General features: G+C 34.9%; 4 protein-coding genes and 1 long non-coding RNA gene across 6 annotated transcripts; 1 reads left to right on the top strand and 4 right to left on the bottom strand.

Annotated features, from left to right (window-relative positions):
• Positions 1–5,010: 5,010 nt before the first annotated feature.
• Positions 5,011–10,195, bottom strand: LOC113692437 (uncharacterized). The gene is made up of 2 exons (XR_003448948.2): positions 9,794–10,195; positions 5,011–5,539 (listed from the first exon to the last, which is right to left on the bottom strand). It is a non-coding gene; the product is annotated as an uncharacterized lncRNA (long non-coding RNA).
• Positions 10,196–34,487: 24,292 nt separating this feature from the next.
• On the bottom strand, positions 34,488–37,463 carry LOC113692289 (prefoldin subunit 1-like). The gene is made up of 6 exons (XM_072053999.1): positions 37,314–37,463; positions 37,160–37,213; positions 36,356–36,461; positions 35,822–35,828; positions 35,570–35,654; positions 34,488–34,771 (listed from the first exon to the last, which is right to left on the bottom strand). The coding sequence occupies exons 1-6, from the start codon at positions 37,335–37,337 to the stop codon at positions 34,661–34,663; spliced, it is 387 nt and encodes a 128-aa protein (XP_071910100.1). The 5' UTR covers positions 37,338–37,463; the 3' UTR covers positions 34,488–34,660.
• Positions 37,464–44,776: 7,313 nt separating this feature from the next.
• On the top strand, positions 44,777–50,252 carry LOC113693916 (probable serine/threonine-protein kinase PBL17). The gene is made up of 6 exons (XM_027212689.2): positions 44,777–45,165; positions 45,872–46,221; positions 47,342–47,477; positions 47,940–48,076; positions 48,542–48,665; positions 49,548–50,252. The coding sequence occupies exons 1-6, from the start codon at positions 45,114–45,116 to the stop codon at positions 50,099–50,101; spliced, it is 1,353 nt and encodes a 450-aa protein (XP_027068490.1). The 5' UTR covers positions 44,777–45,113; the 3' UTR covers positions 50,102–50,252.
• Positions 50,253–51,232: 980 nt separating this feature from the next.
• Positions 51,233–58,055, bottom strand: LOC113691747 (TORTIFOLIA1-like protein 2). 2 transcript variants are annotated; one of them, XM_027210040.2, is made up of 9 exons: positions 57,996–58,055; positions 57,431–57,460; positions 56,304–57,041; positions 55,762–55,956; positions 55,548–55,650; positions 54,720–55,378; positions 53,608–54,291; positions 52,201–52,366; positions 51,233–51,502 (listed from the first exon to the last, which is right to left on the bottom strand). In XM_027210040.2, the coding sequence occupies exons 3-9, from the start codon at positions 56,955–56,957 to the stop codon at positions 51,489–51,491; spliced, it is 2,475 nt and encodes an 824-aa protein (XP_027065841.1). In that variant the 5' UTR covers positions 56,958–57,041; positions 57,431–57,460; positions 57,996–58,055; the 3' UTR covers positions 51,233–51,488. The 2 variants fall into 2 exon arrangements, with proteins under 2 accessions (XP_027065841.1, XP_027065842.1); XM_027210041.2 differs by lacking the exon at positions 57,996–58,055 and adding an exon at positions 57,555–57,789.
• Positions 58,056–59,796: 1,741 nt separating this feature from the next.
• On the bottom strand, positions 59,797–63,188 carry LOC113692414 (receptor-like protein 6). The gene has a single exon (XM_027210827.2). The coding sequence runs from the start codon at positions 63,084–63,086 to the stop codon at positions 59,886–59,888; it is 3,201 nt and encodes a 1,066-aa protein (XP_027066628.2). The 5' UTR covers positions 63,087–63,188; the 3' UTR covers positions 59,797–59,885.
• Between the last annotated feature and the right edge of the window lie 8,901 nt (positions 63,189–72,089).

The following is a 72,089-nucleotide window of genomic DNA, read 5'->3' as shown; positions in this document are numbered from 1 at the left end:
AACAAACAATTTGAATGAACCTGAATTGAGTCGAGTTCAAGCCGAATACTAAGCATCTTGGTTCGATTACAGCGCTACTTTTAGTTATAGATTGCCGTAATTGATACAAATGTGGAGCACATGCATTTTAATTTCCTGATGCTATAAAAGATAAGATATCGTAGAATATGATGAAGTGTCCAATTATACCCAATTTCCTATTTTGTTTAGACCTAGCATGATTTGCCAACCAATTGGTCAGGCAAGTTTTCAGATTACACGAACCAAATCTACATCAATTATTATCTCTTGTATCGGGGGGTGGAGGAGCCTTACACTTGTGGGTTCGTTTCATTTATGTAATTGGGAGATCTTGTAGTATTTAGTTGGAGGGAATCAATTTGACATTTATTAACCAAGTCAATACTTCTTATTAAATTGGATTCTTGTATTAGTTATCTTTCATTACCCATACCCTTTTATTCTATAAGGTCACAAAATTTATTCTTTTTTTTTATATAAAATATCATAATTTCATTAAAACTTGCATTAATGGCAGAAATTACATTATTAAACATACACAGATATCAAAGAACAGATTTGAAAAAAGGATACTACAGATCTAAAGAACAATAATAAAGCTCTAAATTTAAAAAATGAGATAAAATAATTGTAGCTCCATGGATATATATGCATACTTCCAATCGCCAGATCTATTGATTAACTATTTCAACTCCACATATTATAGTGAAATCTGGGAAGTAGATCCAAGAAATTCTTGATAAGCAAAATCTGAAAAAACTCAAATCTAATAAAAGAAATATATAAAAATTATCAAAAACTCTCACTAGGAATCCTCATGAGAGAATAAAACTCTTAATAAAAAATTTAGAAGAGAAAAAAAAAACTCTCACTAGACAACCCTAAGGAAAGAAAAAACTCTCGCTAGAAAATTTTAGAAGAAATTTTATTCATACACATGAAAAAAAAACTCTAGAGAGGCCTCCTCCCACAGGAAAAGATCAGAAAAATCTAACCTCTCTCCCATGGGAGAGTTGAAGGGAGTTTTAGTTAAAGAGTTTTTCTAGAGAGAAGGAGTTTTTAGGATAGAATTGTTTTGTTACAATCATATATGTTAGGAAATTGACTTAATTTCTTTTAAGCAGGTTTTTTGTTTTGTGTGGAAGTAACTAGTTTCTTAATTGGTTTTAGTTACTTGAAGTAGTAGTCAAGAAATTTCCTATTTTGTTTAGGGTTAAAAGTTATTTCCTATTCTATGTAAGTCTCGGAATTAGAATTGATTTCCTATTATTATTTGGGTTTTGGTCAAATAATATTCTCTATAAATAGGTGGGTTAGTATACTACAAAAGTACACACAATAGCACACATGGGCAATATGTAACCTTATACATGGGGTGGTGAGAGAGGGTTTTTCGAAGATGAGAGATGATATACAAGGGTTGGATTTGGGTTCAAGTTGTATTCTTGTATAGGATTTTCCTCTCATAATAAAGAACGAATTTCTCTTTGTGGACGTAGGCTCAATGGTAGAGACGAACAATGTTAAATATTGTGTGTGATTTATCTTTTATACTTGTGATTTATTCCTTATTAAATTGTTGTGCACTTGATGTCTCGATAATTATTTATTCCGCATTTGAATCCTAATAGTATATGGATGCGGTCACAAAATTTATTCTAATCAGTTTGGCAAGCAATTTATGGCACATAATATAGCAGAAATTTAATGTCAAGATTTTTCTGGTCTTGGTAAGGATTTTGTTTTCACATACTCTTCTCTTCATTTATATAAAGCAAACTAATGCTGCCAAAATTGCATTATTTGTTCAGTAGTATACAGTCTCTTACTGTGGCAATGAAGCCTTTCCTTGTGATTTTAACAGTCATGTTGATGTATTTCCACATCCACTCAACTCTGGCGATTCCAATGTCAAGTAAGTTTATTGAACAAGTTATCAGTGTTCTCTTTTACGACAGATAGTAAAAAAAATCAGAAATATTGACACATTGTAATATGTGAGTAGACTAGAATCTGAAATTGATGCATGACGATAAGACCTATGATTATTCATCCCTTTTTATGGATAGTTATTTCCACATTTAATTCTTTATTTGGATGGTTCTAGGAAGTGTCTTCACAAGTGAAGATCAAAAACTGGATGATGATGCACACACTACGGTAATCTCATGTCTTTCATGTCTTTATCATGTATATTGGATTGCCCTCTTTGTACCAATTCTTGCTTATACAGAATAATTGACTAATTTTCATGGATCAATTACTGAATTCTTTCTTTCATTCTTTTCCCAAATTGTGAATTCTCCTGGGGCTTAAAGACCATGGAAGATGAGGAAAAGTCGTTGGACTTTGAAATAGATTATCAGGATCCTCATACCCACCCTCCAAGAGATCCACAAGATGCCCCTCCACCACCAAAAAGAATCGACTGATGCAGCCGAGAAATAAGGAGGAGAAGCAATAAATCTAAGCTTTAGAAGTGACGCTTATTCACTTGATCTGTTATCCAAGTACTAAGCCTAAAATGCCACGGTGGATGAGCTGCTATAATATTGGTGTAGAAAGTGGTGCGATTAATTTTTGCAATCAGTAATAAGAATTATGCGTGGCGTATTTATAGAGCTGGCAATTTGTCCCAAGTCCCAATGGGCTACCCATGCCCATAGGAACTTTGGGCGGGATGGGTTTTATAATTTAGTATTGGGTTTAAGTTGGGACACATCCCAACTATACCCATTAATAAATGGGAAAGGGTGGGAAATACTTGGGTATCCATTGGGCTCAAATAGCAAGGGCTCCGTTTGGATTAGTTGTGTTTGGAGGATGTTTTTGAAATATTTATTGTAGTAGTGTATATGAAAAATTTTTACTATAAATTTTTTTTTTAAATATTTGATATACTAATATGGATGGGATGTTTCTTGAGTTATTGTATATTACTGTAACATTGTATTTGAAAAACTTATTTTTTGAAAAAATAGCCGATCCAAACGGAGTCTTAGATTCAAAAATTATCTTTAACAATTTTTATAGTCATACCAGCGAATATAATCTAGTAGTCTTCCTAGTCATTATCCACAAGAATTTCCAGCATTTCAGTCAGTTTAGACCTGTCATACTTGGACAATGATGAGGATAAATATTCAACATCCTAAGGACCTTGGCCATCTTGATATATGTTGGAATATGGTTGTATATCTATCTTTTCCTTTATTTGTTAATCCAATTTTTGGTGGGAGTCTTGAGCATAAAGCACTTGCATGTTTATTTAATAAAACTAAAAGACATTTAATAAATAAAAAATATTAAATTTATATAAAAAATAAAAAATTAATTAAAGGAAAAAAAAATATGTAGAAAATGGATTTGGGTTTTGGGCGGGATCAATCTAAACCCATCCCAAAGTGATCCCGCCCAAGTTAGTCCCAAAACACATATGAGTAACGTTGGGTCTAAACCCATATGATTCGGTTCCATCTCAAACCCAAGTAAATCCTGCCCATCCCGCCCATTTTGCCACCTCTACGTATTTACAAGCCTCTAAACGAGAATAATATATCATTTTCAGAGCACTTTGAAAAATATATCTAATGTATGATACCAATAGATATATACATATACGTCATTGAAATGCTATAATCTCAATGAAATGCCCTCTAACCAATGATTTTACAGTTAAAGAAATTCCTCGTGAAATTCTTGTTTAGCCGATCTCGTGCTTGAAAATGAATATATATTTTTCATAGCACGCAAGTATAAATAAATTTTCCTCAGGAAACTCCTCCGAAACGTGTAGATGTAGAGATTGGAGAACTATGCCGTTATGTTGACACTTGTGAGCACTTTGAGAAGGTAAGGTTGAAGAGCTACTAAGGTTACGTTTGATAAAACTGAAATCTAAAATTTGAAATTTGAATTCATTAAATTATTAAATTTTTAAATATTAAATCTACTACATTTGAGTGTATAACACATTCAGTAATAAGTGGATAGTTTATCACTTATTTTTTGGAGCAAATTTTGTCTAAAAAATTCAGTGTCACTTAATTAATTCAAATGTTCAATTTTTTGTTATCAAACACGTTTGAACATGTTAAGATTTGAATCCATCAAATTTAAGTGTTGAATTAGATTATCAAACAAGACCACACTAATTTATTTGATCCTGAATGGTCTATTTTTTGGATTTTCTTTTTCTAAATTAACCGCTCTTTTGGTTTATGCTTTTCAACATATCTTTTAATTTTTCTATCTCTACTAAACAGATTTAAGAATCGATTTTACGAGCGAAGGTTCGTTTATATGCACATGCACACTTCACTGCTCTTTATAGAGCAAGTGACGCTAGGTATCATCTAACTATTACCTTTGATCGTTTTTTATCACTTAACCTTTAACAAAGCAACAGTTGTTATTTAACTGTTAAACATTTCACCTTCTGACTATTCCATCCAATTTAGACGTTAAGATACTCGGAAAGAAATGCATGTGACAGGGACGAGCTTGCTTAGATGTGTAAAAAGATCAACATAATCTATGTGGAGCAGTCTGAAAAGGAACAAAGAATATTTTAGAGTCATAGTAGTTTTGCCAAGCTAAAGAATATTTCCGAGTCATACATCTAAAAGCTGAAGAAAAACAAGACTAAAAGAAGAGGCATGGGCCGGAATGCATCAATTACCGAAATGCATCAAATTCATCTCAATTTCCTTTTACTTCTTATACCAAATTCTGTCATGTTAAGCTGCAAGGAAAACTTTGTTTGGAATAAGTCCATGTACTGTGCTACAGTATCACTAGATACTCAGAGAAAGGGGAGTGGGGGAGGGAAAAAGTCCTTGACGCCAAAACCTGCTTGTTTCATCAAAAAGTTCAAGCTTCATGGAAAATCCAACTTTTTACACGATCCAACCAATTTCTTTGGCATGATATTCCTCTCCTACCTACCACAGAAATACAAGTCACATGCATTGAATCTCACATCCAAAATTCAAAAAGTAGAACATAACACCAAATTTGTTGAACAATATAATAACGACAACACAACCAAAGAAGAGAAACTCGAGGCTTACATTGTATGCTTCTCTAGTTTAACTATTAGGATTTAGTTTAAACTAGTGACCACCTCAATCCTTGAAGAGGTAAAACAAGTAGTCAATACCTATTTTCACACTATCTGAAGATAAGCCGAAAGTTTATCACCAATTCTGTCAAATACTTTGAGTAATAATAGTATTGAATCCATCTCCACCTTCTTCTTTTTTACCTCTCGTAGGGACTTCTCATCACCGGAGCCATACAAGGACCTAATTTCTTGTAAATTCAGAAACACGGCTTCTTTCAAGACAAAATTGTGGATCTTTATACGTCCCTCTAAACGAGGCATAACCTTTTCACGAGCCACCAACAACAAGCCTACTAATTCTACCAGTTTCTGCTCTTTCACGTACTTAAGAAACTCAAATCCAACTTCTTTGGTATTTTGTGCCAACAATCTCACAACTTCTAGAGCAGTTCTCTGTCGCAGGAACAAAAAAAAATGAGATAGTTGCTGCAAACATCAATGGTGACACATATTGAAACTACAACCATAATCTGACTTGAATTCTTAATTACTATTCTTATTATCTCTGTGAAACTGGCTTAAAATCTCTTAACCATGCCTTAACAAATCCCATACAAACAGTTTCATTTACTGCATATATGTCTCCTAGAAAATAGACGGGAAATCCGTACACATGAAATGACAGTCTTATTCAAATAAACAGACAGGAAAAGAATAGAAAATGAAGGAAACGCAGAACCTTTTCTCCAATTTCTAATTTTGGAACAGACATAGACCATTTGCTAAAACAAAATGAGATTAATTACTAAGAAATATTGAGCACCTTAACACAGTTTAACGTTGCAAATTCAGATACTTGCACCAAAGCCATATGCAAAAGTTCTCAAATGGATAGAGTTGAGGGAGAGGAGAAAGGAAACAAGTCACAGGAAAGGCAAATAGAACCAGAAGGTTACAAAATGCCAGAGTAAGGGGCTGTTAATTAGTAAGGACCAAATTTCTTGTAGTGAATTAGATTATGAGAATATCTAACTTTTTTATTATCAAAGTAATTGACTTAGAGGACAAGAAGAGCAAATACTTTTGTCAACTCAGAAATAAGAAGATATTGTGTCTTTTGTTTTTAATGTGAAGTATTATGCACAAATATCAGCAAAGGAATGGATAGCTAAATGAAAACAATGAATAGACAAATGCAAAAGGAAACAACAATGAATTATAAATAAGAGAATGAACTGTAGAAATAAACACAATGAATGAACTATATGCTTATTTATATTTCATTTAGGGGAAAAATGCACTTTTCATCCTCAAATGTTGGGTTGATGACTAATTTCGTCCTCAAAGTTTCATCAAGAATACATTTCATCCTCAAAGTTCTTGAATTTTGGCCAATTAGGGACAATTGACAGAATAACACTCAATTTGGACGGAAAGCTGCACATGAGAAGCATGTTCTATTAGAACCAACAAAAAAGGGATAAAACCCGTTCAGAAGTGCAGACACTAGTGTTATAACTTTTGAATTCTAATTTTTGTATCTTTATGTTATTTTCTTTTTGGTCCATATTCAGTAGGAGCCATGTCAAGGACCACTTGGAATGCATTTTTGACAAGCCTATGCCTCTTCTTTTTTGATGGTTTTAGTTGGTTATATTAATTTGGTTACAATATCCAGTTTGGTTGCTACTTTGGATTGTTAAAATTTAAGGCAAAACTCTACCAAAATTTTCCTTCTTACCTTATTGACATGTAAATCAGAATGACGATAAAAACAGTTGGTGATTTTTTTTTATAATGCCTATTTTAGCTTGGAACTGAAATCATACCCATAAATAACTGGTAGTTTTTTCAAATAATGGACGAAAGCAACGAACGTCTGATAGTTTATGGGAAATAAAAGAAGCCCACAAAGAATCCTATGCATAGCTAGCATTTTTTGCATTTCTAGAGAAGGTAAAAAAAGAAGTTATAAAGAGGTGATAATTTTTGGACAAGATAAAAGAAAGGAATAATTTCAGAAACCTCCCCTGAGGTTTTTGACAATTTTACTCACCTCCCTTAGTTTTGAATAATTACATTAACCTCCATTCATGCAGTAAAATTACTATAATATCCTTCACTTACAGATAATTTCTAAAAAAGCCTACAACTAAAACTAATCTTTTATTTTAAAACAACGGTTACCACACAACAAATTCTTATTCTCTCTCTTCGATGCTCTCTCTTACCTTTTCTCTCATGTATTTCATAGTCCACTTTTTTTCTATAGTTGCCATCTACACAACCATCTAATACATCCCGAATCCTCATTATTATGGAAATAGATCCTCTCTCTTTTTTTGTTTTCCTTTTTTGTAACTATTATTGAATTAACATTGCTAAATAATAGGTTGTCAAAGCATATTTGTTATCAAACTAAATGAAGATGAAAAGCATGGCGGTGATACAAATTATAAACAAGAAAATAAAAAAAATGGCTAAAAAAGAAACATAGATTCAGGAAGATTACACTATTATACCAATTGTATAAAAAAAAAAAGAATTTTGGGATATAAGAACTATAATCAAATTTGCCTAAAGACATAGAATGTGGTCTCTAATGTTGCTTTTGGTTGCTCCTTATTGGTATTCTTGGTGGGTTAGATTATTTTAACATCAACAAGCTTGCATCCATTTTGATTGAATTTGAATAATGACATTGGTCTATTTAGATGCAAAATTTGGGTAAAAAAATTGAGGAAAAAGATTAGGTTGAATGGAATGGTTAATTGTCATAATTGATTGGCACAGGAAGCTTTAGAGCTGCAAAGTTGGGCTTTCGAAATTATGAGAATACGAGGATTAAGTTAAGGTGGCTTATTGACTTCGTTAGGGTGGTAGTTATGCCGATTGCAATAGTTGCAATGTGGAAGAAATTCATGAGCGAGTTTTCCCCCCTTCTAACTAATAAAGAGCTATTTTAGGGTTTTTAGGACAAATTTAGCATAGTGGATTTATATTGTTACAAAAATGCTAATAGTAGACAAGGTAAGTGTAATCTTTTAAATTAGAGAGGACCTACCTGCAATAGTCAAAAACCTCTCCTGAGGTTTCTGAAATTATCCCTAAAATTAAAGTTATAAACAACTGGTAGTTTCTATACAAGATAAAGAAACAACAACCTACCAATTTTTTATGGATTTCCTCTATTTTTGCAAATAGAGTTTCCTCTATTATTTTTTTTTATAGGTAAAAAATAAAAATAAATTTAAACTAAATGGACTGGGTTAATTTAATGCGTTTCGATAGATACTCAAATCCAAGTCATCTATAACCCATGAATAAGTGGATGTCGACCATTTATGTCAACCTTTTTGCTAGAAATGACTGGATTTAGAATGGTGAGGGTGGTTAGAAAGTTTTTTTAGAACTACAACAAGAAGAGGAGCGGAGAGGACATAAATGAAGCAAGAACAGGTTTTATCCGTTTTTTGTTGAATGCAAAGTTGGTTCTAACGGGGTATGCTTCTTACGCGCTGCTTTCCATCCAAATTGAGTGTTATTCTGTCAATTGTCCCTAATTGGCCAAAATTCAGAAACTTTAAGGATGAAATGTATTCTTAGTGAAATTTTGAGGGCGAAATTGGTCATCAACCCAACCTTTGAGGATGAAAAGTGCATTTTTTTTCTTTCATTTAGTGTCAAAATTTACCTTTGATTATCTCAAACTTACATGGCTGCTGCAATTGGATGGCAAGTCACAATATAGTAATACAAATAGACATGGTTGACTTTGACAAGGAAGGCATGTACCAAGATACATCCAATCAGTTCACTGCCAGTTTCTATTTGGTTTCATGTAAAACTAGCTTGACATGGAGTATACAAATGTCTTCAAGTCAACAGCAGAAATATCAAGTGGCAACTTGCTACTTTAACAAAATAGTACTATGTATGTACTAACCCAACGATGATATCCAAGCAGAACCATATTAATGAAAAAATTTTAAAGGTAATTGAAGTTTGGATCATAATCTCTTCACTTTTTCCACTTAGCTTGAAACGTGAAATAGAAGTAATCTAGGACTAAACTTACTCTTGGATTGAAAAAGGATTTCATGAATACATAGTTTAAAATCTTGTTTAGCATATGACTAATTTCAGAATAGTAATCTAGCTTTTTATTAGTGTAAGAAAAGCACATGAAGCTCTTCTACCCTATCAAAAAAAAGAAAAAACTTTGATGGTACTTTGGTAATAGACGAACAATGACAAACAAATTTCTCCATTTGTCGAACCTTTTTTGCTACATCAATTATATCCAGCCTATTGGTTCACTCATGTTCTGTGCATCTAAAAGCAAGATCCAAGAAAGATAGTAACTTCTGCTCTAGCTCTGCTCTAAAAGCAAATCAAGAATTAGCTATAAGAAATAGCAATTCCAAAAAGACATAAAGAATTTGACCAAATTTTGCCAAAACACAAACAACCAACTTCGGGGCACTCTAGCCAAAAATCACTAACAAAGAATCAATCCAAGAAAATCCAACAAATCTATAAGAACAGAACAAAAGGGATTCAAAACTTGTTGATGCTTAAATCAGAGACTAACAAGATTGAACCTCAAAAGCTAAATCTGACAAGAAACAGCGAAGGTGCAACTAGCCATAGCCATGAAAATATGTACCATGCACTGCAAAATCGGACACAAAATATTGAAATTACCTCAAACTATGCCTTCAATCCCTAACTTCTCATTTTTCCCAAGCTTCAAGCTCTAAACTCCAGCTTTCACCTAAATTTTGAAGCCCTAATTTCTAATTTCTTGCCACCAAGGCAGTGCAACAGCCGAATTAGGGATGTTGGTGGTGCATGCTCGATAAAGTTGCCCAAATTCAAAGTGTTCGCACTAATTGGTTCATGGATGGATTTGGTAGTGCAAGCTTGATACATAAGGAGGACATTCTCGGTGATGTGAGGAGGACAAAAAGAGAGGAAGAAGATGTCTTAAACTTTGGCTAAGTTATTAGGACATAGAATCAAACGGTGTCATTTCCCTAAAATCCCTTCAGCCCACCACGCCACTTGAATTTTTCAGTTTCCCACTCTTAGTTCCGTACATATAAAAAGCATGCCTTTTCCTTATATAGATGCAAGAAGTGCACGCTTTCTTTGTCCTTTCTCCTATCTCTCTCTTTTTTCTTTTTCTCATCTTTATGTAATTAAGTTTTTCTATTATTTTGAGTTTTATTATTTTTTTACTCTCAGGTTGTATTAAAATAATAGAATATGACAATTTAGTATGTTTGGGCAAATTTTTTTTTACCAATTTTAACTAATATAGGACTTCTTCTAATTTTTTATACAATAAAATAGTTCAAAAAAATAAAAATGTTGTTAGAAATATGTTTACGATTCAAAAAAATAAACACTCTTTTAATTAAAACCGTTTTGGTACTCATTTTGTGATGCTATCAATTATGTATGACTTGCAGTCTAACAAGACCTGACAATCGAATTAGTTGATTGAACAATCAAAATAGTTTGCAAATACATGTACGAAATGCTAAATCTATTTATTTGGTATATGTACCAATTCATAAATGATAAATGTGGCTTCTATAATTAATAACAACCTTTTGATCACGCAAATGTTAGGATTAGACTTAATTTCGTATTAAGTTTTATTGTTAAATTCTACTATTGACTACCTCTATTTTTAGATTATCCAAATTATTAATTTTCCACCATGTTTTCATTGGGATAAATGGGGAATGTATGAATTTTTTTTACATTTATAACAAATTATTACCTATGTTTGGGAAAATTATAAAATATGTATACATATATAGTTTATTAAGATACCTTATATATTTTGCTAATAAAAAAAACACTAAATTGCAACACCATAGGGTGCCATAGTACAAATAATGAAATTTGTGTATTACATATAGGGCTAAATTGCAAAAGATAGGGTGTCATAGTGATTTAATGAAATTGGTGAATTAGATATGGGGCTTAATTTCAAAAGTTATGGTGTAATAGTAGAGTTAAAGAAATTGGTATACTACATATGGGGCAAATTTGCAAAAGTTATGGTGTAATAGTAGAATTAAAGAAATTGGTGTATTACATACGGGGCTAAATTACAAAAGTTATGGTGTCATAATAGAATTAATGAAATTTTTTTATTACATTTGGGGCTTAATTGCAAAAGTTATGGTGACATAGTAGAATTAATGAAAATAATCTAGGAACAAGTACTTTAGATAGTGACAGTGACGATGTTGGAAATTGTCACTATATGGACCATTTTAGTGACAACATTTTCTTAGGTCGTCACACAGGTAATTTCCCGCCACACCAATAGGTTGCGTGCGACCCATGTTGTCACTAATGATAGGTCTACGTTAGGTCATTTGTGACGACATCAAAAATCATCACTAAATTGAGTCAACTATGACAGGTTTTCATTGTCACTGATAATATTGTTACAAAAATCCAAATTTCATGTTATGGAACTTGTAATGATAGAGGTAATAAACTTGTAACTATTTTCATAACTACGAGAGTAGGTATGTATTAATTATAAATATAGTTGATTCACTACGAGAGTAAATTCACATGCATGAAGAAATTAACTAGCCAAGAAAGTGGTACTCAATGATCCAAAAATTCTATGTGCATGAATAGTTAGGGATACCATAACTTAAGAAGTTTTTATTTGCTATTTTCTTGCACATTTTACCTTAGTTTTATTTCCTTCAATTTGTTGATCGTCTAAATAATAGAGAAAGTTTAGTAGTACCGGTAGTTTTTCATTCTTCCCTGTGGGTTCGACCATTAATACCCTATATTCAATTTTAACTTGTATATTTGTAAAAAATTGCGTGTGGTGTATTTTAAATTTTATAAATATAAAATTTGACTGTGGAATGAGTTTAATTGTTATATGCATACCCCGCACTCGTCTTTAAAAGTTCAAAATTGACTACAAATGAACTAAAATATGCACAAACTATTAGGTAAAATGGACACTTGTCAGGTTTTTTTTAAAATAATTATTCTTTTATGGTTTGATTAGATTTTTTTAATTTTTATTGTGTAAATATGTTTTACCATAATATAACTATTTAAATTAACATGTTGTAGTAGCAAATTTTTTTAATCCATTGGAATATAGCATACCATTTGAATACTTATAACGCCAGAAAATTGGTTCGCACAAATTTGGTGGATTAAAAGTCCATTAAATACATTATTGTTTGTATGTTATGCGCACATAAATTGTAATATCTTGTAAGATTATATTCACAAGTTTTATATTCAGTGTTAGAAGCATTGTGTGTATGTGTGTGTGCATGTTTTTTCTTTTTTTTTTTGTCGAATAAAATATTTATTGGCTGGCTAAGAAATTTTACTACCTTTAAAAATCATTGTAAATAAAGATTTTTGTGGCAAATGAAGTCTAACATAATTATTCGTCGAATTTTCGCATAGTCTATAGTGTCACTAATATTAAATTAAATTTAAAAGATGCAATTCCTCTTCCAAAATTAGTGCCTTACATATAAACTTTAGAAAGTGTTTAAAATTAAAAGATCTAAATCGTTTGCACTAATTTTAGATTTATAACAGCATATTAAGGACAAATATGACATTCTAAACGTATAAATTGTTTATCTTACCATGTGTTCATTAAATTGCACATTGCTATTCATATCTTTCTATTGCCCTCACCCAAAATTTCTCTATTTTATACTATGTTTCTTGTTATTTACATTTCTATTGAAAATAGAGAGTCAAATGACCCTGCATGTAGAAGCAATCTATTGCCAAAAGACCAATCACTCTCCTGAGTCACTCATCAATCCTGTTTAAAACATTGGCAAAGGAAAGATATCCCGAAGTTGCGGTGCGCACACAAACCCCTACTCATACGCCAACGTGGATCTCAGTGTATGCCGAACAACTACAATGCCTTCCCCAACTTAGTAGGTAGTGTCACGTTTGCCCTCTGATCAATACACTGGTATCTAAGACTGCCTTCGAGGAATTCCAGACAGGATCCTTTTCCCATTATATTTGTCTATTTTTTCTATCCAATACAAAACTATGTAATTCCACTTATTAATGCTGCTGATGTGGCATTTAACATTGAATGCATATATAAGAGGTGTTTGATAAATGGGTTTCAAATAGTGTGCTCTTTTTGACAGTCTTGATGGAGCAATAATTGGGCACCTAATATGCTGTTATTTGGTCATAATTTTGGCTACTTATTATACTAAGTATCGAGGCTTTGTTCATATTTGATATTTGTGTAAATTGTAGGCGGTTGGGGTAAAAAGTGGTCTATCGAGACAAATTTCCAGAAAACTTTTTATTCCAGGGCGTGCTCACGCCAGAAACTGTAGAGAGACAAACGGACCGCGGGACTAATTAACAAAACTTACCTTTATTCCTGCTGGATGCTATTGGAAGTGCGTCAGAACAAAAAGGCAACAATTTCCAGCGGATTGGTAGCAACCAATAAGGAGGAGAATTAGGGGCAATAGCCTAAAAGATGGACCCCGCGAGATTGGTAGAAAAAGTGGGGAATTAGGAAATCAAAAGGGCAGCTATTTTTCGTGTGGGCCGCAGAGGTGCAGATGATAAGAGTTTTAGTCCTAGAGAAAGTAGGGGGTCTCTTATGCTTTTTTTCTTTTGGCGGCTACTTGGAAGAATTGGCGAAAAAGCCAGATTCACATGGGATTAGGAGATGAGCTTTAGTTTCTTGTATCCCTAGGTAGACGATTTGCTCTCTGTTTTGTTTTTGACGACTTTCTTTTAGACCTTTTCTTTACTTTTTCCAGACGGACACGAAACAAGAAAAGAAGCAAGACTTTCTCTTTTGTTTCTTCGTTACTTCATCTCTCCTAACTCTGTGGTAATTGTGTGGATGGAATCAATCAAATCACGCGAGATTGATAGGTTTCTTCGCTACCCAAAAGTCGACGCGAAAGCGCGGTCCATAACATCTGTGAGATCTAATCAAACTTTCACTATTTTTTCCAATCCGTTACTATTCGTACATTTCCTGGATTAACTGTTTATGGTTATTTTATTAATTGAGTATCAACAGCCGGATATTTGACTTAATCTAATAGCCTACTGTCACGATAACTAAATTGAATCCGTAATTGTTCGTTTAGTTGATAATTAGTAAACAACCATCCTAATTGGTTTTATGTTGGAGAAACGTAAGATCTAATTTAAATAAACCCTCTTAGCGTGTTTATTGGTTAGGGTTGGATTTTTCTAGTGTTAATGCAACTGGATAATTAAATTCCTACGGTCGTACTTAGAGTTATTTTCTGGTTAGAGAAGCAGTCAACGGTCGTACCTTGGCTGTCGAAAAAGTAAGGAAAAACTGGCTGTCAGAGCTTGTTGATAGTTATAACCAACCTAGTGACGAATGAGTGAAATATCTTTGCATCGATGATCATTTAATTAGACCGTGCCTGAAAAGTTGATCCTTTAGGTAGAATTTTGCTAATTGCTATTTTTAGCGAATTGTACTTGGCAAGTTAGATTTTGAATTTTGTTTATTTTATTTTCATTTTCATTCCATTAAATATCCCCCAATTTTTTTCTATTGACTTGGGAAGAAACAACTTCCTACCCGTTCCTTATGGAATCGACCCTACTTGCCATTATATGCAAATTTAATACTTTTATAGACAATTTTGGTATAGCGGATCAATTAAACTCTTCAAGAATAGGGTGAATCAAATAATCCATTGCACACCTAGGGCCCCTATTTCAGTACTTGGATTTGTTCTATAATTAATTGTGGTGGTGATTGAGACTTTTTATTAATTATTATTGCACAAACTCAACACCTGTCAATTTTTTACGTCGTTGCCTGGGATCAGTGTTTTGGTTAATTTTGTTTCTTTCTAAGTTTTTTTTTTTTAATTTGTCTGGTATTTTTCTAGTTTATGCCTCATTCTTCTCGTACATGTGAATTGATTTTCGACCCAGAAATAGAGAAGACTGCACGCCAAACTAGAAAAGAGACTAGACAGCTCAGAAAGGAGCAATCTAGCATTGCATCTCTAAGACTGGATCCAGAGGTTGAGTCAACAGATTCGAGTGGTGATAATTCAAGTAACTCAGGCCAAGAGGACATTCCTATGGCGAATGCAAGAACACTAAGGGAGTTGGCTGCTACGAAATTGACCCAGCAACCTTTGTGCATTATATTTCCAACTCTAGCTGAAAATGCCTCCTTCGAACTGAAGTCAGCGTTAATTCATCTCTTACCCTCATTCCATGGCTTCTCAGGTGAGGAACCCCATAAACACATCCAAGAGTTCGATATGGTATATTCTAGTATGAAACCTCCAGAGATTACTGAAGAGCAGATCAAACTTAAAGCATTCCTTTTCTCCCTTACTGATGCAGCGAAAGATTGATTATACTACCTACCTACAGGTAGTATCACAACATGGGCCCAACTGAAAAAGAAGTTTTTGAAAAAATTCTTCCCTGCATTTTGGGCTGCAAGTCTGAGGAAAGAGATATACAGCATTAAGCAATATCCCAAGAAATCCCTATATGATTATTGGAAAAGGTTCAATAAGTTGTGCACTAAATGCCCACAGTATCAAATTAGTGAATAACTATTGATCCAATACTTTTATAAGGGACTTCAATCATCTAACAAAAGTATCATTGATACTGCGAATGGGGGAGCACTAGCGAATAAGACACCGAGAGAAGCATGGCTGCTTATTGAAGTAATGGCAGAAAATTTTCAACAGTTTGGCTTCCACGAGAGTAACCCCACCCATAGAGTCAACGAGGTGGAGACGACATCTATTCAGCAACAGCTGTCGGAGTTAACATCTTTTGTTCGGCAATTAGCTGTGGAGAATGTGCATCAAACAAAGGTCTGTGGAATTTGTACAAACGTGGGCCACCCCACTTACTTGTGCCCTATTTTGCAAGAGGATGGGGCTGAACAAGTAAACATGATTGGATGTGTGCCCACGCCCCGTAGGCAGTACGATCCATATTTGAACACGTACAACCCGAGTTGGAGAGACCACTCCAACTTCAGCTATGGGAACAAGCCACAGAATTCATTCTCAAATCGTCCACCAGAATTTCAACAACCATGGCAACCCAAGCCCCAACCTTAGTCCTCCAATTCAGGGAGCTCTTTGGAGGAGATTGGCAAGACCCTGGCTACTAGTACTACTCAGCTCTAGCAAGAAACTAGATCCTTGATCACGAGTACTGCTCAGTTCCAACAGGAAACTAGATCGGGCATGAAAAATCTAGAGATTCAAATAAATCACATGGCAAGTGCAATTAATCGCTTAGACTCCCAAATTTTTAAAAAATTGCCATCGCAACTCGAGGCAAATTCCAAGAATGTAAGTGTCATGACACTGAGGAGTGGCAAAAAAGTGGAGGGGCCGAAGGCCACGAACCTAAAGAGTAAAAATGAAGAAAAGATAAAAAAAGACAATTGAAGAAGAAGGACGCATTCGTGGAAACCCTGAGATAACTCTTACTCCATCAATTCCCATTAAATCTAATTTATCTCCTTTTCCATACAGGTTGGAAAAGACAAAGAAAGCAAAGAAGGAAAAAGAAATTCTGAACGTATTCCGAAAAGTAGAAATCAATATCCCCTTGTTGGATGCAATTAAACAGGTACCAAAGTATACAAAATTTCTCAAGGATTTATGCACTCATAAGAGGAAGTTGAGAGGAGACAAAAGAGTAGCGGTGGGAGAAAATGTATCGGCTATACTCCAAAGAAAGCTTCCACCCAAGTGTGGAGATCCAACTATATTCACGATCCCATGCAAAATAGGAAATACACAGATTAGAAAAGCAATGTTGGATTTAGGGGCGTCAATCAACGTGATGCCAAAAATAATTTATGTTTCTCGAAATCTTGGACCACTAAAGGAACCGATCATCATAATTCAACTAACTGACCGCACCAATGCTTATCCAGAGGGTTAGTTGAGAATATCTTGATTCAGGTAAATGAGTTAGTTTTTTCAACAGATTTTTATATCCTAGATATAGGAGATGAAAAATTATTAAATCCGTCATCCATTTTATTAGGTAGATCATTTCTTAGCACTGCTAGGACTAAAATAGATGTGAATGATGGTACTTTATCAATGGAGTTTGATGGTAAAATTATAAATTTCAACATTTTTTAGGCAATGAAGTATCCGGAGGAATCTAACTCAGTCTTTGTTTTGAGTGTTATTGAACCCCTTATATAGGAAACTTTTCAATTAAATAGTGAAGACGCATTGGAAGTGGCCTTGACCAAGCATCTTAAATTGGGTGTAACTCCTAATATGGACATGAGGGATGAGTTGCACCATGCAATTGAAGCATTATATTTACTTCTAACCATTCCTCCAAGGTATGAGTTTACTTCTTTTTTTGTGCCAGAAACTCATACAAAGTTGTTGCATTCAGTTGTACAGGCATTGGAGTTAGAGTTTAAACCTCTCCCGAAACATCTAAAGTACGCATCCCTGGGAAATCAAGAGACGCTACCGGTGATCATTTATGCACACTTATCTCCAAGTCAAGAGGGCAAACTGGTGGGAATCTTTAGAGATCATAAGGAGGCGATTGGGTGGAGTATTGCAGATATCAAAGAAATAAGTCCATCCATATGCGTGCACCAGATTCGGCTCGAGGATGATATGAAACCGGTAAGATAGGCGCAGTGGAGGTTGAATCCACTAATGATGGAAGTAGTGAAAAAGCAGATATTTAAACTCCTGGAGATAGGAATTATCTTTGCTATCTTGGACAGTTCTTGGGTGAGTCTCGTTCAAATAGTCCTGAAAAATGTGGGAGTGACTGTAGAGGAAAACTAGAAAGGTGAGATAGTTCCAGTCAGGAAAGCTACAGGCTAGCGCTAGTGTATTGACTACTGGAGACTAAATTCTGTGACGAAAAAGGACCATTTTTCTCTCCCTTTTATTGATCAGATGATAGAACGATTGGCTGATCGTGTTTACTAATATTTCTTGGATGATTTTTTAGGATACTTTCATATTGTGATAGCACCGGAGGACTAGAAAAAGATCACATTCACCTGCCTATTTGGTACTTTTACTTACCATAAGATGCCTTTCGGTCTTTACAATGCTCCAGTAACTTTTCAAAGGTACATGGTAAGTATTTTCTTCGAATATGTAGAAAAGATTATTGAGGTATTCATGGATGATTTTAGTGTATACAGGGATAGTTTTGATCAATGTCTCGATAATTTAGCTCTAATTTTAAAAAGGTGCATAGAGACGAATTTGGTTTTTAATTGGAAAAATGTCACTTTATGGTAGAGTATGGTATTGTCTTAGGGCACGTTGTGTCGACTAAGGGAATAGAGGTAGATAAAGCAAAAATAGATCTTATTTCTGCTTTGCCTTACCCTGTACGTGTACGGAAAATATGTTCCTTTTTGGGTCATGCAGTATTTTATAGGAGATTCATCAAGAATTTCTCAAAAATCAGAACACCCCTGTTCAAGTTGCTGTAAAAAGACGTGACATTTGATTTCACCAATGAATGTAAGGTGACTTTTGATAAACTGAAAGAGTCGTTGACATCGCTGCCCGTCATTTAACCCCCAGATTGGAGCCTGCTGTTTGAAATAATGTGCGATACAAGTGATTATGCAGTAGGAGCAGTGTTGGGGCAAAGGATTGCCAACTTAACTACATTGAGTTAAGAGCATTGAGTGGAGCTCAATTTAACTACTCCACGACGAAGAAAGAATTACTAACCGTTGTTTTTGTACTAGAAAAATTTAGGTCATATTTATTGGGTGCAAAAGTAACTATTTTCTCTGATCATGCAATCTTGAGGTACTTGTTAGCGAAAAAGGATGCAAAATCAAGGCTCATAAGGTGGATTTTGCTCCTACAAGAGTTCGACCTAGAGATTAAGAATAAGAGTGGGGCCGAGAACTTGGTGGCAAATCATTTGAGCCGTTCGCTTACGAATAAGGAGGATCTGCCATTGAGAGAATCATTTTCCGAGGAGCAGTTACTAGCCATTGATTCGTCAGTACCTTGGTATGCTGATGTTGCCAATTTTTTGGTAACAAATCAATTACCTGCAACTTGGCCAAATGTTAAGAGAGATAAATTGAGAAGTGATGCCAAATACTATATTTGGGATGACCCTTACCTGTGGAGGCAATGCTCGAATCAAGTGATAAGGTGTGTAAGTGCAGGTGAGTTCCATTTTATTTTAATTTTTTGTTATTCATTTGCATGTGGAGGGCACTTTAGACCAAAGCGAACAACTTGTAAGATATTGGAGAGTGATTTTTATTGGCCTACTCTGTTTAAGGATACATATTTGTTTTGTAAATCTTGCGATAAGTGTCAAAGGGTGGGGAATATTTCTCGTAGAGACCAAATGATTCAAACCCCCATGTTATTTGTTGAAATTTTCGATATCTGAGATATAGATTTCATGGGTTCCTTTCCCTCGTCTTTTGGTTTCGTGTACATTTTACTTATTGTCGATTATGTTTTCAAATGGGTAAAGGCAAAGGCCACCCGGACTAATAATTCGAGAGTGGTTATAGAATTTATAAAGTCTAACATTTTTGTCCGCTTTGGAATGTCACAAACTGTAGTTAGTGACAAGGGCACTCATTTTTGCAATAAAACAATCGCTGCCTTGTTCCGTAAATATGGCGTACGCCACAAAGTATCCACACCCTATCATCCGCAGACGAATGGTCAGGCCGAAGTATCGAATAGGGAGGTTAAGTCAATCCTGGAGAAGATGGTGCGGCCTGACAAAAAGGATTGGAGTTTGAAATTAGAAGATGTTTTATGGGCTTACCGCACCATATATAAAATGCCGATTGGAATGTCCCCATATAGATTAATCTTTGGGAAGCCGTGCCACCTCCCAATAGAATTTGAACACAAGGAATTCTGGGCGATTAAGCGGTGCAACATGGATTTTATGGATAACGGGGGACATAGAAAACTCCAATTACAAGAATTGGAAGAACTAAGGAATGAAACCTATGAGAACGTAGCAATTTATAAAGAGAAGAGCAAAGTCTTCCACGACCAGCAAGTCTCAAGAAAGTCATTTGTAGTCGAGCAACAAGTCCTCCTTTATCACTCGAGACTTAAACTTTTTTCCGGTAAATTGCGTTCGCGTTGGATTGGTCCATTTGTCATTTCTAATATTTTTCATTATGGTGCAGTGGAAATCCAAAGTTTAAAGACCAATAAAAAGTTCGTGATAAATGGTCAACGAGTTAAACCCTATTATGAGGGGTTTAATAGTGAGCAAGTAGAGATTATATATCTTGACGATCCAAATTGTGCGGCTTAACTAGCCATTACTATGTCTAACCAAAGACATTAAAGAAATGCCTTACTTGGAAGGCAATCCAAGGATTTCAATTATGTTTTATTTCATATTTGTTTGCTCAAGATCAGTGGGTTTAGGTTCCTATTGACAAACAATCTGTATTGTAGGTCATGGGTGTTTCTGTGCAGTTTTATTCTGGGTCGGGGGTACAAATTTGTGGGCAGAAGACTTCATGTTACAAGGCGTGCCCGCGTCTTGTACTCACCGCACATGGACATTTGTAAAATTTGGTAAACAGAAGACCTCGACCTCCAAGGTGTGCCCACGCCACAGAGCAGATCATGTCGGACATATTACACCACGACAGACAGAAGACCTCGACCTCCAAGGCGTGCCCACGCCTTCCAACCTTTGCGACAACGAAAGTCAAAAATTGACCAGGACCCTCTCTAACCCCACTTTTCTACTTTTCTCTTTTCCTGTCTTGTCTGATCTTTTCAATTTCCTTTGTCTTAGTTTCTACTTTTCCATTTCCTTTATTTTGTCTTGGATCAATATCTTTCTTTTCCCTTTTCTTGTTTGTCCGTCGTCGCTCTGCATCCCGCACCACCGTCGTGTCGCCTTCCATTTCTCTCCTTCTATCGCGCGCCACTGTTCTCTCTCTGCCACTCCAGCCCGCGCCATCGTCCTCGTGGGCCGCACCTCAGCGGCTTCTCTCCGCCGCCCACTAACGATGCTCACCCGTAGCGCATCCCGCACGTCATTGCTGCCTGCTTGCCTACTCGCTCCGCCAACCAGATCAACGCCGCTCCAGTCTTCGCTATTCACAGCCGCTATCGTTCAACCGCACCCTGCCCAGAGCGCGCACCACTCCACTACCAACCACAATGCCTCCTAACCATGCACAGCGCGCTTCACCAATAGACGCGCGACTAAGCGTGCATCTTCCTCTGTGCACAACGCGCCCAGCGCTCCCCAACTCTCGTGCGTCTTCCTCATGACCCTCTCTCTTGCCGTGCATCTCTCCCGCGGTCTCCTCCAGCATGGCAAAGTGGTACCCCTATTTTACTATTTTTTGTCACTGGTAATTCGAATTTGGAGTCTTGCTACTATATTTGACTCGAATTTGGGCTTGCAATAATTGTGGGTTCTGGTGGGTCTGAGATTTGGTACACGTGGCTGGTGATTCATCCCTTTGTTGATTATAATTGATTGTTAATTTCATTTTTGGGGTCTCGGATCTGCTTATCTTTACTATTAGTTGCTAAGTGATGCCAGTGGGGCATTTTTCTGTCTATTTGCCTTGTCATTATTCTGGTGGGATCCCCTTTCCCCATTTGGTGGTTGCCTCGTTGTTTCTGTGCCTATTTATATTCATTTTTGTGGTCTCCACATGCCTCTGAAAAAAGCACGTGGTCAGACTCCCACGTCCCTTGGTCCATCTGGATCCTAATCTCGTAAGAGGCGAGCCCCAATTCAACCCTCCACTCGGTCTCATTTAGGTCTCTCTAAAAATACTATATCCCCTAGGACTTGAGGGGAGCCAATCACTGACCTTACACCGGAACAAAATGACTGATTGACTATCTTGTTGCCACATCCTTTTGCTCCGTGTAAGTGTTTTCATGTCCCAACCCTGGATCATTTGCACATTACACGAGAAGTTGAACAGTTGTTCTCTACAATTGGTTAGGAGCGGTACTTGGTCATTGACTATCCTACATTTGAGGAGCTATGTTATGAATTTTACTCCACTTTTGAGTTCTATAAAAACGAATTCATTACTTTGGATGAGCCGGAGCTGATTAAATTTAGATTAAGGGGTATCCCGCAGGATATGTCAATTAATGACTTTAATCTGAATTTGGAGTTTGTCAATGGGGATACTCTTTCCTTCGAGATGTATATCAACAGTACGTGTGATTACACCAGACCCTTTGCTAGTGACTATATTGATATATGGAGGGAGTGGTCCACGGACCCACAACTCTATGATCCGAGTCAGTCCAAGACCTCTCATCTTAAGGATCCGGTCTTAAAGGTTATCCACAGGTTCTTAGTCTACAATTTCTCAGGCCAGAAGGATTCCTCCGACACCCTTGCCAAGGCCGAATTCTATTTTCTTTGGTGCATGCGCAACAAGGTACATGTCAACTTTGGGTGTTGGGTTGCCACTCAAATGCAATCCATCATTCAAAAAATGACATAAGCCGGTGATTATGGGCTCACTCATTACTCACTTGATCATTCTGTTGGAATTGCTTGACCTCGACAAAGAACACAAGTTCACTCTAATTCGCGCGATTGAGCCCTTGGATTTGCGTAGCTTAGAGAGGATGAGGGTTATTTTCAAAGTGAGAGATGTATATCAGATAACGCCTCCCGATGATGGCGGGTCACAACCCCGGGTTCCTCCTACTGTTTCCCCTACTGGTTCACCCCCCCGCACTGATCAGACGGGTGTTCTTCTACCACGCTCCTCCTGCTTGGGATTCCCAATACCGTGCCCCCCAAGATTCTGTCCGTGAACTAGGCGAGCGAGTTGAGGGACTGGATGGCCGTCTCGCAGTGCTGCAGGTTTTTGCCCGTATTCAGACAGAGAATCAGGCAACTTTCTTTACTCATATTGGATTCCAACTGCCTCATCCTCCTCTCCCTTGATGCTTTCGCTGCGTCGTCTCGGCTGTCAGGGAAGTTTCGCCCCTTTATACTTAAACTCTATTTGTCTTTGCTACATTGAGAACACTATAGGTTCTAGGTGTATGGGGGATGGCTTCTATTTTTTTTTTCTTAAAAAAAAAAGAAGAACAAAAAAAAAGGAAAAAAATGGAACAAACAGAAAAAAAGTGTAGTTAATTGACTTCTTTAATTCTACAATTGTTAACTGCTAAAGCATGTTGTTATGATGGATTGCACAATCAAAGTGCACGTGTATGTGGTCATATATGCTAGCTATGCATTTTGTTTTCCCTTGGCAATATCGTTGAATGTTGAATGTGCTAGACTTAATCGACTCTTGAGACACTGGTGAGCTTTTGAGCCTTATATGAAGCATGTTTTGCTCCAGTTTTGTTTGATTCAGTGGGTATCGCACCCCATTTTGTCATTCTAGAACTTGCTATTTTGTATATGTCGAGGCCACATTATGTTGAATTGGATGCATATGAAATGATAAGGGCATTTAGGATTTAACCTTCTTTAACTTTTTACAAACCATGCCTTTATCTTGTCTCCTAATAGTGAATCAATTTGAGTTTTTATCCTTCTCCTTTGTTGGTTAGCCGTGTTTGATAACTTGAAACTTTTTTTTTTAGACTTTCTTGTTCAACCTTGTGTCGTTAAGAGATGTTTGAATTTCATTGTTTGTTGCATGGCAAATAAATCTAAGGTCGCAAGTGTTGTCAGAATAGAAGTTGTATGGTACTACTTCTGTGCATCTGAGATTGGAAAAAAAAAAGAAAAAAAAAAAAGAGAAAAGGGGGAGAAAATGTCGACAAACTGGTGAATATGCTATTCTGACCTCCAAGGCGTGCCCACGCCTTGCAAGGCGCCCTTTCAAAAAAAAGAGAGAGAAAAGAGTTTCAACACTCGCACAGTGAGTATAGCAAATGGAAATGCCTTACTTGTGAAATTTTTCTAGTAAAGCGTTAAGGTTATGCAAGTGGATATCGGACATTCTCTTGACATATTACACCCTCTTTTTATCTTTTTATCTCGCCTTTTGCCTAGGCCCCATTACAACCCTATTAAAGTCCCTTTGATTTTTGTATTGAGTTCACTTTTGAGTGGTGGAGATGTGATAAATGTGCAAGCCTATGGTAATGTCATTCTGTGATGTTGATTTGAGCGTTCCTAGTATCTATACATTTTTTTGAAGGTGACGAGTATTACTATTCATATTCTTTGGATAACCACCTGTCCAGTGTGTTCTAACTTTGGTGACACTGTCAGGAATGCGGGATGCTTGTATTAGTGTGGATCACTGCATAACCGTTGCTATCTTGATTGTACTTCTGAATTTCGAAATACTTGAGGACAATCATTGTCTAGGTGTGGGGGGATTTGATAGAGCAATAATTGGGCACCTAATATGCTGTTATTTGGTCATACTTTTGGCTACTTATTATGCTAAGCATCGAGACTTTGCTCATATTTGATATTTGTGTAAATTGTAGGCGATTGGTGTAAAAAATGATCTATCGAGGCAGATTTTCAGAAGACTTTTATTTCAGGGCATGCCCACGCTAGAAACTATAAAAAGACGCCTCAAAGACGAACCGCGGGACTAGTTAACAAAACTTACCTTTATTCCTGCTGGATGCTGTTGGAAGTGCGTCAGAACAAAAAAGCAACAATTTCCAGCGGATTGGTAGCAACCAATAAGGAGGAGAATTAGGGGCAATAGTCTAAAAGACGGACCCCGAGGGATTGATAGAAAAAGTGGGGGATTAGGAAATCAAAGGAGCAGCTATTTTTCTTGTGGGCTGCAGAGGTGCAGAGGATAAGATTTTAGTTCTAGAGAAAGTAGGGAGTCTCTTTTTCTTTCGGCGGCTTCCTTGGGAGAATTGGCAGAAAAGCCAGTTCACGTGGGATTAGGAGATGAGCTTTAGTTTCTTGTATCCCTGGGTAGACGATTTGCTCTCTGTTTTGCTTTTGACGACTTTCTTTTAGACCTTTTCTTTACTTTTTCCAGACGGACACGAAACAAGAAAAGAAGCAAGACTTTCTCTTTTGTTTCTTCGTTACTTCATCTCTCCTAACTCTGTGGTAATTGTGTGGATGGAATCAATCAAATCACGCGAGATTGATATGATGAGGAGCGGCTAGATTTCTCCGCTACCTAAAGGTCGATGCGAAGGCACGGTCCATAACATCTATGAGATCTAATCGAACTTTCACTATTTCTTCCAATCCGTTACTATTCGTGCGTTTCCTGGATTAACTGTTTATGGTTATTTTATTAATTAAGTATCAACGGCCGAATATTTGACTTAATCTAATAGCCTACTGTCACATTAACTAAATTGAATCCGTAATTATTCGTTTAGTTGATAATTAGTGACAACCATCATAATTGGCTTTATGTTGGGGAAACGTAAGATCTAATTTAAATAAACTCTCTTAGCATGTTTATTGGTTAGGGTTGGGTTTTTCTAGTGTTAATGCAACTGGAAAATTAAATTCCTATGGTCGTATCTAGGATTGTTTTCTGGTTAGAGAAGCAGTCAACGGTTGTACATTGGTTATCGAAAAAGTAAGGAAAAACTGACTGTCAGAGCTTGTTGATAGCTATAACCAACCTAATGACGAATGAGTGAAATATCTTTGCATTGATAATCATTTAATTAGACCGTACCTAAAAAGTTGATCCTTTCGATAGAATGTTGCTAATTGCTATTTTTAGTGAATTATACTTGACGAGTTAGCTTTTGAATTTTGTTTATTTTATTTTCATTTTCATTCCATTAAATATCCCCCAATTTTGTTTTATTGACTTTGGAAGAAACAACTTCCTACCCGTTCCCTGTAGAATCGACCCTACTTGCCATTGTATGCAAATTTAATACTTTTATAGACAATTTTGGTATATCGGATCAAACAAACTCTTCGGGAACAGGGTGAATCAAGTAACCCATTGCACACCTAGGGTCCCTGCTCGAGTACTTGGATATGTTCTATAATTAATTGTTGTGGTAATTGAAACTTTTTAATAATTATTATTGCACAGGCTCGACACCTGTCAAGTCTTTATATGAAGGCCAAGCTTCAAGTGCTAGAAAGATTTACCTCACAGAAATACATGTAATTTCCACTTAACTTTAGCTCCAATTAGTATCAGCCTTTACAAAAATAGTATATTCTGCAAGGTGCACCTTAGAAAATGAAGCTAAAAGCTATGAGAAAGTTGGGAAAAAAATATGTTTTGCCTGAAGAATAATTCTTTGGGATTATCCTTTAACAAAGGGTTTCCATGTCCTGGGAGCAGGTGAGCATGCTCATCAACGAGTCTTTGAGACTATATCCTCCATTACTGCTCAACAGAAGAGTAACCAAGAAAGGAGCAAAACTAGGGAATCTCATCCTTCCGGCCGGCATAAGAGTATCTTTTCCAACGTCAGCAGTTCACCATGACCCTAATATATAGGGTAAAGATGTACTGCTTTTCGACCCAGAAAGATTCTCCCAAGGTATTGCTTCAGCTACCAAAAATAATCGAGCAGCATTTCTGCCCTTCAGCTTAGGACCTCGAATATGTGTGGGAGCAGATTTTGCAATCAATGAGGCTAAGATAGCAGTCTCGATGATTTTGCAAATTTATGCCTTCACCATCTCCCCAGATTATATCTATTCACCAACACAAATTTTGCTGCTCCAACCCCAAAATGGTGTTCAAATATTGCTGCATGCTCTGTAATAATTTACGTTTGTAAATGTTGAACTTTTTATTTTTATTTGGTTTTTCATATATTGATCAGTTCACAAGCTGCAATTTAACATTATCTCCTCCTGAGAGACAATATAAAATTAAAGAGAAAACAAGAAAGTTGTTTAATCATTATGCTCGGTACTAAATGGCAAATTACTTAACAATAACATGAAACAACATTAATGACAGGACTTAAGTTATTAGATATTGGGTGTTGTATGGGTATGCGAATTCTTTCTGATAACTATGATGATGGTGATTGCAGGAGGATTGTGTCTGATGCTTTAGTTTTCTGAGTGAATGGTTAATTGATTTTGATGATTTTAAGTTCTGCATTGAAGAAGGAAAACTGATATGGACAGAATATTTGGACAGTCCTATATTAATTAACACTTATGATTTTTTGGGTAAGTTAAAATTTATTCTCAAGTAGCAAAAATATACATTACAATCAGTACAATAAAACTGATTCACAAAGTGAAATTAGTCAAATAAATAAAGAGACATGGACAAACAAAATCCAACCAACAATTAAAACCAAACAGCAGTTAAGGCCGAAGTAACACTTATGATGAATTGCTTCCTTCATTTTTATTTTTATTTTTTTTTTTGTCAATTCAAACAGTTAGAAATTTAGAAATGATGCATATGGGACACAAATTGTTGTCTAAATAGTAAATAGTCAGTAGACAGGAAATCAATTTAAATTGATGCCACTTCTTCTAATGGAGAAAGCACGGAGCGATGTTCTTCTTTGCGTATTGGTCGGTCGTCTTTCTCCGAAATCTCATAATACAGGTAGAGTTTCCTTCTTTTGAGAACAAAATTATCCCTCCTTTTTCTCTTACATTTTTCTAATTACAGGGAGTTTCAAACAAGTTACAAGACTCAAACATGATGGAAGATCTTTACGCATATTCTCCTAGGATTTCTCATTCAGATGTTGCCAATTTTATTGGTTTTACGTGGTTAAACATGTCTAAGTGTGAATATTAGTAGGGAACATGACAGGCACGAGACAGCAATAGTTATAGTTAGAACAAGAAACTAGGGCTTTTGAGTGCTAACAGTCGGAGAGTTGTGGTTCACGGTCTCATTTGTTTAAACCTATTTTCATTGCTATGAATTTTGCCAAGCTGATATTAACATATCCCATTTGGATCTCGTTGTCAAATAAAATTGATATACCAAATCATGGCCAGCTACCATCCTTTAATACTAGCTTCAGTTCGGTTGTCTTTCTCCTCCTCCTTGCTTCAACAACTAGTAATAAATATCCTGTGGTTGGTATATCTGCAGACTGATATACCAAATCATGTTCAGATTACACTATCCTTTAATACCATCTTCGGTTGAGAAGTTTTTTTTTTTTTTTTCCCTTTCTTCAACTAGTAATGTCGACATGTTAATTTTTTGCACTCATAATTGAATACACAGGCGAAAGGTCTTGTGTCCTCATCTTAAATTAAAGGTTTAAACATCTGTTGACCCATTTTATTCTTTCTTTTTATCCCTTTCCTTCCGAAATATTAAAGATACCATGTATCGAAACGGATCCCTGGGAGTTAGACCAATTTGGTCTCTAGCAGAAATACATTTTGTCCTTTAAATTTCGATTTTGTTTTACCAATTAGGGACAACTAGCCTTAAATCAATCAATTTAGGTTAAATAACAAGTGTCGAACCTGTGTAATAATAAAAACTTACTCAAGAAAAATAAAATTTTGTGTATAGTGATGAATAGGGTCATCTCCACCAGGATTGAGAAAAATTCATTTCTTTCCAAATAAGAACAAAAAGGGGGTTTCGGAAAAATTAAAATTAAAATAAAATACTTGACAAAAATAAAAGTAATTAATTGAAAGTGAATTAAATTAAAATCAAGGATTGACAAGCTCTAGCCGACGATATAACTTCAAAAGTGGTTCATACAATTAATCATCAATGTAAGAATTATTTTATCTATTTATTAATAAACAGGTTATAGTTTCCAAACACGCGATAACAACCAATTTTTCTTTACCGTCTCGATAGTTAAGATACGCCCATTAACTACTTCCCTAATCAAGAAACAACCCAAGTATGCACGTAGAATTTAATTTCATGATTGCATTAGAAACTAGAAAAGCTCTGTTTTAATCAATAAACACACTACCAGGATTTATTTCAAATAGATCATATGTTTTTCTAACATTAAACCAATCATGCTAGTCGCCACTAATTTAAAACAATTAAACAATTATGGATTTAACTATCTTAATTGACATTAGTTTACTAAGTTGAATTAAATATAGGACCCTTGATATTCAAACAACAAAACAACATAAGAAATTAAATTAGAAAACATATGAATACTAATGAATAAAGAAATTAATAAAAATAATTAGATCTCACAAATGTAGATTATCAAAATCCTTCGTTATTTCTCTACTAGAAAAAAGAAATTTAGTTGTATATTGCTTGGAAAATCTCCAACGCCAAAGGTTTTACCATTGCTAGACGGTTTGCGGCTATGAACAACAACGAACCAAAGTGGCTGTTTCTCCCTTATTCTAAGCTAAGAGTCCTTGAGGCAATTGTCTTTTTGGAGGTACTGATCAAACAGGAATCGACCAATTCTCCATAGTTTCCTACTTCGTATCAACTACTGAATAATAATAAAATACTTTTCTAATTAAAAAAATAACCTACAAAAGATAATCTTCCACGTTTCCTAATCCAATAGTACTACTAATAAATATAATAAAAATTTTCCAAATCTTCATCCAACGTCCGGAGCTTGACTCGGACTTGGAAATCCTCATGCGCAATAAATTTCTGAGTCTTCTAGGTTTGAAACCAGGTCCGATCGTGCCACCACCAAATTAACTCTTAACATGCTGGAAAATTGCTCCTTTTAATCACATTTTACTTATTTAACTACAATTAGCATCATTAATCAAATATAAGTAGAATCTATCAATTAATACAATATTTGGCTAAAATCAAGGGAAAATAATCATAAATTGAATAGCAATTTTGCACTCTATCAATTTATCCCAAACCGAGATCATGCTTGTCCTCAAGCATGAGAACAGCCAATTAAGCAATTGAGCTCAAATAACAACTATCGTTTAAATCACCCATTGTTAAGATACAATTAAACACGTGTCAAGTATTAGTGGCTAAATTCCAAGAAATATCTCTCCGATTAGCTTTTAAAATCAAGATCTCTTCCAATTCCTGATTAACTAATCTAAGGACATAAAATATTCAACCAACATTTGTTAGCAAATGGTTCGACTATTAAGCAAAATCTTAACATTAAACCCATTGATCAACAGGCTAATACAACAAGTAACATATTCTCATATTCGCATACACTCTCTCTATTTTTTTTTTCAAAGATGTTCCTATACTTAAGCCTCTTTTTTTTCTCCTAATTTTTTTCAGGAGAAATGTTTAGTCCTTAACCATTCAAGTCCTTTGATGCGAATTCCAATATCTACTAAATGAAGGAGTTTGGTTACTCAACTCTCATCGTTTAAGAGCCATATACTCATAGCTATTGCCACTTCTTGACGCGAAAGTCAACACTTTTGGTGAAAATCCCCGATTATTAGATAGCGATAACTAGCAGAGTATAGCCAAATACGATTTACAAATAAGTATCAAAATAAAAATCAAAGACACATAAACCCGCTTCACTTCTCAAACATGAAGAGTTGAGATTAATAGCTGAACCAATTTAAATGAAAAATGTCAGAAAAATATTTACAATACTTAAAAGAGTTAATCGAAAATTGCAAAAGTCACAAATTCTCAAATTTTCAAATGACCTTACCATGTCATACTTAATATATTAGCACATAAAATTTTTGTAATTGTACAATTTGAGACAACTAGCCATTGTTTATTAAGAATAACCACAAAAATACACAAAGACATGGCAAAAATTAGATAAAATTTAAAAAAATTGAACAGAAAATTCCAGCAAAAATGTCTACACTGGCACTTTTTCATATACTACCCCTCCACATCTAAACCTTACATTGTCTCCAATGCAAGAAATAAAGAGTAATAGAAAAGGAAAAAGAGACAACGAAACTTTCCTAATCAACGAGAGGGAGCATGGCAGCTATAGGTGAGGGCAAAAGAAGGAGTACAATAGATGGAATGGACACAGCGCTAACCACAAATGGCAAAGGCGAGTAGTGGCGATGACATTCGAACTCGGAGACAACTTCTGAATGGCGACAGCAAGGAGTGCTCAATCTGGAATGCAAGAGGGAGAGGAAAAAATGAAAAGAAAGAAAGAGATGAAGGAAAAAGAAAGAAAAGAAAAGAGAGAGAATAGTTAGGGTTTCGGTTTTTTTTTTCCTCCCCTTTTATTAGAGCAAGACATGGGCATGTCTTGTTGCTTTGTAGTCTTCTGATCTTGGAGTTAAAATTTGCACGAGGGTCAACGTGCCCTCAAGACGTGAGCACATCTTGTTGTCTAGTTGTCTTTTGAAATTTCTGAAATTGAAACATGAGCTCTCCAATCAGTTAGGCATGGGCACGCCTTTGTCGGGAGGAAGTTTTTTGACCATTGAAACATCAAAAGCGAAAATTAAATACACCAAATATAAAAAATCTAAGATAAACATAATAAAACTAATAATAAAAATGAATTAAAAAGTGAATTGGGTTGCCTCCCAATAAGCATCTTTTTAATATTTTTTACTAGACATTGCCATGTTTGTTCAAGGAGGATAAAATCTCATAGCTCGTTTCAGTGTTTCATTCTCCATATAATCCTGATAACGCTCATAAATAGAGTGATCCTTAAAACTATGAATTACTTTCTTCCATTGACTAGTAGATGGCATCAAACAAGCAAACAATAACCGAAATTCTTTACTCACTCCTCCATCACGAGTAATTACCAATTCAAAATATTTGACCATAGCAACTCCTAACTTATTCGTGCCATGAAATTCAGAAGCTTCTAATATAACAATATCAATCTCACTAACAGAAAGTACAGAATAAGAGTTAGGAGAATGTTGGTTAGGAAAAGGAGGAGGTGTCACCATAATTGGGAATTGTTCACTAGATTCATTTACTTGAACGACTCGAGGTTGCGATTTCATTTCTTTCTCTTCAACTTCCTTTTCAACTGCATCTTTAGATCCTTCTTCTTAAGACTCTTGCAATTCCATATCACTTGTCAGGATAATTGCACTCTCATCTTCCTTAAGGTCGATAATGATCTGTGAGGGTTATTCTTCACAAATTGGAGAAATCAATTGACTCACTGTAAATGCCAATTGACACATTCCATCCTCCATCCTTCTAATTCTCATATGTGTCTCCTGTTGAAATCGATATGTATTAGCAGTTAGTAATTCTATAATTTCTTCAAGAGATATATCTGACGTGGATAATGGTTGTTGCTGTCGATATTGATGTTAAAAACCTATTAGCCCTACTGCATAATTAAATAGGAATTAGGATTTGTTTAAAATATCGAATTGAGTTCGAACTTGTAGATATTTGACTTGTTAAGGCTCGATTTGATTCGAAAAAATTTTATTTCAAATATTTGTTAATATTTTATATAAAATTATGTAATTATTATTTTATTATATAGATATTATATATGTATCAGTGATAATTTAATATTAAACATTGAAGAATTAAATTGAATTGAGCTTGAACTTAGATTTTGAACTGGTAGAGGATTCGAATTTGAATTGGAGTTCGATTCCAAAATTTCGAATCGAGCTCGAACTGTGAAAAGTTCGATTCGATTTGATTCATTTACAACTCTAGTTGTAAGTGGAGTTGGTTTTTTATTTTCTTGAGAATAAAATTGCACTTAAGCAAGAAAGGAAGATGAAAATAAACACATGCAAGGGCTCCATGTATAATTTGTTTTTGATTGCCTAGTGACATTTATGGTAATTCAGACTTGGATAAAGTAATTTCTGCATAACTTTCTATATATAGAAAGACCAATAAACAAGTACAAGATTTTTGGATGAAGGGTCAAGCAATTATCATTACTTGAGAAATATGTGAAAACTAAAATGACAAATTTTTTTGTCAGTTTCACAATTGATAAACGGACTAAAAAAATACATTTTTAAAATTTTGTTAAGTTTTAGTCTCCACTACACATAGTTCTAAAGGAGATATAACCACCATGAATTTTCCCATCAATTATATTGACAATTGATGAAGATTCCTTCCCAAAAATTTCAATTTTTCGACCACTTGAAATATAGAATAAAACAATCTAATATGGCATTCATCGAGATCATATTAAGGCAGTTGGCTGTTGTGTGTGAAGAAAGATCTTTAATAAGGCAGTTCCTTGGGAGATTTGTCTTCACATATTTATTTTCTTTTTCTATTGCGAACATCAAAACTCAAAGAGAATGACAAGTTCCCATTGTTGATATATACTTTACCCACACCTGGAAGGGACAAACTTAAACAAATGAGGACTTTTGCCTACCAATTTCCTCTTCTACTTCCAAATTTACCTTGTTTGGATTGCAATTTTTTTTCAAAAAATTTGTACGTTTTCTGTAAATGGATTTTTTAATCATCTTTTCACTTCATATACGTCAAATCGTTACAATATATTTTTCTACAAAAAATTCACAAAATTGCAATCCAATGTTGTCAATGGTAGTTTCAACTAAGATAGCCACATTAAACACATGTTAATCATCAGTGCAGGAAAATTTAAAGTACTGTCATCCTTTTCTATATATGTGAATTTGTTTTGTCAGCAGTCAGCACGCACACATGGTACTCCTGATAAGCAAACGGGTAAACTCATTGTTTGGATAAGAATTTATTTGAATGATTTATTTGGTTTAGTTACTGTAGCACATTGTGTGATGTGATGTATATGAGATAAAAAGGTAATTGGGAATTGTGTGTATGATGCAAGCAAAACAAAATCTGAAATTTTTACCTCAAATTCTTGTTGTCCAAACAAACATGTGTTTTCCAGAAAGAAGTCATTCGCTTCAGTGGGAGACTCTGATTATAAGCCAAAAGGGAGTATATATCGTGGATTTAAAGGTCACAAAAACCAAAAAAGAAAAAAAAAATAGGATTTCTAATTGAATTACTCATTCACCATAGGTTTCACCTTATCTGAGAATCTGGCAAGAAATTACAGAGGTCCCTTGTCGTCCACCATGAGAGGTGCCAAAATTTTTTTGTTATGATAGAATTCATTATTAATTAATTATTCATGGTGTAAAAACATACACGAAACCCAGTGTTCTAAATTTTTTTTTTTTTTTTTAAAGTAAAGTTAAAAGTGCTTTCTAAAATCAAAGAACTAATAAATTTGACAGCATGTGTTTGGCAGAAAACTGTTATACTAATAAATCAAAGAACTCTGGGTCCGAGTACTAGATTAGACAAGTATAGGAGAATTTTAACTTGTGCAGTAAAGAAGAATGATTGCCTTTGACTTTTAGAGCTGCAGACAATTTTCTCAGCAAATATAGCAAGTTTTCCAAGAGGAAGAGGACAATGTACTCATATTCTAGTGATGATTGTAAACCTGCTAATGCTGATATTTTCACAAAAACGTGTAGAATTAGAAATTAAGCCAAATTTACCCCTTTTGGGTTAGCGAAGTTCTGCTAACTCCCATGTCTATATCAGATTTTGTCTTTTATCACAACTTCAGTCTTTATTGGTTTTTACATGTGAGAAAATACATAATATGGCAACAGTCACAATGGATAAAACGATATGCCCACAAATTTCGGTACACTAGAATTACATTACACAGACATGGACATTATTTGACGAGCAAGACCAGGATCTTGTTGCAGCAGCTCTCTCAGGTTGTTCTCCACCTCTGCTATCTGCTTTTCTAAGTATTCCTTGGATTTCTGTCCAGTGGCCAATAAAAAACAATTAGTCGGTTACCAGACATACGATTTAAAATTTTTGTCTTGGTTCTTTGCTAAAATGTTTCGTGAAGATCGATTACAATCACCATGGATCAGCTTACCAGAATAAAGCATACAACACCTATTAGTGAATGCACAGATAAGTACCATGGACCTAAAGTTGAAAATCTGTACGCCCATAAGGATCTACATTATAAACCTATATGGATGTAACTCAACCATAGCGGAAGCTTAGGTACCTAGCCGGTAATAATCCAGTTCCAGCAACATGGATATGTCAAAGAGAAATATTTACTAAAGTGCAAAAGTAATCTCTTAAAAGTCAACCCTTCCGCACTCTTTAAGTGGGAGATGATGGGAGACTGCTTCAGCTTCAAGGCTGCTCTGCATATCTAACATTCTTAAAGTTGTAGCTAATGTTCTTAGTTAGCGGTAGGAGGAGGACAGTAGAGAACAACAAAGCCAACTGGAAATCAGTGTTAAATGGGGAGTTGACCAGCATGTGTTATGCTTAAAGAGTAACCAGTTGAGTTTTCACAGGAATGCATCCTTCTGGATGTACTTTTGCAGGGTCCTCCTCCCTATTTGGGGCAAATTTGGTTCATCATTAAATCAAAATACCTTACCTAAAAAATGGCCATATTATAGGTTTCAGCATAAGTTGCGCAATTTCATCATCACAAGAAAATATAAGCAGGTAATATCGATAAGAACCGCTTGGCATGGTCATTTTAAAAAAAAATAAAGCAAAAAATAAAGCAGAAAAGAAAAGACAACCTCTAATGCTGATATTGCAGCTTCACTATCCTTGAGCTTTTGCTCTTGTTCATCCATTAAAACTGATTTGGGCTCCAATACAAACCTGGTGATAGTGATTTGGCAGGAAGAAAACAGAAAAGTTTCAGAGACTAAGATGATGAAAGAAAACAAAATTATGTAAAACAAGTTGCATCTATCCGTTGAAGCTCAAAAAACAAGGACAATAGAGATCCATCCAACTGAAAGAACATCCGGAGTAAATGAACTCACGTTCTCCCTGCAGAATTCAAAAAAAATAATAATAATTTAGAAAGCAGAAAAGGATAAAATTCAAGATCCACAAAGATTTAATAATTTCAAATTTTATAACTTTCTTTGAAATATATCATTTTAGTCATCTATAACAAACTTTATTTAGGACCAAATTTAACTTAAATCTTCATTAGACATGAGAGTGCAAATACTTAAAAAGGAATCAGACCCTCCTCTAAGTGAATTAAAAGGATTGGTTGGTAATTTATACATGGTTAAACCATCTTATCCAAGAGCCAAAAGCACGTGCACCACCATTCTTTGTCCTTACTTATTCTTCCTAATCAAGCTTGCTTTCTTTTCTGAAACAATATAATAAACTAGCACTACCAGGTAGCATGAATTGAGAAATCACCAACCTGTACAGTGAATGTAGTGAAATGTAACAAAAGTACAGCACTAAAAGAAGAAAAGAATAACGAAATCACCAAAATATTCTACCATAGGTGTTTCAGCATTTATTCATTGGGAAATTTAGTTCAATTATCGAACCTATGGATTTGTATGTATTAGTATCGTCCAACAATTGACGCAGTTCCTCCAAGGTCAAATATGCACGCTTCTTTTCCCCTTCTTTACTTCTTATCTGATTCTGAAACTAAGTAAAAGAAAACAAGAGAAAGAACATCACTTTACTGGTGTACACAAGTTTAGTGACATTCAAAAGAATATCTTTAACCCAGAAAAGATTATAAAATCAGAATGAAGGGAGTAAAACATTAAAATGGACATGAAAAGGGGTCAACACATACAAGGGCCTATATTCGACCATCTCATTACATCCAAATCTTACGCTAAATTATGTTCCAAATCAGACAAGCACACTGAGAAAAATCTAAAACGAAGTGAATTACATAAACTATCAAAGTAAACACCCTTTTAATTTCAAAGACAAAGAAAAAAACTTTGCCTTGGAAAAAAGTTCCTTCTTGCTGGACCAGTAAAGGTAAAGCCAAAGACGGACAAGAAGTTAGGCAGTGTTGGGGATTCTATCCGGTCTGCGTTCTCGATTGAAGCTCATGCTTTAAACAGATGCTATTATTCAAATTAAACAAAAACAACTGAAAGTCTGAAACCCAGAAAATTTAATCAACATTAGGCATTCTCAAACCCAGTTAACCATTAAATCCAATTCAGTACATTTACCGAACATATGGTAGACAAGATCAACCATTAAACTTCTGCAGCTGCAGAATTAAAAATTCTGGGGCTGGGCAATAACAGTCAAAAAGGGCTAGCATCTCAAGTTCAAACTAACAAAATTTACTAAAACATCAACCTTAATTGGTCAAATACCTGCTTCAACTTTGCTGTACTTTCAATCATGCGGCTCTGGATCTCAAGAAAAGCCTATTTCACCATAGGAACAGAAAGAATGTCAGAGATTACAGCAAATTTTATGTGAAGCAAAGTCTTGTAAACAAACAAAGAAAATGGGACAATTAATCACCTTTCTGTTTGCTTCATCTGCCATTTTGCTTCGAGCTCTGAATCTCTCTGCTCCGGATTCAATGGAGACTTTTGGTTCTGGAAAACTGAAGCCCCGGAATTAGAACCCCACCCAATCGAAAGGAAGATTCTTGGGAACTATGGCATTTGGGCACAGGTACTTGGGCTGGTCCATGAGCTATGGGCCTCAATTTCAAAATGAGATCTTGACTCGTGGGCTATAGCAGTTGTATAAGAGGACGTGGCCTCATTCCTTTTTCTCCGGTCTCTTCATCCTTTGTCCATACACAATCCCGTTGTTTAAACAATGCTTTGTTTGCGTCACCAAATTCATTATCGAAAGTAAAATCTTACTCTAAACTATTTACGAACCAATAAAAAATGGTTTACTTTCTGATTTTTTAGGAGTTTTTATATTTATATCTATCGTTTAGACATATCACATTTTTAAAATCTATTAGTGCAGCTGAACTTAGCCAAAATAGTTATTTAACTAATAAAAAAGTGTTTTTAGTGATTCAACTAATTAAAAAAAAACTTTCACTTTTAATCACTTAATTAGTGAATATACACGCTTTTCGGTCACAAAAATTGTGGATTAGTTTGGTCAATGACCATTTTGACTAAGGGTGTGTTTAATAAAACTGAAATCTGAATCCATTAAATTATTAAATTGTTAAGTATTAAATCTAATACATTTGAGTAAATATCACATTCAGTGATAAATGATTAGTTTATCACTTAATTTTGGGAGCAAGTTTTGCCTAGAAAATTCAGTATCACTTAATTAATTCAAATGTTCAATTTGTGGTTATCAAACATCTGAATATATTAAGATCTGAATCCATTAAATTTAAGTACCGAATTGGGTTATCAAACAAGGGTTAAGTGAAAATTTTAGTTGCTAGAATGAGAAATTCTAGATAGTAAAGGGACAATTTGTACCATCTGCATTTACTATAATGAAAGATTATTCTTGTATATATTGTCCTTTAAAATTTTCTAAAATCACGATAACTTTTCCGTATTCAAATCAGAAATTTCATTTTTTGCACATGTCGTAAATTTAAGCATACTAGTATCGATAATATTTCACAACGTTAGTATAGCAAATATTCGTACAATTACTAATGAAGTGATAATTTTTTTCAACCTTCTCTTAATTTCTCATCTATACGAGTTCTAATATGTAGATTCCACTAAATTGATTGACATCTTGGGGAGTCTAAGAGGGCAGTTTTTCAAAGTTTTTTGTAGCAACAAATTAAGCTTAGATGGTATCAAGAATGTGCTTAATGAGTTGTATTTGTTAACAAGAATACTCTTTTGAGTCTTAAGATGTTAATAGAGCAAACGAACAAAAAGGACTACCATGGAATAGCTTCACTCTATTTATAGCTATTTATCTGATCATAGGCTACCCTACCACTGCAAATTAAAACCATAAAAGTGCCTATCAAGACAAGCAATATGATCGTGAGGTAGTTACTTTGGGTTTAAAGTTCATGGGGAGCTCTTCCTGTCACCAATTGGCTGGATGGAGTTTCTCTGTGGGTCCCCCTTAGACTGTTCTTGTGGGCCGATTTTAGCGATGTCTTCTGCGTCGTTTGAGCTTAGTGGTGTGTGTGCGTTTTCTCTAACATTTGTGAAAGAAAAAAACCGGACTTCTGGCCAGGGTGTGCGCGGGAGGGGGATGGGTGCACCATCCCACATCGAAAGATCGTGGGGTAGTTATTCTGGGTTTAAGGTCCATGGGGAGCCCTTCTTGTCACCAATTGACCGGATGGGGTTTCTCTGTGAGTCCCCCTTAGATTGTTCTTGTGGGTCGATTTTAGCGATGCCTTCTGCGTCGTTTGAGCTTAGTGGTGTGTGCGCGTTTTCTCTAACATTTGTGAAAGACTAAAAAAAAGACAACCAATATGATCACTTCATTTAGTTTCCAAATTCCACCCAACATTTTAGAATTCAACTTTTCAAAACCGTTGACCCTAAGAAGGAAGTAAGCAATGTTAATCCAAAAAGGAAAGTTATGTCAATTGAAATGCTAGAAGCATTCAACTTATACGAGTATTAGCTTTTCAAAAATCAATGAAAAGTAAGCAAGCGAACAGAATGGTGGTAGGTCTACGGTTCTGCCTGCATGAGATCTGTACGTGCTTAAGAAACCGCGTGTTCTAGGTACGACTTATGTCCGAATTTCAGGAGTTGCTCATCCAACATATTTATTAATGAAAAAAGACAACAGGTCAATGGCAAAACTAATTTAATTAAGCCAAGTTTGCGTTAGTTAGCGGTTGCGGTGATTTATAAAGAAATACTTCTGATACAAATTTTTTTAACAAAAATATTTTTAAATTATCAAAAATTAGATTCTTTGAGTTACGAAAAATTATTTAGCAAATACTTTAGGAGTTTTTTTTTTTTTTTTGGTAAATGCACCGCAACCCCAAACCTGCCTTAATCTACCAAAAAAGGAACAAAATCGTTTAAAACTAGCTTAACCAAAAAACATATAAGCCTTTACACGTAAATTATTTTATGTTTTATAGAGCATATGTATTGTGTATACTCAAATTTAGGGCCTTTTTAATTGTCACTCCAATTGCACCAGGCAATACAATATATAATATAATAGATGTAGCCACAACAGAAAAAAAAAATGCAGCTAATTTTATTATTCAATGAAAATTAAATCTTGCAGCCAATTTTACTCATTCAATTTCAAATAAATTCCATCTGAAATAATAATAATAATAATAATAATAATAATAATAATAATAATAAAAAGTTGAAGATCTAGAAGATCTGAAATAATGAATTATGTCTCACCATCAATTTATTTGCTTTGCGTTTGACCCAAAAAAAAATCAATTTATTTGCTTTGAACCGTGTGGTACTACTTCTGAAGCGCGTGGTCAAATAAGAATTAATAAGTCAAATAATGCAGACAAAGGAACAAAATTGGAAATCAAGAACCAACAGCTCAGAGGCTTAAAGCCTTAAAGGTGAGCGGGTGACTGCTGCGTCTTTTTCTTAGATTCCCATTTTATCCCTACAACTTCTGTGATTTCTCGAAATTAGCAACAGAATATTCATTTCCATGGCAACTTTTAGCTAATGCCTTGCTGTTTCAATTATGATAGTACTAGTATTTGTTGCCAAATGAAAAGCTTGTGGTATTTAATGAAGTGTATATGTAACAGGGATTAGTGAAATGGATTAATATTTTATATACTGACAGTGTATATATTTTTATCATTGGATGCATGATATATAAGTCGAATTTAAATTTGAAATTCAAATATTACATATGTGTCATGCCTTCATTTTCTTGATAGTGTTTACACTGTCAGTGTATAACAGATTTATTCTAGTGAATTACTATTTGTAGCATGTACTATGCCTTATCCCACATTTTCAAGTGAAATGTTAAGTTGACGTGAGCTCGTGCATCAAGCCATCAAGCGACAATGGTTTGGTGAATCTCCTTATGGATGAGCAATGATACCTCAAATTTGTTGTACCAAATTTGTTTCTTGACGATAAAGAATTGCAGTGTGAAAATGACAAAGAGAATTCCTCTTGCCAAAGGAAAGAATTGAAAAAAAAAGAAGAGAAAACAGAAATTTAAAGGAATGTGCCCCAATGAAAAAATAAAGAATGAGAAGAGAAACGAAATGCCAAAATGTCAAATATGCAATTAATCAAAGATGGTAAAAGATGGCACCAACCCTCAATGATGCAATAATGCCCGCTATAGTGATCAATGATTGCTTAATGAAACTACTTGCATCGCTGCAAGATTTAAGCAAGTAGGAAAAGTAGTCATCAAAAAGCTATAATGACCCTTATCAAGTCAATTTATGAAGCTAGCTGATTTGACTTGAGAAGGATCATATTGGTGCTTTCCAAAAATTTTTTGGTATTAAAAATGCTGTCAATAATGCCAAAGCTAAAGCCTTTCATGCATGTAGTTTGCTGGAGCTGGACATAAAAGGGTCCAAATATGAATCTCAAATGACTTACTATTTGGTATCGAAATTTGGAGATCCGGATAATAACTAATCTATGAAATTTGGAATTTATCAATTGATAAATTAATAGATACCAAGTAAACTAGATAGAAGTTCGTATAAGTTCAACATAAATGATAATTAAATCATTGTCAAATTCAATAATTGGCTCATTAAATAGAAAATTCAAACCAATAATGAATTCTAAAATACTCTGTTTGGATTCCTCAATTTTTTAAAAACAAGTTTTTCATATACAATGTTACAATAATACACAAATAAAATAACTCCAAAACATTATATCCATACAATATATAAAAAACAACTCCAAATATTAAAAAAAAAAAAAAGAAAAATACACCACCATTGCCAACCACCAAAAACACACTACCATCCGCCGCCCAGTCTCCCTCTCGATCTCCTCCCTCCTTCTTCCTCCTCCTCTTTCTTCCCATCCCTTTTCTCTGCTCTTTTTTCCTACTCCCTCTTCCTCCCTTCTCCACGTCTCTCTCGCTGCCCCCCGCCCCCTCTCCCTCTCTCTGGTCGCTGGCCATGGCGACTAGACTAGGTCTGGTCGAGACTCGCGACCAGATTTGGTCATGGGCAGGCACCATTTTCTGATCACGACCTGCAACCAGAGAGGGGGGAGAGGGAGGGGGTGGTGGGAGAGGGTGGGAGGGGAGGGGTAGTGGTGAGTGGTTGTAAGATTTTATAAATATCTTATTAAAATTTAAAAATATCCCAAAATATATTTTCAAAAATGCCCCAAAAACACCATTAAAAATATTTACAGTAAAAATTTTTACCTACATTGTTACAGTAAAATATTTAAAAATATCCCAAAAAATAGCTAATCCAAATGAAAACTAGTTTTTACGACAACATGAAAGAATATAATAGGAAATGAGGGGTGTGAGATTTATCACTTGGAGGCAGTAGAGAAAAAAGATGAGAACAAAAAGTATGATCATTTTCTAATCTTATCTATTTATACATGAATAGCACAGTGCTCTGGTTGCAATTAATCAAGAGAGGATTGGGTTGAGTTGAATGGTAAGATGAAAGGGTTGGGTTGAGTTGGGGTGGTAAGATGGAACGGATTCTAAGTAAGAGATGTTAATTTAAGTTCTCTCACTTATATAAAAAAAAATTGTTACAATTAATCATTTTTTAAAATATTATCGCAAATATGTTCATTTCAGCCCAAATAACCTAATCTATGTTCATCTTGACATTAGATAAAAGTTGCAAAATAAAGATCAAATCCATATACAAACCATAAGGTTCAAAATGGGGAATCAAGCGTGGTATCACAAGGACAAATAAAAGTCTACAATCTTATTTTGAGGTTTGCAAAACGATCAAATGCATAATTCCAATTTGTGTTATATTGCTTGGTTTTTTAAATCTTTAAGACACAGCTACAAAGTAAAGCAATAGTAATCAAAATATATCTTCACAATCCTTCTGTTTCAAAACCAAATAAATGGTATGTTACTGCGATACTACCACAAGTATTAAGTACTATTATGATTATATGATAGATTAAGCTTACAAAAGAAGGAGAATATCAATACATATCGATTTCTAAAATTTTCATGTATCACAAACTGAGAAACTGAGAAGTGTATCCACTATATATATGCATGCAAATGTGCCAAATGACGATAATTAGCGACAACAATTTGTGGCAAGTAATCCAAGGATTACTATTGAAACACATATCCTTCATTAAAAAAAAAAAATGCTTAAACTAAACTTGATGTCTTTGGTTCTCCGTCAAGAATGATACATATATCCTTCACTGAAAAAACTAAAAGATGCTTAAAGAGCACCTGACCAGACTTCTTGGTTCTCCGGGAAGAATGATATTTCTGTAAATACAATAAACTTGTTGGGCATTGTTGTTGGGTCATGTATGACCAAATCTGACCCATTCAGGAGACCTGCCATTGCATTTGGCATTTAGTTCCAAGCCATCTTTTGCACTGAGTATTACTACAGTATGCAAATAATAGCAAGATTTCATTGTAACATATGTATCCTTGAATTATTATCAATTTATACTTCATGCCATAATTTATCAATCATGGTAGTTTAGTGCCTTATGCTATCAATTTGTTAAATACTACTCAAAGTCATCCAAAATTATAAATTTTTGTAGCTATTTTCAAAATGAATTTACTTTTGCACTACCTAAATTAGTTTTACTAAAATACCCTTTGGTCCAAGGTAATCATTTCAATAAATAATAGTTATTAAGATTGAGAATTATTAATGACAATTTCTTATATATTGGTGACACCCTATTAACTTCTTTTCTAGCCATGTTAACCATGCAACAATCCCTTATTATTTGTTGTACTCACAACTATATCCTTGTACTAACACAGAAAGTTCAAATAAACATCTTTATATTTTTAGATGAGTAAAAAATTCAAGGATCTGCCACTAATAAAGATTGGTGTGTCAAACTATAATGTTCTCAAATTAACCATACTTCCAACTAGTTGTTTAATGTGCAATAAATTAGAGGTGAGGATTAGATGGATTTATCGAATTTCCACCCATGTATTAAATTTGGTTAATTGAATTTGGTGAATTTGATTTCAGTGGCTTCGATTTCAATTTGATTTTTGTTTTAGATCCTCAATTTTGATTTAAACCAAAAAATGATTTCATTTTTTCATTTTTCGATATATAATATCTTTATTGTTTATTCTTTATTTTTTATGTCTTGAGATTTATATTCTCTATGTCAAACCTTAGAACTTATTACGGTTATATAAATTCATATACATATTGACTACTAATTATTGACTATCTCATCAGTTATGAATAATTATAATAACACCTTTCTAATAATCAAAATAAAAATAATATAGTCTAGCATAATATATAAAGTAGTATTAATGCCTAATACTTAATTTTCTTGATGCGTAATCCATAGGGTATACAATTTATATAGATGCAATCCACTTCTTTATAGTTTATGAATAATAACTTTTTCTTAGTTTTAAAATATTAGTAAATCATATGATATACGTTTTTTTAGATATTAACAACAAACCCATTTTTGTAGTTTGGTACCAAATATGAAACTGGCTGAAACCAGTTAATCGATTATTGAAATTGATTTTCAATTTTAATTCAATTTGATTTTAATTTGGCAAAAATAAAATTGATTAAATTTTGGTCGCAAATTCAAATGGATAAAAATGGGAAACTGATTCAGTCTAATGGATTCACAATTTTACCAACCGATTCTCACTCCTACAACAATTCAATTTGATGTTACGGCACTACATTGCTACAATTAATAGCTTTTGGCGCAAAGTTTAAGTAAGTGATAGTTTAGAGGTGTCTTTTGCAATTAGCCATTATAATAATACTTCAAAGCAATTACATTAAAATTAAAAAAGAAAAATCATAAGTTTGAAAGACAATCAGAAGACCCTTCTGCAAAATAGACTATCTGCAAAATATACTTCTTAGACTTTTAGTAGTCTATTTTGCTCTTATTTTCCTCTCTCTTGTGATGAATCCTTTCTTCTTTTAGCCAAATTAGTCTGGTTTTTTTGGCTGTCCCTTCTCAGATTTGGGACATTGAAGTAGTGTCTAAGGCTTATTTGATGACAAACGATAATGAAATGATATATCACTGAAAAACGAGAGAAGTGTTTACCTTGTCCTCTTGGGCATAAAAATCTTATCTTTCTGTGGATTTGATGTGATATTATGACCAGTAAATAGAGGTGAAATGTGAGTCTTTTCCTGAAATCAGATAAATGGGGTCTTGCTTTAGTGTAGAAGAGGAGATTCAGCAGCCACAGAATAAGGGTTAGTGCAATTTTTGCTTATCTTCGCCTCTATTCAATCTTCTTGTGGTAGTGGTCTCTGCATCTTTTTTTCATTACGGTGGGGCAGTCGTTGTTGCTTTTCTTTTGGCTGGAAATTTGTGTGGTTTAGGCCTTTGTTATCTTTTACTTCAATCAAGAAGCAGGTTATTGTGTAGGAATTGGATTTTTGCATCTAGTAAAGTTGGAATACTCTCAAGGTTGCAAGTACAATGTATGGAAGTGAGGCTTTATTCACTTGGTTAATTATGTGAATACAAATTTGGGGTGTCAATATTTGCCAAGGTTTCAAGTGAAGAAAGATTAAATCATCATTCTTAGTCAAGAAATTATCCATTTTTTAGAGATTTTTTTTTGGGTTTTTTTGGGGGGTGGCAATTGAACCAGCATTTACTAGTATCCCGCCTCAACTATCTCCTCTATAAAACCATTTTGATGATATAAAATATGGTCCGATCTTGTCTTCCATTTGATGCATGTAGAGGCAGAGAGAGTTTCTAGTGTAAAGTTAAATATCTAACTGAAAGAAATTATTAAGATCACTTCAGATCAAGAATGCACGGAAGTAGACATGTTTATGGTGAATGTTTCTTTTCTGCGAGTAGATGCACAGATATTTGTCTTTATAGAGACTGTCTGATAACTACCGTGAGTAGCTTATTGCCTGACTTCTGTTAAAAACCTTTCAGTTGCCCATGGAATTGCTGCATTTCCTGGACAAGCACATTCTCAGCTTTCCAACAAGGCAAATGCACCACAAACCAGTAGCACTGAAGGTGCAAAAAGTGTTGTCATAGTTTCAAAAGATGTCAACGATCTGCGTCAAAATCCCGTGAATAGTAATCTTGACTTGTTTACGTATGAAGAGATGAAGTTAGCTACCAAGCATTTCCGACCAGATCAAGTTCTTGGTGAGGGTGGGTTTGGCATAGTTTATAAGGGAGTTATAGACGGGAATGTGAGGCCTGGTTACAAAACCACCCGTGTTGCCATTAAAGAGCTTGATCCTGAAGGTCTGCAGGGTGACAGAGAATGGCTGGTAATTTGCTCTGACTTGCCTTTGTTTAATGAAATCATTTATACTTGAGATACTCATATTCTGATTATGCTTTGTAGGTGGTAAGAAAATGAATTCTTTCGTTTATGTGGTGGAAGCATGTGGTACAAATATAAGAAGCTATAGTAAACATCCATGGTTGCAGTTCTCAATTTCCTTTTCTGTTAGTTACCAGTTATGTGCCTCAAATGGACATAGTTAGGGTTGAATATGAAGTATCTGGCAGTCTGCAATTGGAATCATACATTAGAACACATCTTAAACTACTTAAAACTCACCCAGTGGGCCAAGGCCACTCAAGGAGCAGGTCTGAGCAAACTCAATGTTGAAAGTTTGCTTCTCCATCTACGAGATTCTGACTTTGGTATTCTCTTGGATAATTTCCTAAATAATTTATGCTAAACCCCTTGAGACTTAACTTCTTTTTACAATCTAATATGTCTGGAGGGTTAGTGTTTAATTTGCTTATCTATCCATGAGTCTCTGACTTTGTTTTTCTGTTGGATAATTTCCTTAAATGGTTTATGCTAAATTCCCCTTGAGACTTGAACTTCTTTTTCCAATCTGAAATGTGCGGAGGCTTAAGGGTTTAATACTGGAATATCTGGCCTTCATTGAGTGTTGAGCAAATTTCTTGGAGATCTTGGAATAGGTATGAACAATAAGTATTATCTGCTGACAAAGAAATTTGCATAAATCTGGATGCACAAAGTCAAGCCAAAATTGATGCTAACATGGTAATCGGAATAGGAAAGCAGAAAAGTTAGCTTCAGGTAAGGAACTTAGTTACAGGAACTGTCCTTTCCCCTTCTCAATTTCCTGGTTGTCCGGAAATGAAGCAGCTAAACTGTGTTGGTGTGTTTAGCTTCATTTGATAAGTTGTCCTTGTGCCCCTTCTTTAGTATTCATATTGTATAATCCTCCCCTTCCTCCTTCCTCCTCCTCTGGGCATGGTGGTCTGTTTGTTGACCACTAAGTTATGAATGTCTTTCTATAACAGAAGGCTTATTTATTTTTTGTTTTGTAGTTCCTCGAGTGGTGCATCTCTTGTAAAGCAAAAATGTAGTCATTCTGTGACACCATTTTGATTGCTTCCTTGCAGGCAGAAGTGAACTACTTGGGGCAACTTTGTCACCCTAACCTGGTGAAGCTCATTGGATATTGCTGTGACGATGACCATCGGCTGTTGGTTTATGAATACATGGCTTCTGGAAGCCTGGAGAAACACCTTTTCCCAAGTAAGTAGTTGCCTTTATGATTTGTTTGTATTCAGCAGAATGATTACTCTGTACTGGCCTCTTGGTGATCATGTCATAAGGGGCCTATACATTTGTGGAGTGCTCAAATGAGAGACTTCTGATGCCTTGTATTTCAAACCAAATTATGGGGTTGGTTTGTTTTTTTATGGCTCTGGCTCATTTAGAAAGGGATTTTCTGGTGCTATATTTTCCATATTGTTAAGAAACAATAAATGAAAAGGATGCTGCAGAAATCTGAACATTCAAAAAATAAATAGATGTTTCCTTTCTTCGTCTCATTATTTTTGTTATCTTTTTAGTCTGCTGTACATCTTCTATTTTATTCCCTAGCAAACTGTCTATTTGACTTAAAGATGAATTCATTTTATGATATTATTTGATGTTCAACTTTGTTGATGAAATGGTTGTATCAGCTGGGTGTGTTTGTGTTTTTTTTGTTAGGAGTCTGTTCTACACTAACATGGTCAAGGAGAATGAAGATCGCTTTAGATGCTGCAAAAGGGCTTGCTTTTCTTCATAGTGCAGAAAGGCAAATTATTTATCGAGATTTCAAGACTTCTAATATTTTGCTGGATGCGGTTAGTAGGCATTTCCTGTACACCATAATTTAGGAAGAAAAGTTTCCGTCTTGATGCATTTCATTTTTAGCTCTTCTTTTGGATACTTGGACTTTCTAGCCAATCATCGAATTACCAAAGCCAGAAATTCCCTTTCCATTGAAAATTCCCCTTTTACTTAGCATTTTTTGTGCAGTGCAGAGATAAGCACCTCTAAATCCTTCTTAGATTCCAACATCACAATGCTGTTTTAGTTATTTGTCTTTTTTATTCTTTTTTCAACAAGAAGCATTCATCTAACATTTTACATGATTAATACATTTGGATTAGACTGAAAAAGGATTACGTTAAAAGTAGCGATTTTTGGGGTGTAATGAAATTAAATTTAAACTTGTTATTTTAGTGAAAACATGGAAAAGATGAAAAAGGAATTGTTTTAGATGTCTTCTTCACTACACTGGCTAATGGCCCAATTTGAACTTACAGGATTTCAATGCAAAGCTTTCTGACTTTGGACTTGCAAAGGATGGGCCTATGGGAGATCAAACACATGTATCAACCCGAGTCATGGGTACCTACGGCTATGCAGCTCCTGAGTATGTCATGACTGGTGAGAATAGTAATGTAAAATTGCAGGAGTAATGTTGTTTGTCAAAATTGATCTTTTTATATTTTGTTAAACAGAGAAATATAATTTACTTATCCTATAGAATGTACAGTTTAGCCGTTTTGCATGTCAGGAACTTTGTATACGTGTTGATTTCATAGAAAGAATAGAGCTAATTGTAGTTCTTTCTGTTGGTTGATGCTTGGCATAGATCAACTTCCCCTCTGGCCTTTCCTTTTTTCTTCTTGATTGTATTTGGACCATTAATTGTGGATCACTATTTTGTATAATCATTCTTGCTAGAGATTTTCTTGGTGCAATTTTAGGTCATATTCTTGTGTAATTATAAGTTGTGTAATTATAAGTTTGGTCTTCACGGTTTCCTGATTCTGGAGTTGGGGACATGTAAATGCGCTTCACTTTGAGGTTATCTAACTTACATGGTAGAATCCTCTGAAGGGATAGCTTGTCATTGCCAAGCCTCCATCGCAATTTCAAAGAGGGAGGGTCACCCTTCCAATTTGGTTGATGGAGAAGGAAAATAAGTGCTCTTGATGACAATATAAGGGTTTAAATAATGACTAGGATAATAAGAACAGCAATAACAATGGTAGCCAGTACCTAGTTATTTTAATCATAATCATAACCATTTTTCTGAGTATGGGATTGCGTAAAACTGGTGGAATTATATTTAAAATTGAAGTCCTGTAGATATCTTTTCCATCTTTTCTTACCTTAGTTGTGAGTACATGCTATGGGGGTAAAAAATTGTCATAATCTTCTTTTATCAGCTGTATGTGCCATGGATCATTCTTCCACACCTTTGTCATTTAGATCCTTTTTAATAATAACTTAAAATTTTGTTGCCATTATTCAACTGTACAGGACATTTAACCGCAAGAAGTGATGTTTATGGCTTTGGGGTCGTCTTGCTTGAGATGCTTATTGGAAGGAGAGCAATGGATAAGAGTAGGCCTAGCCGGGAGCATAACCTTGTGGAGTGGGCTCGCCCACTTCTTAACAGCAGCAAGAAGCTTTTGAAAATACTGGACCCTCGAATGGAAGGGCAATACTCTACTAAAGTCGCCGTAAAGGTGGCAGTTCTTGCATATCAATGTCTTAGCCAAAACCCGAGAGGGAGGCCTGTCATGAGCCAAGTGGTCGAATTACTGGAAGGCTTTCAAACTCAAACTGGAAGTCGAGAGGAGGAAATGCTTCAGAGTGGAGGTGGAAGTGTAACCCTTTATGAAGTCCCGAGAGGAATGCCTGACAGTCCGGCCACAGAGCAGAAAAACCAGCTGAAAAGTGAGAGTCAAAGAGATGTCAGGCCTCCAAAAAGCAAACAAACAAATGGAAGGAGCAGAAGTGAGCCTCCGAAGGAGTGCGATCTTTACAGTTCTTTCCCAGATGCTGGACTAGGTGAGAGAAAATTTTCTTGAAGATTGACCATAAAGATGAATATCATCTCATGAAGTTACTTGCCTAGTGTACCATGTTGGAAATCTCTTGTTTCTATTAGACAATTGTAGGAACTTTTAGGTATTGGAAGAGACATCAATTTTTTTCGTGTATACAGCTTGAGTTTTGGTACGTCTGTTTTATGTGCAATTTGGACTATGGAGCAGCTCAACCATAATGTGCTTGTGATTTTATATTTAAAAAAATTAGTCTTCTAGACACAACGATTTGTTTCATGCGAAATAGAAGGGAAGAAAAACATGTCATGAGGAAATATTAAGGGACTGAAATTCATTTCAAGCTCTATTTATGCTAAAAATTTGTTTAATTGAAGAAACTAATACCCCTGAGGAATTGAGGAACAAAATCTTGACTAAACTGTAGCTGCTAAAGCATCTTTGTTTGGTACGTGAAAGAGACAAATGAACAAATAGTCATACTCCAACGCTCGGGTCGTTCTCACTTGCACCTAATTCCATGCCCCTCTCTCTCTCTCTCTCTGTTGCGATTTCTTTAGATTTCAAGGGAAATTAGGCACTTATTCTCTTCGCTATTCCGATAACAAAACGGTAAGGGTGAACTTTTGTCATTTCTTAGTACGGTGGAATGAAGGCAAGTTATGATGATTTTTTCCCCCAAACATCCCTCTTCGGAGCAATGGATATGGTGGAAATTCAACATTTTCCAGCAGTATTCATACGGATCTTATGTTGGTCCAAGGGAAAAATTCACTTTTTGTCCCTAAATTTTGAGTTAGAAACACATTTCGTTCTCAAACTTTTAGACGCACCACATTTAATACATGAATTAATTATTTTTTGTCACATTTAATCCAAAAAGGTAAATTGCTTAATGGATGGAGAAAGTCACATGTTTAGCACGTGACTGTTAAGTAAAAATAATTTCTCAGTCAAAATCAACGCCACATCAACTTTCTCCGTCCAAATTGAATATTTTAGGGTTTTTGGACTAATGTGGTCCAAAATAATTAATTCATGTACTATATGTGGTGCATTTAAAAATTTGAGAATGAAATGTGTTCCTAACTCAAAATTTAAAGACGAAAAGTGAATTTTTCCCGTCGGGCCAAACACAAGGAAAACAAAAGTTGGTAGACCAGAAAGTGCAGTCTAACCATCCCTACGCATTCAAATTGTATCAATACTTGGGACACTGGAAATTAAGGATCTTTCTAGCAAACAAAGGCTTCCCCCAAGCCAGTCCAGTAAGCAAGCACAAGTAGCAGTTTTATCAGGAAAGGGAAGCTAAATCAACTTATAATCAAGTTACATAGCAAATCAGCTTTTGGCTTGTCACCTTCCTCACATGGACATGGAGCATTGTAAATACACCAAGGGCATTTGCTTGCTAGGAGCATTTTCCTACACGAAAGAAGAAAAAACGAGTTAACTGTCATAGAAAAATCTGACACAATCATCATTGGAATATGGAAACCAAGCTTCCTCTCCTAAAGTCTTTTTGTTATCCTTGTTTCCAGGTTGCTTTTAAACTGGCTAATGATCATAAATTAAGAATTATACCAAGTAGTCTCACCAGCTGCCAGTGAATGCACCAAAGATGATTATTTATATACCAGGTAGACAACAAAAGGATGAGAAAGAGAAAAAAAAAAAGTATAAAACGCTTAAAAAGTATAGGATAGAGAAATGAAGGCGCTGGAGTAAGGAAACTTCAATCTGTACTAACCTTAAATCAAATCCAATTAAAATAATTAGTACAAGCACAGAAATATTCAGAATTCAAAACTTTTAAAAAACCTAAGCCTATTCATTGTAGGTTAAGAAAATTAAATAAAAAGTTCTCTGTATACCAGTCCCATGGCTTTCTTATATACCTCAACAGCCCCAAAGAGAAAACTTCTCAAACGTAAACAGTTGATAGTATGGAATGTTTACTCATCTGACAAACTCTATTAACTATCTTCTTGGCATATAATTACTACACAACAATCTGTCATCCAACAATAGGAAGTAAAAAGAAATTATAACATAAACTGAAAGTAGAGACAGTTACAATTGACTTTCTTAGGAAGAATTTGGATATTCAAAAGACATCTCACCCCACATTTGCTGCAATGTCATAGCTAGCTCTGTCACAAATCTCCTCTCAACTGGGTTAGAAAATTTCAAACCGGCAATTTGTTGAACAGCTAACAGGAAATCACGCCTTGCTTTTGAAGAAATAACAACGTAATTGGGTCCATGGATGGCAGTCAAGTCCACAACCTGAGGTCAAAAGAGTTTGTTCCAATCATCTTTTTATGTATACCAGCAGAACAAACTTGATCATAATGGAAAGGCATCACTATCTAATGGACAGTTAAGAGTTGCTAAAGATTCTTCTAAGATTTAACCTTAAATGTAATATGATGTGATGATTTTCATGTCATTCCTACATTGTCTACAGTGTTAACCCAGAGCTAGAAAGTTATCAATAAAAGTAAAATACCAATCCTTTTGCATTTGAAAACTGTCCTTAGGAATCCATAGAAACTCCTCCACCACCTCCCCATGAGCTGCAGTCAGACAACCCCATCCTCCCCCCCCCCCCCCCCCCCCCCCCCAACCCAAAGTGAAAAAATTAATTGTAGGCCAAGTAAAACCATTTATTTAACACACTTACCAGTTGAATATTGAGGTCTTCAAATGACAAAGTTTAGCTGCATAGCCTACATTCCTCAAGTAAAGAATAATATTTAAAACTGTTTTCACATTAAAATCCTCATTTCTCAGTATGGCCACACAAGCAGACCCATAGTTTAGCACCTTATCTGTCAAAGCCACTTACCACTTATAGGGTGAGTTTTACTATTGCTTTGAGATTGAAGGCAGCCATCAAACAACTTCTAGTGTGGGCACTAACTTACATAAATTGCGGCTTAGTCAAGAAAGAAACAAAGATACGAAATTTGTTGAAGTTAAAGATACCACAGGGACTCCTCAAACAATTATCTAAACAAGAAAAGCAACTCTAAGTGTAATAAGTTTAGTACCAATTTATAAGGAAGATGAAGTCAAATTAAATAGTGCCAGAGCTTTTCTTTTCCTGGTATCATGACAAACTAAAGTGATGTCTTAGAAAATCTACATGATTCACAAAGCAGCATTGTTCAGAAAACCTTGAAACTGGTCATTAAGGCAGCATTTGCTTCACACACTTTGCTTCACACCCTTCGCTTCTATCAATCTATGCAAGAAGTGTGCTCTATCTTGTAATGGTCAGCTGAGATGGTACATAACAGTGGAGAAATGGTTTCTAATAATGCCAAGAGCTAGCAATGAGTTGAAATTTATCCTACTTAGTACCTAAGGCTTTATTCTATTCGTACCACAAATTCATCAGAGTAAATCATCTAATGCAACAACACAGGAAGGACGCGATGAGAAAATGACAAGGGCCGCCCTACAAAGGATAAAGGAAAACGAAGTGCTCAAGTCAATAAGAGAAGGAATCAAGAGCAACTTGCCTGCTGCAACCAAGGGAAAATGGAAGTTGCAAATTTTTTCTTTGATAAATATGATGCCAAAGTATTCAACAGGTCACAGGTTGTCTTCTCCGATAAATATTCCAGTACAGGACCTGTTCTATCAAGAAGCTCAAACAAAATAAGCTCACTCCCAGAGCAAAGAGCTTCTGCATATGCGGAGTCAAAATTTCCTTCAGACAGATAACCACTTACACCTCTCCACAGATTATCCTTTCCATCTGCACCGCGCTGTCTACTGTTCACAGCAGAAACTGAAGCAAAGACATTTTCAGTTTTTCTCATTTGGCCACCATGTCCGTGGATGCCCTTTCCCACAGTACTTTTACTCAACTTTTGAGATGGATTAGTCCATACGTCTGCACCTTGTCTAGCAAAATTGCTTGATCTGCTCCTGGTAGATGCTTCTTCCTCCCAAGTATCCACAGCTTTTGGTGGCAATGATGCAGACTGTCTATTGCATATATCCACAGATGGTCTGGGAGTGCAAGTAGAGATTCTAGGAGAACAAGAATCTAAGTTTCTCTTCAAAAATGTGGCTGCAACTATACCTGTACTTCTTCCCCCATTGAAAAGCTCTCGTGTCATTCCTTCAAACACATCTTCAAGACTTGACACTTTCAACTGTATCATTGACAAACTATCCATAATGTTGGACGTGAAAACCTGAAAATGTTGAGTAACAAGACATATATCAGATGCACAGAGAAATTTCTTAAGTCCGAAAGTTAAAGCTATGGAACCATTTATATACACAGATTCAAGAAGAGAACTTTTAAGAGAAACAAGAGAATAATTAGGTCTTAGCTGCTTTAAGCAGGTAAAGCTAGCAATAATAAACTTGACTATTCTGTTTACTCAATTAAATTTCCCTTCCCCTAAGTTCGTCAATCAGACACTTCTAAACACAATTTTGCCTTGTAGAGTAGTATTTGCTGAATCAAACATAATACTTTTTTGGTCCTGAAAATTATTACAAGTATTCTTTTTATTTTCAAAAGTTTATATAGATAGCATGTCCAGATGGCATGATAAGTAACACAAGGAAGGAGGCTTGAACCATTTACAGTATTCAATAAATTGGAAAAGATTACCCTCAACGAATCCATCAGATCTGTTTGCTTATTTTCAATCTCCAGAAGTTGTTTTCGAATGGATGCTATGTCATTTGCCGTTTTCGAGCAACAGCCATTCATTGTGGGAAAACTGGATTCAGTAACTGTGGAGTCCAAGCTATGACGATCCCGGATTTGGGACCTGCATCTTTTTTCTTCAGTGCTCATTTCTTCAGTTGTAAAAAGTGGACCTCTACCTGTTTTCTTTACAAGATTAACTTCATCAAGGACACTAGGACAAACTGTCAATGCTTTAGATTCAAAATTCTCGGGAAAATGAGCAGAGGCAGAAGAGCACTCCTGTTTGTCATCCGCATGCACATATTCATATTCCACATCCTGAGTACTTGTCCTACCACCACTTCTTTCACATGTCTTAGTAACACAACTACCCTCAGATTCTTCGTATTGAACATCTGACAAAGAAATGTTACGAGTCTTTGGAACTGCAATTTCTATGCTCCAATCACCTGCTTTTGAATGCTGAGCATTTTCAATAAGATTGTCCCCTGATTTTTTGAAAGAGAGAGGGACCCTTTTCTTGACTGAGTTTGTACCAATTCTCTTAATTCGAGCATCCTTGGGTGTAGAAGTACAGGCACTTGCTATATCAGAATACTCGTCTCTATAGAAATTTTCTGCACAATGCAAATAACTGTTAGATGCTGTTACAATAATAACAAAGTCAACCATTATTTGGAGGAAAAAACAGCTAGGAACAGCTATCCGCTGGAAAGCAACTCGAAAGGGAACATTTTAAATTGCATTGCTCACAGGAAGTAACAATAATGGCACCATCTATAAGACCTTTAACTGAAGACCCAGCTTCTGATGGTTCTGGTGTATCACTTCCAGGAAGGTTTCTCCAGATTTGTAATGCCTGCAGTGCTGTGTCCCTGACTGGTTTAACCTAAACAACAAGGATGGATCACATAAAACTCCAACTAACTTTTCACACAATTGAAGCTCTTGGAGCATTAACTACTATGTGGTAACTACTTAGTCACAAGAAATTATTAACCTTGTCAAAGCGACATGATTCAAGACAATGCAAGCAAGAAGACTTGAAAGAGCCAAAGAATGCTCCACCATTGGAAGCAATATCCCCTAATGCTGCAGAAGCAGCTTTTCGTGTTATCCAGTCGCTATTCTTGAGAGCTTCTTGGATACTAGCAATGGCTGCAGATAACAAACTATGTGTGGAAGCACCACCAGCCTGAATGGTACACTAAAATCATTCAGATATATATGAATCAAATAGAAAATATAATACTCATGTTCCAAAAGTAATTATCAAGACATTAACACCCTTTCTCTTTTCCGTTTGGGTTGGGCTGGTTTTAAATTATAGTCAGTGTCCATAATGGGTCATTAAAAAAGAGATAGATGCTGATAGACAGCAGGAAAATTTTCACTTGGTCATTCAATCTGTAATGCTATTAGACAAAATGAAAAAGTTCTTTATTTTTTTTTTCTGATTTTGAATCCACAAGTACTATAATGAAGCATTGAATAAAGAAAGTAGACATGGAAAAATAACCTTGCAGTAAGAAATAAATAGACCTGAATGATACTTCTGTTCAGTTCTATGACAGCTGGTTTTGCCATGAAATGTGGGTTCTTGAGCAACTTAACAGTCCTTGCTAACATCTTCTGCAATATTGACACTGGGGGATCACTGATATTATCAATGACCCTTGCCAAACATAATGCCGAACCAGACTGTACTTGCTTATTCTGTTCACCCAACGCTTCAAATAGAGGCTTCACTAGAGCAACAAAAAGTCCATTATTTCCACCCTCATCACTACCAAACTTGGAAGCCAATACACCCATTGTATCCACACAAGCATCTCTCACCACAGTGTCTGAATCCTTGAGCCGTTTAACAATGCTAGCAACCATCTTCCCTAAGTAGGGCAATACTAGGCCTTCATAGTATGTTGCTAGTGAAGCCATGGATCGAATACATTCCTTACGAACTGCACTCTTTTGCACCGAATCAGTGTCCAATATGCAAGAGAAAAATGAGGAAAGCCCATCTGGGGTTAAGCATTCGATTGCCTTGTCGAGCTCTTCAATCCCAATTTGATAAGTATCCCTATCAGCAATCTTATTCAAGGCAAGAACCACGCGCTGTTTTAGCTCAAAAGCCGCCTGCTGACTACTCACCCTCGCAGTTCCTTTCCCTTTCACCATATTTATTTGTGTCTTCATCTCCTTAACCTCTATACTCCGAACCCATTTCAATCTTTCCGTCAAACCGCAGCTCTAAGCTGCAAAATCCCATCCATGCTTGTCCTTCAAGAACCAGAGCATCACTGTAATCACCAATGGTAAAAGAGTTTCTACAGACAAGTGATACATTGCTAAACTCTAACACCATTCTTCATGACAGTAAGAGTTAACTACAGAAGGCTCCATTTAATCAGTAACTAAACTTCCCTAGTCAAATTTCTGATGTTTCCACTTCATTTTCACTGTCTAAATACTCTCATATTCAATCAAATATAGGGAAAGAACCGTAAAAAAGAAAAAAAAAACGTATCTAAAAAGAAAAATCTGAACTTTTTCGTGCAGCAATCACCAACACATTTTCCTCCATGTATAGTGGAAGTACAAGTAGATTTAAAACAATAATGATAATTAAATAGGGGGAAAAACCAAAAAAAAAAGGGATGATTATATACCTGGACCTGGAGCTTCAAGATTAACGTCCTCTGCAGAATTAGAACACAAATTTAAAAAAGATTAAATACATTACTGAAATTAATCGGAAACCAAAAGCAGAAAAAGAAAACGTTGAAAACTTACAAGAGAAACCAAGCCCCCAAACTCAAATGAAGCATTGAAAAAGATGCATATATACGTTGAAAAGTGAATGCACCGCAGGCTTTGGAGTGCTAAAGTAGATTAATTAGTACTAAGTACCACTATATAATTTGCTTCGAAATTAACGCAGTCAACAGCCAACAGGCTACTAATTATATATTATATATCTAAAAAGCTGCAAATTCAAAATTCAAAGTGAAGGCAATTAAATCAAGAATTATTACAATGATTACGAAATTAATTAACTAAATTGCGATTTCCTTCCGGTACTTACTATTCGATTCCATTAACTGGTACGGATAAAATTATACACTTTGAAAAAAAAAAAAGATAAATAAATTATACACTATATTATCATTATTCTCTGAAAAGAGAAAAAGATTGTCGTCGTCTAAAGTCTAGAATCGAGAAGTTCGAGAGTACCTGGGTCAGTGCCCTGTGTGTGTGTGTGGGAGAGCGTGAATGTAGTGTGTGAGTGTGTGTTTTAAAAGCGGTGAGAGGTTTGAGTTTTGGCGCTTCGGAAAAGGGGTTTCAAATCTGGGGGAGCGTTATGAGGTGGGACCCCATCCCCAAGGTTTTCTTATCAAACAGAAAACTGGAAGAAGACAAAAAACTCGATTTGAAAAACAGGTACAGGTATTTTAGAGTGTTTTTGAAACATTTTACTGTAGTAATGTAAGTGAAATTTTTTTACTGATGATGAGATTTTTGAGCATGTTTTTGGTGTTTTTAAAATTATTTTTTTTTTGTGTTTTGAGGTTATTTTTGGTACTTTTGTGATTATTTTTATTTTTGTATTACTGTAACATTATATATTATTTTTCAAAAAATGACCAATCCAAATGCAGTTAAAATTTTTTTGTGCAACCAAATGCAATTGGTGTTTATTCTCAGGGGAAAAAAGATGAATTTGTTTGGATTGAATTTTTCTGGATTTTTTATTTAAAAAAAAAATAGTGTAGCGATTTGATATATATGAGATAAAAATGTGACTAAAAAATATATTCATGAAAAATGTAGCAATTTTTTTTTGGAAAATTGCTTTCCAAGCAATTGGTGTTTACACTTTTGTAGTCCCTCACTTTTAAAATAATGTAATTTAAAATTAAAAAAAAACTTATGTGTTTGTTTCTTCTTCAATTCTATCTGTAATTTTAAAAAAAAAAAAAACTTTGGATTACAACTTAAAAAAAAAATCATTTTGTAGGATATCTTTTTTTAATCACTTATTTATCTCGCATACATATGTTACATCGTTACAATATATTTTTTTAACAAAACTCTAGAAGATAGTAATTCAAACGAATATTTGCTTTTGTAATTTGTTTTTGTCCTTTGTATGAGACAAAAATATATAAGCATTTTTTTTTATCACAATGGTAGCATTAAGGACGAAGCAAGTGTGAATTTTTTTTTCTAAAATCTCATTTTAACCTTAGTATAATTTGCCTTCAGATTTTATTCAGAAGTTAACCTTAAATTGATGGGTGATTTAAAAATATCATCATAATTTTATTTGAAAGTTAAACTATTCAGATTGACTGTTACATCTAACAAAAAATCCAAAAGCTTCACCTTTATTACAGCCATAAAGGCTTGAATCATATTGGAAAGATATCCAGCAGTTTGCCTTTTCCCATTGCAGAAACAGAGAGGGTTACTTCTTGATTGTTAGAAGTTCAGTTTCATTGGCAAGTTGTAATGCCTATCCTCTATACAAAGTTACAGTATGTGTATTTCTTTCAGTATATTTATAGAAATGGTAAAAATCACAATTGCTGTTGATGGCTTCAGAAATAGGGTAAGGATCATTGAATCAAGAAAATTAAAAATCCCTCCAGAAATTTTTCTGCAGAAAATCACAAACACATGTATATCAAATTTGGATTGTGATTTTCTGCAGAAAAATTTTTATATTTTCCACAAGCACATCTTGCAATTACTTTTTTAGTTCATGTATATCAAATCACTACAATACATTTTTCTACAAAAAAAATCTTAAAAATAGCAATCCAAACGATAATAATGGTAGTTCTTTACATGAACAACTTGTAAAAATGACTTTTTATAAAATTAAAATTTTTTTTTTGTTGTAAAAATTAGGTTAAAGATGATGCTGGAAATTGGAAAAGCTGATATTCGAGTTTCCGCATTAAAATCTGGCAGGAAATAAGTCACATCAACTCATCACAACAATTTATATTTTTAAAATTAGTGAAAGAAATGCAAAAAATAAAAATTATTAATAATTTATTGCACACTAGTATTCCAAAAAAAGCCAATGAAACTTTATGAAAGCAATATTGATAAGTCCTAAAGTCTCCGAATTGGAGTCCTGCAGTACTTTTGTCTGACCTGCCGATGCAGAATCCTCAGGAGGAGTTGAAGGACAAGTGCAATAAACTTTTCCCACCATCTTGGACTAGAAAAGTTCAGCCAGGAAATGATTCCTAACCCTACACTAAATCCCAAGGCAGCACTAACGTACTCCCACTCAATCTCATTCCTGGAAGAGTCCCTCTCAGACTCGAATGATGCATTTATCCATGACAATCCATTGGCTTCTGACTTGTTGCAGCTTATGCTTAGGGGAAATCCGCAGAGACCTCTGTTTCCATAAAAGGAAGCATCTGTGAATGTTTGGAGTTGGCGGCCAACTGGGATTTCTCCTGACAACTGGTTATAGGACAGGTTCAAAAATGAAAGAAATGTAAGGCCTGCAAGCTTTACCGGAATCATCCCGGTTAGCTGGTTCATTGAGAGGTCTAATACACCAAGCTGAGTGCAGTTTCCGATTGCTTCTGGAATCATGCCAGTGAGGGAATTGTGAGATAAGTTGAGAATGTAAAGTTGTTTGAGTTCTCCAATTGTCATCGGTATCTGCCCGTGGAATTTATTGCCTGAGAAATCAATAACTTTGTACACTCTCAGAATCTTAACAAGCTCGAGTTCAAGCCCTTTAATAGTCAGTGTCACAGCATCCTTGTAATATAAGTTACTGAGTTCCATGAAGCCAAATTGCAGGTACTTTGCTTCATTATCTTCCTCAGTCATCATTACTCTCCAATTGAAGAAGTGTTTTGGGGACAAAGCACCACTAAAGTTGTTGTGAGCAATGTCCAAAATTTGAAGACTTGTCCAACTGTGATTGTACCGAGGACAGACAGTTTCACCTTGAAACCTGTTGGATCGCAGAACAAGGACTAGCAAATCTGTTGCTTTCATCAACATGCATGGAAATGTGTCTTCCATTTTATTTTTCCCAACATTGAGAACTTGCAACTGTTTGCAATTTTGCAACGATCTTGGTATCTTCCCTTCAAGGGCATTCATCCTGAGGTCTAAGGTTCTTAGGCTACATTTGTCTGGGAATGCATTAGGAATCAGACCGTGAAGGTTATTTTCCCCTAGGTTTAATACCCCAAGAAACTCCATTCCTAGAATACAAGCTGGTAATTTACCACTCAGGGCATTTTTAGACAAATCAAGAACTTCTATATAAGTTGCATTGCATATGGATTCAGGGATAGCTCCAGTGATGCTATTATTTGAAAGAGAAAGGAAAACAGCATAGGACAAGTAATCACCTATGTTGGGTGGAATAGATGTGTTAAAATTGTTGCTAGAGTAGTCTAGATATATGAATTGCAGTGGTGGAGTGGGTATTTCACCCCTGAGCTGATTGGCATGTAAGTCCAACGCAAGGAGATCAGAAGGAATGGTGTACGGCTTTTGAATTTCTGCTAAAAGATTGAAAGAAAGGTTTAGCTGCTCAAGATATCCTCCTCCAACATCCCAAATCCAGTTTGGAATCTGCCCTGTGATATGGTTCAATGATAGGTCTAAATGCATCGTTCTGGATTGATTCTTTATTACATCAGGGAAAATTTTCAGATTACAAGAAGCCAACATCAGTACAGACAATTGTGGAAATGAGGATAAGCTTGTACCTGTATTGCTACTTGCATCTATTGACAAATTGTTGTAAGAAAGGTCAAGTTCAGAAAGATGAGGGAGCCCCTGGAACATTTCTAGACTTACAGTTCCACTAAAAGTGTTCCATGAAATTGATAGGACAGTAAGCCTTTTGAGTTCAAAAATGAACTTTGGAATGGATCCTCCAAGATAGTTGCTGCCGAGATCCAGTACATCAAGTAAAGAGGAGCTAGCATTGGGAATTTCGTTCATCTGACCATCAAACTTGTTATTAGAAAGTTGGAGTTCCTGCAAGGACGGGAGAGTAAACAGAGACAAGGGAATGTTCCCTGTCAGGGAATTATACCCCAAGTTAATGGATTCAAGATCTCTGAGATCTGCATATTGAGCGAAAGGAATAGGACCAGTAAAAGAATTATGGGACAGGTCTATATGCACGAGCTTTTTGGACATCTGGAATGATGGAACAGAACCATTGAACTTGTTATATGACAAGTCAAGGTAGACCAAATTTTCAAGATTCGACAAATTGGCAGGAATTGGTCCGCTGAAATTGGAAGTCCACAAATCTATCCTAGACAACGCTCGAAGGTTCCCGATAGAGTCTGGTAAAGAACCTGAAAAGTTTGTCTCACTGAGGATGATCTCGGTGAAGGACCCCTGGTTGGGAAACTCTGGCAAACTTCCCCTGAGAAAGGGATTGTCTGACAACAATACACGCTGCAGTGTTGGTAACTGAAAAATCTTCTCCGGAAATTTCCCGATTAAATTACAAGAGACAAGACTCAAAGAAGTCAAATTTGTGAAGCTTGAGAAGAATTGGGGAACTACGGTTGAGAGATTGTTGTTATCGAGTGTGAGGGTGGTTAGCGAACTAAGATCAAGAAGGGAAGAGGTTATAGGACCTGAGAGGTGACAGCTAGTTAAAGTCAGAACTTGTAGCTTAGACAAAGATGAGAAAACATCGCACCACAGTCTCCCTTCAGCTGAAATATTGACACCGTCAAGATAAAGTTCTCTCAGCTCGGTTAGATTGTTAAACACCGCTTTTAAACCTCCCGGAATATTCTTTATCTGTATTCTCCGGTCTGGAAAACGGTTGGAGAGATCAAGAGTAACCAAGCTCTTCATTCTCGACAAACCAAGTGGAATCTGCCCGGTGAAACCAGCAATTGACAAGTTTAGACACTTCAACCTTGTGAGGTTAGAAAGTTCCTCAGGAATTTGGATAGAATCAAAGTTATTGTCGCCCAGATTTAGTCTCTCAAGATGTCGGAGAGTGAAAAGGCTTTTCCAATCTGCATTTTTCACTGATATTGTCTCATTATCTAGCTCCAGGCTGATAACATGGCCAACAACATCACATGCCACTCCACCCCAGCTGCAACAGTCACTACTCTGATTCCAGTGCACCAGCTTGTTCGAAAGTGTTGAATCGAACAGCAGGCCGTCCCTGAACTGAAGCAAAGTTAACCTTTGATCACTGAGACATATGCCAAAAGCACCAACAGTGATGATACATGTTAAGATTTGGGAAAAGAACATCAAGAAAAGCAATAAGAAAGGTGGCTTTGCCATTAGAAATTTTGTTAGTAGATGACAACTGAGAACTGTATGATTATTTCAATGGATTCAAGAATCATCAGGATTCAGGACAAAGCTACTGACCAAGTCAAACAACGACTTCTCCATGGTTTAAAGACTTGGTAAGAATTCTTATTCAGATAAGCAGTAGCAGTAGACAGCTCTAGTCCACAACTGAAATTGACTCCTACTCCTTTTCTAAAATTATATATCTTCATCTGTTAGTGCCAGTCTTTCTGTCTTTCCTACTTTTCCACTTATTAACTAGTCTATGCAATATACTTTTCGAAGTAGACTAAATTTGACCTTAAGACACTGCCATCTTTGCCCATATCAGAAGACATCATTTATGACTTGACGGAAAAATGATGATAGTTTTAGGGGTTATAACTTTAAATTGATTGTAAAATACCTCTTGCCACCGAAAAAATAAAAAGATAGGGTAAAAAATCGGGTTAATTCCACTTTGTCCCCCCAAACTTTGGACGATTATCCATTTCAGTCCCTAAACTTCAAAATGGGACACTTAAGTCCCTAAACTTATAAATACCTCCCACTTAAGTCCCTAAATTTATAAAATGGGACACTTAAATCCTTAAACCCTGATAAAATGGGACACTTCGACCACCAACGGCATTTAGGATTTGTTAACAATTTTTCTTAAGTGGGAGGTATTTATAAGTTTAGGGACTTAAGTGTCCCATTCTGAAGTTTAAGGACTGAAGTGGATAATCGTCCAAAATTTGGGAGGACAAAGTGGTATTAACCCGAAAAAAATCTATCTCTTGAATGTAGTCGATGCACTTTGAAAATTGAGCTATATACACATTTGAATTGTTTCATGTCTCTAGGTGCTGCCCAAGTTAAACTTAATGTGATGCAAACAATTAAAGAATATAGATCATTTTTTTTAGAATATAATTATTTAGCTGGACAAATAAAATGTACCATCATAACTTTTTCCCGGTAGTTCTACATGAAAATTGTAATCCGATAAGATTTATTACAAGTTCTGAATGCAGATATTAACACGCAATTTAAGTTAGCCAATTCATTACACTCTAATTCTGAAAATTCCTTTTTACGTTATGCATTACAAGTATTTGTAAAAGCAAGACTTGATAAATAAATGTAAACTCATATTCTCTCCCAACAAATTAATCATAATAGGATGGGAAAAGGTGTAAAAGGGTGGAGAAACTTTATAAGAACAGTGAAAGAAATATTCCCTCCGTCTCATAAAGATACCCTCACTTCCATTTTCACATAGATTAAGAAGGGTAACTAATCCAATCATTTTTACTTACTATTTTCCTTATGTGCCCTTCTGTTAATACTCTCTCTATCCCATTTTGATAAGTTTGTTTTCTTTATTCATCCATTCCAAATATAGTCCATTTTCTAATTGAAAAATGTAATTAACTTGTAACTTATCTAAAATATCCTTATTCAATGTAGGTTATTATTAAGTATAACTTATTTAATGTAAAGCCAATTATTCATACTCCATTTAATGTAAGGGTATTTTAGAAAGATAATAAGTTAGATTAATTTTTCTAACAAAGTTAACTAACTTTTCTTAAACGGTGTGAAAAAACAAAGTCTTAACTATTTTTTTAGTATTGTATTTAATACTTCTAGTAGAATTGTTGATTAATAACATATTTGCTAATTAAGATGCACATTAATTATGGGTAAAATAGTAAATTCATACACCAACTACTCTTTGGAGATGGAAATAGACCTATAATTTGAAATAAGAATAAAAGAAAAGCGGGTCTATCTTTAGGGTAAATTGCATATGATCTCTTGTGTTTTTGTCTATTGCCACATAACCCTCCTAATGTTTCAAAATGTCCACTTCATCCCTTATAGTTTTATGTAAAGTGAAAACTTGACGAAAAATAATCTATGTAACGTCGTTAATTGAAATGTCAATAGTGCCCTTACTTAAATACTAAATAAATTGACGGCCCAACTACCTTGTATAAAAGTATGGGGGAAAAGTAGAAAAATTATGTGGATAAACGCAAAAATTATAGGGGTGAAAAAGTAGATATTTATACAAATCACAAGGAGTTTCATGGAGATTAAGATTTTACCGCATGTGCTTTTAGAGCTCATTTGGTATAAACGCTATAATTGATTATGAATTCTGTCCATTTTTCACTTTACACAAAATTATAAGGGAGTTATATGGCTAGTTTAAAACTTTGTAAAAATTATCTGACACCATATAAAATCACAGGGGATTATAAGTAATTTAGCCCTATCTTTATGGAACACCGGGAGAGGATATGGTTATTAGCGTAGGACAATAAAGTCGTGAAAGGATTCAAGAGTAGAAATCTAGATTTCAAGACTACGTTACAAGAGTTTACTTGGCTTCTCATTTTATAATTTATTCTGATCACATCCTACTTTAGGCAAAAAAATCCACTAAACCCACCATCCATCAGACTTTTTATTTCTTCATGGCTATAAACTGCTAGAGGTGGCAAATCAACCCACTTAACTAAATTTATCCATACCCGTCTATGAATAGATGGGTATGGGTATTTTAAATTTTTACATATGGGTATAAATGGATTACCCAATAAATGGGTATTACTGGGTAACCCATCAAATCCAATTAACCCATTTAGAATTCTCTTCCGCTAAATCTCTTCTTTTCCCCCACCCATTTTTTTTTTCAAATTTTTCATTTTGTCATGATGTTAACTACTTTTGTTTCATTATTATTATTATTTGTTAGTTTTATTTTATTATTTTATTTTCTCTTAGTTTGTTAACTTGCTCATTTTTCGGCATTACCAATTTATGATAAATTTGAGCCTCTTTTCTTATCTTTCTAAAATGAAATTCTAAATTTATATATGGAAAAAATGTTAGGGGTTCAAAATTTTTGGATTAAATTTTTATATTAACTTTTATAGTACTTAGTTCAAAATTTTATATTCTTATTATTCAATTATTAAATAATATGTAATTTTGTGAAATAGAGTATAAATGAAAAAAATTGGTAATTAGGCTTATTGAACATTATAAGTAAATATTTAAAACTAATGATGGGTACAAAGAGCGGTATAAATTGATAACTTAGTTTGCAAAAATGAATATAAATGAATTTACAAAAAATTAAAATAAATGGGTTATAAGTGGGTAATTAGGTTACCCAATTCATTTTTTGACTTACCCATTTATAACCATCTAATTAAATGGATATAAATGAGTTGACTCACTTATACCCATTACCCATTTTACCCAACCCGAACCCGTCCAAGTCACCTATTTTGACACCTCTATAAACTTCCCATCGCCACTTACCAAATCATTGAATGTATTTAGCAAGGCGATTATTTGAAAAGACTATTTAAAATAATATTGCAATTTCTTTTATGATATGATATATATGAAATGAAAAGATGATTGAGAACATAAAAAAATAATTAAAAAAGGTGGTTGTGATGCACATAAAATGTTCCTTTTTTCTTTGTAAATAAAATTTGTATCCAAACAAAACCAGTATTTTCTCCATCGGTTCAACCTTCCCCATCCGGAATACCATGACAAGAATTCTTATTCAGGTAAGCAGCAGCAGAAGACTGCTCTAGTCCATAACTAAAATTGACTCCCAGTCCTTTTCCAAGTAAGTTTGCAGAATTTTCAAGGGAAATTTACTCCATGCTACTGATACTCCTGTTGATGCCAGTCTTTCTATCTCTCTTGCTTTTCTTCTTCTTAATTAGTTTCGGCTTAATAATTACCTTTCTACTTATCAAAGTAGATTAAATTTGACCTTAAGATAGGGCCATATTTGTCCATATAAGAAGACTTCATCTATGACTTGATTGCAAAATGATATTGTTTTCAGATCTTGCAAGTTTAAATTGATTGTAAATTTCTTCATGGCACCCAAGAAAGATAAAAATAGAGAAAAAAAAGTCTATCTCTTGAGTGTAGTGTATGCAGCTTGAAACTTGAGCTAATCACGTTTGAATACTTTCATGCCTCTAGGGGCTGCTCAAGAATAAAAGAATATAGATTATTTTTAAGAATACTATAATTTAGCTGGACAAATAAAATGTACTTCATAACTTTTTAGGGATAATTCTACATGGATTGAAGTCCGACAATTAAGATTTAGTACAAGTTCCGAATGCAGAATTTGTTCTTCTTTTACGCACTTTAAGTTAGCCAATTCATTACACTCTAATTCTGAAAATTCTTCTTTACATTATGCATTATAAGTATTTGTAAAAAATAAGACTTGACAAATAAATGGAGACTCGTATTCTCTTCCATGCTTATCATAGTAGAGTGGGAAAACGCGAATGGAAAGAGATTTGTTGAAGCTTCAAGCGTGCACCAGCAAAGATGAAGCAACGACTTTAGGGCTAAAATCCTTACATGAACGTCGAATCAAACAAGGAAAAGTTGTGGAAATACCTAAGGATTTGAATGTGTTCATGGAAGCTTATGTTCAAGGAGTTTAGATCTCCATTTTTATGTGATTGTGTAATCTTTCGGACCTTGTTTGATGTTTTGTTGAATCCATAATGCCATGGGTTTCATGTATATGAAAAGATCTGGCCTCAAGAGTTTGAAAAAAGGGATTCCGGTGAGATTCAGATTGACTTGGTTGGAATTTTTTCATACGCACCGGAAAATTCTTGCCAATTTTCTCTTTATTTATGTTCCTTTTATTTTGTTCTGTTTTGTTTTGTTGATCCATTTGGGTTGTAAATGTTTACTGGAACATGTTCCTGGACTAAAGAATTGGGCGAAGAGTTTATTTTATGTTGGGTTTGTGCATGGGTTTTGAGATGCAAGTCCAATGTTTCTTATTAGGTTTTAAAAAATAAAAAATAAGTTGGGCTGATCTTTTCTTTTTAACAAAATAATCCGGTCATTTGTCTTAGGCTGAAGAGTTTTGGCCCAAAAAATAGCCCAAGGTTGTTTTTCTGGTGAAATCAGAAACAAAATCTCGCAATTCAATCCTTGCTCTTTTGAGTAATTTCATTGTGATTCTAAAATTTTGAATTTCTTTCACTTAGGTCCTTTAATTTAATTACATTTTGATCCTTAAACTTTACTTTTTATTCATTTTTACCCCTATTTTTTGAGAATTATAAGTTAATGTCAAAAACTTCTCAATTTTTGCAATTAGATCCCTAATCTTTATTATTTCTTAATTATAATTGCTTATCTTCTTTAAATTGTAAATCATGCTTCATTTAAATGCACATAATTTGCATTTTTTAAGGAATTTTATGTTTATTCACATTTCTTAAAAATAATAAGATGAATTAGCTATATGTTTACATTTTCTAAAGTGTTATTACTTAAATTGGTTTCTTGATTATTTTGTTGATTTTGGAGTATAAATAGGGCAAATTCCACCTTATTTAGTCACTAATTCAAAGAAGGTACTGTCTATTAATTTTTAGGCTTTTTTTATGTGCTCCTACGTGTTTTTATATGTGATTGCATGTTTTAAATACTTTTTTTTATTTACTCATTTTAAACTTTCATTTATTTAATTTAGATGTTTATTTGGGAGGTATTTGAATGTTAAATTGTAATAGATAGGTTTCACCCTTTTGCCCAAGAAAATGTATTTAGATAGGCCATGTAATAGATAGATTTTAATTTTCCTAAAAATGCAATTAGTTAGATAAATGTAATTGACCGGTGTATTATTTTCAAAATCCCCCTTTTAGATTGAAGTTAGGGTTTTCAAATGTAATAGTTAGGTTTTATTTGCTAGTATGCTTGTGTGTTTGTGTGCTTATATATTTTTTTCACTTTTTTAGGGTTTTGCATCTAAATATTATGCTTACGTGTTATGTGCTGTATAACCTTTATGTGTTATTTGCTTTATTTATTTGTTTATTTATAATGTGTGCATGACATCACTACACTAGTCCAATATTAGTTATGATTTTTTTCCCTATTTTTCGCTAATCCAATGCTAGTAAGAACTTATAGAAATGGGTTGATCAAATACTAGACCTTTTAGGCCATTCACACGCTAGATTCACATTTTGTATGACATATATTGCATTTTATGTATTTTTTTTCATTTTTAGGTTATTTCCATTTGCATGGAATATCCTCTATATTAATCGCTTTATCTTTATATGTGCAAATCATACAATTTAGACTTGCAATTCATTTAGATCATTTAGTCCATTTGCTTAATTAGGCTAAGAAAGTCATTCTCCGAATATGGAGAATGAGCGAGTATGACTCCCTAAACTTAGTACGCTCTTATCCCCTTCTGTAAGAAGAAAAATTGTACCACGAATTTTAGCTTCGCGCACCAATTATGTTGCATACCTCTCTTCTAGGACATGTATATATATATATATATATATATATATATATCATAATTTTCTTTTTTCGAGTCTCATATTTTGCATTTCTCGTGACCTTTTCAAAGAATCATTCTTAGACTTCACAATTAATGTAATTGGTACCAATTAAGTTTTGAAGAGACATTTCATCCCTCCCGATACCCCCTTGGTCTAGGTTTGCATCCATATAGAAGCATTCAAATGTGATAAATTTTATAGGTTAGATTAGGAAAATTTTTGACTAAATCTTGCAATTAACTTTGGTTAGGTTGAAAGGGTGTCTTAGATTTGAGTTGATTAAATCTTTGCCTTCATTTTTTTCAACCGTGACTCTTAAGCTCATTTTCTTTTGTTTTCAAAAATCTGGAGTCGTCTAATAGGGTTTATTTGTTTTTTTATTAAAAATATATTTTGGGTGATTTGGTACATCTAAACTCGATATCAAGTGGCGACTCTACTTTTTTTTTTTTTTTCTAAAATCCTTTTTAGACTAATATTTTATGTCCAAACCGTTGCATTCTCTAAATCCCATTTTAGGCCTTTCTTCTTTTTCTTTTCTAAAATCAAAAACTCATTTTTTAAACACTTTCTGTTATATTTCAAAAACAGAGCGCAACAATATATATATATATATATAATCAAGCTGGTTTGCAAGCTAATGAGTTGAATATCTTTGAACTCGAGTTCGAACTCGATGTTGATCAAAATCAAGTCGAGTTTTGACTCAAATTGCTCGCAAGCGGCTTAACTTGTGTGTAGCCGTACTAGATCCACCCAAACACTTGCATTACCAAAAAACTAATTCCTCTATCAGTTATCTTTCTCTATCCAAAATGCCACGTATCCAGATTAGTTTAGACATTTGTCATCCTTGGCATACATGCTCTGTTCTCAGCAATTTTTGTGGTTTCTTGGAGATAAAATAAGATTGCGAACATAATCTCTTGTACTGCAATTAAAGTATGTGAGTGTTGGATCCAGAAATTATTTGATGATGACAAATTACGAATTCTTGATGCATCTAGGATTTGGGCCGGGGTTGTAAGAAGAGTGTAAGCGTACCTTGGGCTACTATTTTGTTTCCGAGCAAAAAATTTTGGGGTTTCACAAAAGTTTGGGTATTGGAAATTATTTATGAACCTCGCTGCAATTTTGCAATGGAGAGAGTCTAGACTCTCTTATTGTGTAAATTAAGTATAGAAGAAAGGAAGATGGTACTAAAGGAGGAGAGGTTCCCTAACAGGGAAGGAGAGAGTGAGGAAGTGTGTGTTTTGGTGGGTCGTAGAACATTGACTAGAAATTTTGACTACAGGTAGCGAAGGGCATTTGGGACTTTTAAGGCAGTTTGCTTTGACACGAAAATTTTTGCTGTGATAGTATCTTTTTTTTTTCCGGAAATGATAGGTGATATTTCATATATAACTGAAACTTTACAATATTTGAGCAACGACTCAATCAACTGTACAAAGTGTACTATGACGCTAAAGGAGTAACAAAAGTTCTCTCCTCATCCATACATATGCTTAGAGCATAAAGACTAATTTGATTATATAAAGTCATATTACTAATATTCCTTACAGCAAAGAAGCACATTTGAAATAGATTAGCAAGAGTAATTATGTCCTCCACCAGCGTGACCATGTTTGGATTGTCTCCTGTCCCAGAGTTTAGCAAGGCTGTGAGATGTTTGTTTACAATTATAATTTTGATCCTTTGCCATCTCAGCTGTCTTGCTTTCATTAGTGCCATCCTTACTGCTACTGCTTCATCTTGGTTGTCTACTAACAAGCTTCTATTGACTAGTGCCCATTCAGCTTTGATTCTTCCTCCAGTCTGTCTAGCCACGATGCCTATTCCTAACTTATGGTCCTCTCCTGCTTTCTTTGTAACAATCTGGACTTCTATTAACTTGCTATCTTCCATTCCTTCCTCTTCCAATCTTGCAGTTGCTGCATCTGTTTTTGATGTGCTTCTATCTTCCTTTCGTTTTCCAGCCTTCTCAAGCTCCATCCACTTTGTATTAGCCTTCTGTACAATTCTTTCTCCTTCTCTGTCCTTTTCTTCGAACTCCATCTCATTTCTATCCTTCCATAGTTGCCAGAGTATGTTTGCAGTCAGAGCTATATGTTGCTGTCCTTCGTGCCTACTCCTGGCTTGCACCAATGTTGCCCACCACTGTTTAAAGCATCCTGTTAGGTTCTGGATGACTTCCCATTCCACAGGTGCTATCTTCCAAACCTATTGAGCCTGTGTGTAGTGAAACAAGATATGTTCCACTGTTTCCACCTTGTCTCCACATCTTGAGCAAAGTGGTGATCCTTGTTTTGTTCTCCTGAATATTGTCTCCCTAGCTGTTAGGGAGTTGGTGATGCACCTCCAAATGAACAATTTGATCTTGTGCTTGAAGTTCAGCCCCCAAACAGTCTTCCAAATTTGTGTGTTGGAATCATCATAACTAGAGCCAGGTTCCCCTTTTGCATCCAGTTCCTTGCTTCTTTCTTCCTTTAGCAGAGCTTGATAGCAGGACTTAACTGAGTACTCCCCATATTGGCTATGAATCCAAAAATGCTTGTCACCCACTCCTGATAAGCTGATAGGTATCTTCAATATATTCTTAACATCTTTTTTGTTGAATGTC

This window comes from Coffea arabica, chromosome 6c (genome assembly GCF_036785885.1).
Source record: "Coffea arabica cultivar ET-39 chromosome 6c, Coffea Arabica ET-39 HiFi, whole genome shotgun sequence".
NCBI classification, from domain to species: Eukaryota; Viridiplantae; Streptophyta; class Magnoliopsida; order Gentianales; family Rubiaceae; genus Coffea; species Coffea arabica.
The sequence above is the reverse complement of the archived record's forward strand: the minus strand, read 5'-3'. Positions and strand labels throughout refer to the sequence as shown.

Coding starts and splice junctions, on each gene's coding strand:
- LOC113692289 (XM_072053999.1), bottom strand. CDS start 37,337: ATGGCAGATGAAGCAAACAGAAAG. Junction 37,214..37,313: donor CAGATGAAGCAAACAGAAAG/GTGATTAATTGT, acceptor ATGGTGAAATAG/GCTTTTCTTGAGATCCAGAG. Junction 34,772..35,569: donor CTGCAATATCAGCATTAGAG/GTTGTCTTTTCT, acceptor GCCACTGGACAG/AAATCCAAGGAATACTTAGA.
- LOC113693916 (XM_027212689.2), top strand. CDS start 45,114: ATGGGGTCTTGCTTTAGTGTAGAAGAGGAGATTCAGCAGCCACAGAAT. Junction 47,478..47,939: donor GGAGAAACACCTTTTCCCAA/GTAAGTAGTTGC, acceptor TTTTTTTGTTAG/GAGTCTGTTCTACACTAACA. Junction 48,077..48,541: donor CTAATATTTTGCTGGATGCG/GTTAGTAGGCAT, acceptor TTGAACTTACAG/GATTTCAATGCAAAGCTTTC.
- LOC113691747 (XM_027210040.2), bottom strand. CDS start 56,957: ATGAAGACACAAATAAATATGGTGAAAGGGAAAGGAACTGCGAGGGTG. Junction 55,957..56,303: donor TGAACAGAAGTATCATTCAG/GTCTATTTATTT, acceptor TGTACCATTCAG/GCTGGTGGTGCTTCCACACA. Junction 55,651..55,761: donor AATCATGTCGCTTTGACAAG/GTTAATAATTTC, acceptor CTTGTTGTTTAG/GTTAAACCAGTCAGGGACAC.
- LOC113692414 (XM_027210827.2), bottom strand. CDS start 63,086: ATGGCAAAGCCACCTTTCTTATTGCTTTTCTTGATGTTCTTTTCCCAA.